This window comes from Bufo bufo, chromosome 4 (genome assembly GCF_905171765.1).
Source record: "Bufo bufo chromosome 4, aBufBuf1.1, whole genome shotgun sequence".
Lineage (NCBI taxonomy): Eukaryota > Metazoa > Chordata > Amphibia > Anura > Bufonidae > Bufo > Bufo bufo.
The window spans coordinates 634191818-634261877 of NC_053392.1; the positions used below are offsets into that span (position 1 = coordinate 634191818).

A 70060-nucleotide genomic window follows, 5' to 3' on the forward strand; every position below is an offset into this window, starting at 1 on the left:
GCCGGAATGGCTACTTCTAAAAAAAAAACTATATTTCTGCCCCACGTAGAACTTGTGCTTGTTGCACCCCCTAGTGGCAGTTACTCAAGTCACTACCAAGACTACTGGGTTTTTCATAGCAGCCTTACTCAGGATTACCTGCTGGACTTGCAGCAGAGCAAAGCCCTAAAAATTTCCTATTTGCGCATTTTTGTTTTTTGCGCCATTTTTCCTCTTTTTACCCCCTTCTCAGGTTAAGGGTCCATTCACACATCCGTTTTTTCTTTCCTGATCTGTTCCGTTTTTTCTGGAACAGATCTGGACCAGATCTGGACCCATTCATTTTCAATGGGTCCTGGAAATAAACGGACAGCACAATGTGTGCTGTCCGTTTCCGTTGTTCCGTTCCGCATGTCCGTTTAAATATAAAACATGTCCTATTCTTTTCCTGAAAAATCGGATCCTGGTACAATACAAAGTCAATGGATCCGCAAAAAACGGATGACATACAGATGTCATTCCGTATGTCATCCGTTTTATACGGAATCCGTTCCTGGAAATTACATTTAAATTTTTTATTTTTATTTTTTTTTTTTTAAAAGAAATCCAAACAACTTTATTTGCTTATTGAAATTTATACATGTTTCCGTTTTTTGCGGATCCGCAAAAACGGATGACATACGGAAACATTTTCAGGAACAACGGATCCGCAAAAAACGGACAGAAAATCGGATTATTGAAAAATACTGACGTGTGAATGTAGCCTTACTGGGACTTTGAAACAAAAAAATATACATTTTAAGTTATGTACCCAGAAGGACATTTTCTGTGATTGTTTTACGCTATATTTATGTTTACAACACTAGAACTTTTTCCACTTTAACCCTTCATACTATAAATGTTTTACCTCAATGTTGAGTTGGACTTTGCATACTATGGACTTTCGCTATAGACTGTATTACTTGTTTTTATACCTACGCCCAGTTTTATCACCGTCAATCAAAGAAAAGAGAACACCCATCTTCACTTTGCGCCAAAGTATTTGACCTGTGATATTTTGATAATGTGTATTTATATGCCACCTCTTTTATGCACTTGAATGTACTGGATTAACTTGAAAAATAATATCTAATGTAATGCTAAACTTTGAAGTATATATGGGTGTGGCGCATGTTTTGGTGTTTTCCAGGTGACAGCGAGGAGATTCACAGCAGCTAGCAAACCCAAAAGGTCAAGGCCGACTTTGTTTAAAGCAGTGGGTAATGTAGTGTCCCACTCCTGTGTGTATGGTCCACTCCAAATTGTTGTGTAATATGATGTTATTTTACACTATTTCTTTGTCTATGCTGCTAAATCCATATTTCAGGCTGGTAACCCGCACTACATACTTTTCACCACTAGAGGTCTCTAACACAATACTTATATAGTGCAGAGGCAGGAAGTGAAAGGCGAGTAGAGAATAGGAGTGGAGGAGTTAGGAGGCATGACAGGAGACAGTCTTGTCTCTGTCCTCCTGGGCTAGGTTTCAACTGGTTTCAACCATTGAGTCCAAAGATCAGGAATGTAGGATCCTACGCTGTAGAGTACCCTTCCGGGGTATCAAGTGGATTATGACTTTGAAGACCACAACCTTTTCAAATAATGAAGCAGAGTGTTTGCCTGCCATGAGGGAGATCGCCCTTGGGTTGTTGGATCATTGAACTAAAGACTATATTGACAAAGGAAGGTAACTGTCATTTATCAGACTCCAGACTCCTTTGCATCAGGTGGAGAGATTCTAGGCTTCGGGCAGCTCCACCATAATCAAGGACAGAAAGGCCATCTGTCAGAATACTCATCTAAAGAGGGGATCTAAACTAATAGCGAAAGGTTGAGGGATCAGAGCAAGACCAGGAACCAAACACAAGTAAGAACATCACCTTCACTCGAGTGGGCTGGAGGTAGCCTATGCACTTCACCATAAGGAGCCTGCTAATTTGGATTTTGCAGCTTTACCCTTTTTGCCATCTGTATGAAAGACAAAGTGATGTTATTGGAAGCCTTACTACATCTGACAAGTAAAGTTCCTGCTTGGTAAAACCACTGCCTCTCTCATCATTCCACTTCTCCTCCTCATTGCACCTTATGGTGCTGGCGTCACGAACACGGGGCCCAGCCGCAAAAGCACCTAACACCAATTACCATCAAGGGCACCTCAACCAACATCTGTCTGGTGTTCCCTGCAACAGAGAGTGCCCCGGAGGATTTTGTGCTGTCTTCCCTTCCACTGCACTGCTGGCCCCAAGGGACAACTAAACCATGGGTACTACTATCCTTATCACTAATACGCTCACGCGCGCATCCTCCATAGGGAGCCCCGGCATGCTGCAGTATCAGACCTAGTTTCTACTGGCTAATGCAGTGGCATACTTCCTTGTTCTTTTCACTTCTGTCATTTACTGCACTGCTCCTATGTCCCGTGGTGAATTTGGTGACTAGACAAACCATGCGATTGTGTGGGCCCCTGACTGCCCCTGGAAGCGGCACCTATTTTAACTGTATCTGCGTTTTCAGGACACGTACACAGTTGAACGGAATTGTTAAGCAGCTGTTAGTTCCCTGCTCCTGCAACTGGGGTCGTGCTGCTGGCAGACTCTATGAAGTGACATGATTACATCTACTGTTCCTAACCCTGGACAGAAAACAGCAGATCTGCTGTGAGAGATCTGTTAAAGGGGTTGTGCACTGATTTCCAGACCTCTCAGATGGGCGTCACCCAAGTTGAGGATCATAACTACCTGACCACTAGTGTTGATCGAGCACCAAAGTGCTCGGGTGCTTGGGTCGAACACCGTGGGATGCTCGGGTGCTCTACCAAGCACCCAAGCACAATGGAAGTCAATGGGAGAACCCGAACATTACACCAGGCGCCCCCTGCTCTGAAGAGGGGAGGGTGGTTCACAGGAAAAGGTCAGAAATTGATGGAAACACCACCGAAATGGTTCGGGAACAGCATGGGGAGGATGTCTGGATGCATCGTGGACTCCCAGGTCGCTGCTGGGAACGATGTTCTCCGAGTAGTACGCCACTATTACAGACTGACAATAATACGCACAAAACCGAAGATAAAATCAATTTTAGACAAAAAATTGTTAGGAAACATTCTTTCCTGTATATTTACTGTGCTGCCAAAAATTACAAGCAAGAGGCACTCCGATACAGCCTGTATATCACATAAAGGAGGGCCTCATTCACATTGTGGTACAAGTGTTCAGGTAGTCGGACTCCTACACGCATAAAGACTATGCACTAAGGGAAAGGGCTGCCAAACATTACAAGCAACCGGCGCTCCAATACACCCTTTATTACACATAAAGGAGGGCATCATACACCGCCTTGAAAAATTATGATTGATGGCCTGCTGGTGACCCTCAAAAACATTAGCAGCAAGGGCCTGCTGGTGACCCTCTAAAACATTAGGGACGAGGGTCTGCTGCGGAGCTGACTCTCTCAAACATTAGGAGTGAGTGCCTGCTGCTCATCTGAGCATCTAAAAAATTATGGGCGAGTGCCTGCTGGTGAGCTGACCCCGTAAAACATTATGGTTGAGGGCCTGCTGGTGATCTGACCCTCAAAAACATTATATGTGAGGGTCTGCAGGTGAGCTGACCGTCTAAAAGATTGTAGGTGAGGGCCTGCTGGTGATTTGATCCTCTAAAACATTACATGCGAGGGCCTGCAGGTGAGCTGGCCCTCTACAACATTAGGAGTGAGGGCAGACTAATAAGCATGTTGATATGATGGAGGAGGAGAAAAGGAAGATTGAACCATATCCCCTGTTTGTGGTGGAAGGGGTGCAGGGAATACAGTGTATTCAGTACATTATAAACAACACATGTAAAGTGCCTTTATGTTCAGCCGCTTTCCTCTGGTGGAGTCGAGAAGTCAGTGGTAATCCAGGCCTTGTTCATTTTGATAAGAGTCAACCGGTCAGCATTTCCAGTTGACAGGCGGATACGCTTATCTGTTATAATGCCACCAGCAGCACTAAATACCCGCTCAAACAAAACGCTGGCGGCAGGGCAGGCCAGCACCTCCAAGGCGTAGAGCGCTAGTTTGTGCCACGTGTCCAGCTTGGACACCCAGTAGTTGTAAGACACTGAGGGATCACTGAGGACGCTGACACGGTCTGCTATGTACTCCTTCACCATCTTCCAAAAATGTTCCCTCCTTGTCACAGTAGGCCGCGTATCAGGGTGAGGGTGCTGGCGGGTGTCATGAAAGTGTCCCAGGCCTTGGAGAGTGTTCCCCCGCCTCTGTTGGAACTGCTGTGTGTTCCTCTTGTCTCCCCTCTTCGGTTGCCCAAGGAACTACATACTCTGCATCTAGTGTTGTCAGCTGGAAATTTTTGAAGCAATTTATCGACAAGGACCTTCTGGTATTGCACCATTTTGCTCGTCCTCTCCACCACAGGAATGAGAGATAAGAAGTTCTCTTTGCAGCAGGGGTCGAGAAGGGTGAACAACCAGTAATCGGTGTTGTCCAAAATGCGTGGGTCACGGGAAAGGCAAATCACTAAAATAAAGTGGCCTAAATGGGAGGAAATGCTTAAAACCCCAATACTGTAGCGTGTTTATAACCGGGGGAGCAATTCCCCCGCATGTGATCCGTTGCTAGCGGCAATCCCCAGCAAAAAATGCATACAATGGAGGATGTCGGCAGTGGACCACATGCACCACAAGGGCATCCTACACAAGATGGAGTAGTGTGTGGATGAAAATATACAAATACATAAATCGCTGCAAAAGGTGCACAATGATATGCAACTGACAATACTGGCTAATCACTCAGGCTGATGTTAAAAATGGAGACTTTAGCCAGTGTATTCCAGTCAGGAACACAACGGAGTCCTTTTGCACCACCATCCAGGTATCTCAGTGTGGCATGGGTTCTACCACTAGACTACCTATGGTGTGTGAACACGGCCTGAATGGTGCTAAGATCTAACTTACAGCCAAGCTCCCACATACCTCCATAGTGAGATCACTCATGCAGTAGAAGAAGAGATAGAACTGCAAGCCGCACCTATAACCGGCCAGTGACACGGGCTACCAGGTGCCCTAGAATGTTACCAGCCTAACGGTCAAGGCAGCCATGTGTGCCAGAGTTCCAACAGGCAAGACTTCGCTGTCGTCATCAGGAGGATGACTCTCAATCTCCTCATCCTCTTCTTCTGCCCATCCACGCTGAACAGATGGAATTAAACTTCCATGGGTACTACCCTCTGTAGCGGAGGCAACCGTCTCCTGCTCCTCCTCTTTCTCCTCATCATCCAATTTGCGCTGAGAAGACGAACTGAGGGTGGTCTGGCTATCATCAACCTCTTCCACATGCACAGCGTCGTCCTTAATTGTGAGCAGCGATGTTTGAGTACACACAGAGGTGGGATGGTGTTGTGCATTTTCATAAGTGCACAGTATTATCTGATGATATTATAGCCAAAATGAATACTCATTGCCTTTAAGAGTAAAATCGGCTTGAACCAAAGTTCTGTTATGTGGTTGAAGAGGCCAAGATGAGTTCATGGCAAGTTCAGTTTATATAAGAGTCATCGTGAATATGAACGGACATTGTATTTTAAGAGGTTATTGCTAAAAGATATGGGTTTATCTATGGGGAGTATACTGGTTTCTCCAGACATGTCTGTCTAACGGAAACAATGTTTGTTTCATGGCTAAACCGTGACAAGATAAGAATTTATATTCTCAAGACACATCTGGTGTGTGATGTCTATTCATATATTCATAAGTATTATGTATATTCATGTGTGCATTTATTTAGCTTTTTAGTATAAACATATCAATAATTCATGTATAATATTGATATATATTATAACCAAATATTAAGGTATACTTTATACCATGTGTATCTCACTGGGTAAATATAGTCTTAGAAGGTATAAAAAAACACTGAGGTTTTCTACTAATAGAAGTTTCTCAGAAAAGCTAATGTTATTGCAGGCGTCGTTACTCAATAGCTTGGACAGATAGATATACAAATCCATGGTGCAAGTTTAAGGCTCATTGTATTTCTTATCGGACCATAAATAAGATGGTATGGGAACCATCAAATTGATTCCACTAAGTTTGGGAAAGTTGTCTTAAAGTGTCAAAGAAGTCTCCCTCCTTTTTGATCTACGTTGAGAAAGGTTAAAAGGTACCTAATTAAATAAAGCCACGTTATCTAAGTTTTCACTTAAAAGTCTGATGTTATAACAGGGCCACCTGGAGGCAGATGGACAATGTTATATTATTTTACCATTTGTTTTATACCATAACAAGGGTTAATATGACATCATTGTGTTATTAGCATACGAATACACCCACCTTACCTGATTGGAAATCCCTAATCCAGAAGGGGATGATTCTTAGATAAGGTGGGGGATAATTACTCGTGTGCAGAGCGTTAGGGATCACTCACAAACCAAAAGAAAAACTCACAAAGGAAACTGATCACAAGAAAGAGATACCAAAAGAAACTTGGATTATTTTTTGACTACTAGGAAAGTTCTTGAGAAATGGTCCCATCTGAAACTCTGTCTACCTTTGTCCCGGTAACGTATACTGTGCTTATTGCTTGTGATAGTAATAAGATATTCCTCTCGGTGTATAGCCAAGAGTCCCCATACTGTGGGAATATATAGTGTTAGGCGCCTCCATAATGCTGATTATTCTCTTAGCAAAGATGCATATTGCTAAGATCTGACATTATTTGAAAAGAGGACTAAAACCCTTGGAAAGTTATATTCCGTAGTCTGATTGCCGAGCTGAATATTTTATCTTATTAATATAATATATTTTTGATTGGTCATAGGGAAACAGAGTCAAGGGATAACAGTTATATTAATCTGTGTTTTATTGTTATAGCCTGTTTGGTGAACAGAAGATCCTAAGTTTCTCCTGGTATATAAATCATTGGTCTGCTGTGCTGGTGAGATAGGGGTGTGTTACCACCACCGTGTGGCATATTTTGGGTGTTATTTTACAGCTTCATTGTTTGTCTTTGCAATCGTATTGATTTTATATTCTTGGTTTGTATTGTGGATAATAAATGACATACAGTATATATTTTTGCATAGACAATTGTCCCTTTGTTTCACTGCTTCCACAAATCAAATTAAGATACTCGATAAAAGAACTTAGAGGCGATTATGTCCGCCTGAAGGATATTATAATTTGTATATTTTTTGGGGATCCTCTCTTTTATATGAAGATTCTTTTTATATAGAAGATATTCGACAATGGTTACACTGATAATAGCGTCATCGCCGCTCACCATCGGTGTTGATTCCTCAAAGTTTCTTAAAACCTCACAGAGGTCAGACATCCATGCCCACTCATTGCTTGTGAAGAGCGGAAGCTGACTGGAAAGGCGACGACCATGTTGCAGCTGGTATTCCACTACTGCCTTCTGCTGCTCACAAAGCCTGGCCAACATGTGGAACGTTGAGTTCCAGCGCGTGCTCACGTCGCACAACAGTCGGTGAGCTGGCAATTGTAAGCGCTGCTGCAGCTCTGACAGACCGGCTGAAGCTGTGGACGACTTGCGGAAATGGTCACACGCGGTGCACCTTCACCAGTAGCTCAGGCAAATTGGGCTAGGTTTTGAGAAACCGCTGTACCACTAAGTTGAAGACGTGGGCTAGGCATGGTATGTGTGTGAGCTTGCTGAGCTCCAAAGCCGCCACCAAGTTACGGCCATTATCAGACACAACCATGCCTGGTTCTAGGTTGAGTGGAGAGAGCCACAGCTCAGTCTGGTCTCTTATACCCTGCCATAGCTCTGCGGCGGTGTGCTGTTTGTCACCTAAGCAGATCAGTTTAAGCACGGCATGTTGCCGCTTTCCCACTGCAGTGCTACACTGCCTCCAGCTACCGGCTGATGGCTGACTGCTGCTGCATGAGGATAATTCTGAGGTGGAAGTGGAGGAGGAGAAGAAGTGGGGGATGGAGCCACTAACGTAAGTGGTGGCGGAAACCCTGATGGACGTAGGGCCCGCAATCCTTGGCGTCGGTAGCACCTGTTCCATCCCAGGGTATGACTCGCTCCCGGCCTCCACAACGTTCACCCAGTGTGTTATCAGGAAAATGTAGCGTCCCTGGCCGAAAGCACTTGTCCATTTGTCAGTGGTTAGGTGGACCTTCCCAGGAACTGCGTTGGTCAGGGCACGGGTGATGTTACGGGACACATGCTGGTATAAGGCGGGCACGGCACACCGTGAAAAATAGTGGCAGCTGGGGACTGCGTAACGAGGGACGGCCGCCGACATCAGGCTGCGGAAGACCTCAGTGTCCTCAAGCCTAAATGGCAACATTTCCAAGGCCAGTAATTTGGAAAGTTGCGCATTTAGTGCAATGGCCTGTGGGTCGGTGGATGGGTATTTGCGCTTGCATTCAAATGCCTGGGGTAATGACATTTGTACGCTGCGCTAGGACACGGAAGTGGATGTGGTCGCTAATGGTGCTTGCGAAGGTCCAGGTGCATGGCGGGAGGCATCCGGGCCTGCGCCTTCAACAGGGGATTGGCCAGCACGTAACACAGGGGAAGAGGAGGCAGTGGTGTGACCCGCAGGCACAGATTGTGGACCCAGGCGTTCGGCCCACCTATTACGGTGCTTTGATGCCTTGTGGCGGATCATGCTGGTGGTGGTGAGGTTGCTAGTGTTCACGCCTCTGCTCATTTTTGTATGGCACAGGTTGCGAATTACAATTCTTTTGTCGTCCGCACTTTCCTCAAAAAAGCGCCAGACTGCGGAGCATCTACCCCTTTGGCAAGGGTGATTTCTGCAAGGGTGTGCTCCGGGGAACAGTTGCGGCCCTGTTTGATGTGGCACGCCTTCTCCCTTTTGCCACCTCACTGCCTCTTCCAGCCTGTTGCGGATCCCTCCCCCTCTGTACTGATGTCCTCGCTCGGCTTGCCATCTTCCCAGGTTGGGTCAGTGACTTCATCGTCCACCACCTCTTCTTCCTCACTCTGCTTATCCTCCTGACTTGTTGACCTAACAACCTCAGTTATTGACAATTGTGTCTCATCCTCATCATCAACCTCTGGAGACACTAATTGCCGTTGACTTATTGACAACTATGTCTCATCCTCATCATCCACCTCGTGAAACACTAATTGCCGTTCCCCACCGTCATCTTCTTGTGACTGTGGATGCTCAAGAGCTTGGGAATCAGGGCACAAGTTCTCATGTCCCTCTTCAAGCGTGCTTGTCGAGAGGCCCAAATGAAGGAATGGCGCTGAAAAGAGCTCCTCGGAATATCCAAGTGTGGGATCACTTGTTTGGCAAGACTCTCCATGGTGGGAGGAAGGAGGATCAGGGTGAGAATTGTGTTGACCAGACTCTTGGCTACTGAGACTGGACTTGGTGGAAGACAGGGTGGTGCTAAATGGACTGGAAGCATTATCTGCTGCAATCCATCCGACCACCTGGTCGCACTGGTCTGACTTCGAGAGCGTTGTACGGTGCCGCCCTGCAAACTGGGACATAAAACTAGGTATCGTGGATGATTGTTTTTCTTGTGCTCTGGCAGCAGGCACAGTTTCAACGCGCCCAGGGCCATGGCCTCTGAGTGCACCATCAGCAGCTCGGCCACTTCCCCGTCCCTTACTGCTCGCCTTGAGCATATTAAATGGTATATATGCTTGAACGTATGTCAGACGTACAGTAGCGTAGGATTTAGAAGTGTATGCGCAAAAAAATTAAAAAAGGTATTTGGGATGTGGAAACGTCACAAAATAGAAATACCGCAGATAATGTTGCTCATGTCAGCAGTGGCTAATAAAAAATTACAGGGAATGTCACAGGTATTTGGGATGTGGAAACGTCACACAGGAGATATACCACATATAATGTCAATGCTGCGCTAAAAATAGATATTGCTGCCACACACAATAGTCCTTAAAAGGACTCTTGGGTCTGTAAAGTTTTAGCAATTTAGCGCAGGTTGTGCTAAAAATGTATATTGCTGCTGCCACACACAACAATAGTCCTTAAAAGGACTTTCCAGTCTCTGACATGTTTTTAAACTTACAAAAATTTTTTTTCACTCCCTACACTATCTTTCCCTTCTTCAGCACAGCTCTCCCTGACTAACACTGAGCCGAACACGTGTCTTCAGGTAATATATAGCACCCGATGACGCGTTCCAGCCAGTCAATCACTGTAATGCCAGTAACCAACATGGCCACGGCATTAAAGTGAAGGGCAGTACTTACCTGCACGTTTATTGGCTGCGTAGCAGGCAACAAACATGCGGGGAGGAGACTCGAGCACATGTGGTATTCGGCCGAATACCGCCATGTGCCGAGCATCGAGATGCTAGAGCCGAACTGGTGTTTGGCCGAGCATGCTCGATCAACACTACTGACCACCAGCACGTTCACACCCCGGCCTCCAATGCTTGTCTCGGATACCTTCATGTGAACTTCCAGTTTGACGCCGCTACAGCCAATCAGCGGCCGTTGCTTTTCTTACATCATGTCAAATGGTCACGGGATGCAAGGGAAGCAGATTACTACTGCGCCAGTGATTGGATGCAGCTGTCTGAAACTGGAAGTTTACATGGAGAGACCTGAGGCAAGCAGGGACACAGGCGAGCGGGACTCAGTACTGGGGATCAGGTGCTCAGTAAGGTCGAGTGTTAGGGAAGATTGAAATGGTCAGTCCGGGTGTTTAGGGCTGTGAGGGAAGGTTCAGGTAGTCATTTGGGTCGGGTGTTGAGGGATGTGAGGGCAGGTTCAGGTAGTCAGTCAGGCTGGGTGTTGAGGGCAGGTTCAGTTGGTCAGTCAGGCAGGGTGCTGAGGGAAGGTTCAGGTGGTTAGTCAGGCTGCGTGTTGAGGGCAGGTTCAGGTGGTCAGTCAGGAGGGTTGTAAGGGAAGGTTCAGATCGTCAGTCAGGCTGGGTGTTGAGAGCAGGTTCAGGTGGTCAGTCAGGAGGGCTGTGAGGGCAGGTTCAGGTGGTCAGTCAGGCTGGGTGTTGAGGGCAGGTTCAGTTGGTCAGTCAGGCAGGGTGCTGAGGGAAGGTTCAGGTGGTTAGTCAGGCTGCGTGTTGAGGGCAGGTTCAGGTGGTCAGTCAGGAGGGTTGTAAGGGAAGGTTCAGATCGTCAGTCAGGCTGGGTGTTGAGGGCAGGTTCAGGTGGTCAGTCAGGCCGGGTATTGAGGGCAGGTTTAGGAGGTCAGTCAGGAGGGCTGTGAGGGCAGGTTCAGGAGGTCAGTCAGGAGGTCTGTGAGGACAGGTTCAGGTGGTCAGTCAGGCCAGGTGTTGAGGGCAGGTTCAGCTGGTCAGTCAGGCCGGGTATTGAGGGCAGGCTCAGGTGGTCAGTCAGGCCGTGTATTGAGGGAAGGTTAAGGTCAGGCTGGGTGCTGAGGGCAGGCTTAGGTAATCAGTCAGGAGTGGTGCTGAGGGCAGGCTCAAGTAATCAGTCAGGCTGGGTGTTGGGGGCAGGTTCAGGAGATCAGTCAGGCCGGGTGTTGGGGGCAGGTTCAGGAGATCAGTCCGGCCGGGTGTTGGGGGCAGGTTCAGGAGATCAGTCAGGCCGTGTGTTGAGGGCAGGTTCAGATGGTCAATTAGTCTAGGTGTTGAGGGAAAGTTCAGGTGGCAAATCAAGCCGGGTGTTGAGGGAAGGTTCAGGTGGTCAGTCAGGCCGGGTGCTGAGGGAAGGTTCAGGTGGTCAGTCAGGCCAGGTAATAAGGGAAAGTGTGGGTGGTCAGTCAGGAGGGCAGGTTTAGATGGTTAGTCAGGCTGCGTGTTGAGGGCAGGTTCAGGTAGTCAGTCAGGAAGGTTGTAAGGGAAGGTTCAGATCGTCAGTCAGGCTGGGTGTCGAGGGCAGGCTCAGGTGAACAGTCGGGTGGTGAGGGCAGGTTCAGGAGGTCAGTCAGGCTGAGTGTTGAGGACAGGTTAAGGAGGTCAGTCAGGCCCGGTGTTCAGGGCAGATTCAGGTGGTCAGTCAGGCCAGGTATTGATGGACGGTTCGGGTGGTTTGTCAGGCCTGGTGTTGAGGGCAGGCTCAGGTTGTCAGTCAGTCTGGGTGTTAAGGACAGGTTCAGGTGGTCAGTCAGGGCCTGTGTTGAGGGCAGATTCAGGTGGTAAGTCAGTCTGGGTGTTGAGGGCAGGTTCAGGTGGTCAGTCAGTCTGGGTGTTGAGGGCAGGTTCAGGTGGTCAGTCAGTCTGGGTGTTGAGGGCAGGTTCAGGTGGTCAGTCAGTCTGGGTGTTGAGGGCAGGTTCAGGTGGTCAGTCAGGCCGGGTGGTGAGGGCAGGTTCAGGTGGTCAGTCAGGCCGGGTGGTGAGGGCAGGTTCAGGTGGTCAGTCAGGCCGGGTGGTGAGGGCAGGTTCAGGTGGTCAGTCAGGCCGGGTGGTGAGGGCAGGTTCAGGTGGTCAGTCAGGCCGGGTGTTGAGGGCAGGTTCAGGTGGTCAGTCAGTCTGGGTGTTGAGGGCAGGTTCAGGTGGTCAGTCAGTCTGGGTGTTGAGGGCAGGTTCAGGTGGTCAGTCAGGCCGGGTGGTGAGGGCAGGTTCAGGTGGTCAGTCAGTCTGGGTGTTGAGGGCAGGTTCAGGTGGTCAGTCAGGCCGGGTGGTGAGGGCAGGTTCAGGTGGTCAGTCAGGCCAGGTGGTGAGGGCAGGTTCAGGTGGTCAGTCAGGCCAGGTGGTGAGGGCAGGTTCAGGTGGTCAGTCAGGCCAGGTGGTCAGTCAGGCCGGGTATCAAGGGCAGGTTCAGGTGGTCAGTCAGGCCAGGTGGTGAGGGCAGGTTCAGGTGGTCAGCCAGGCCAGGTGGTGAGGGCAGGTTCAGGTGGTCAGTCAGGCCAGGTGGTGAGGGCGGGTTCAGGTGGTCAGTCAGGCCAGGTGGTGAGGGCAGGTTCAGGTGGTCAGTCAGGCCAGGTGGTGAGGGCAGGTTCAGGTGGTCAGTCAGGCCAGGTGGTGAGGGCAGGTTCAGGTGGTCAGTCAGGCCAGGTGGTGAGGGCAGGTTCAGGTGGTCAGTCAGGCCGGGTGGTGAGGGCAGGTTCAGGTGGTCAGTCAGGCCGGGTGGTGAGGGCAGGTTCAGGAGGTCAGTCAGGCCGGGTGGTGAGGGCAGGTTCAGGTGGTCAGTCAGGCCGGGTGGTGAGGGCAGGTTCAGGTGGTCAGTCAGGCCGGGTGGTGAGGGCAGGTTCAGGTGGTCAGTCAGGCCGGGTGGTGAGGGCAGGTTCAGGTGGTCAGTCAGGCCGGGTGGTGAGGGCAGGTTCAGGTGGTCAGTCAGGCCGGGTGTTGAGGGCAGGTTCAGGTGGTCAGTCAGGCCAGTTGGTGAGGGCAGGTTCAGGTGGTCAGTCAGGCCCGGTATCGAGGGCAGGTTCAGGTGGTCAGTCAGGCCAGTTGGTGAGGGCAGGTTCAGGTGGTCAGTCAGGCCGGGTGGTGAGGGCAGGTTCAGGTGGTCAGTCAGGCCGGGTGGTGAGGGCAGGTTCAGGTGGTCAGTCAGGCCGGGTGGTGAGGGCAGGTTCAGGTGGTCAGTCAGGCCAGGTGGTGAGGGCAGGTTCAGGTGGTCAGTCAGGCCAGGTGGTGAGGGCAGGTTCAGGTGGTCAGTCAGGCCGGGTGGTGAGGGCAGGTTCAGGTGGTCAGTCAGGCCAGGTGTTGAGGGCAGGTTCAGGTGGTCAGTCAGGCCGGGTGGTGAGGGCAGGTTCAGGTGGTCAGTCAGGCCAGGTGTTGAGGGCAGGTTCAGGTGGTCAGTCAGGCCGGGTGGTGAGGGCAGGTTCAGGTGGTCAGTCAGGCCAGGTGGTGAGGGCAGGTTCAGGTGGTCAGTCAGGCCGGGTGGTGAGGGCAGGTTCAGGTGGTCAGTCAGGCCAGGTGTTGAGGGCAGGTTCAGGTGGTCAGTCAGGCCGGGTGCTGAGGGAAGGTTCAGGTGGTCAGTCAGGCCAGGTAATAAGGGAAAGTGTGGGTGGTCAGTCAGGAGGGCAGGTTCAGATGGTTAGTCAGGCTGCGTGTTGAGGGCAGGTTCAGGTAGTCAGTCAGGAGGGTTGTAAGGGAAGGTTCAGATCGTCAGTCAGGCTGGGTGTTGAGGGCAGGCTCAGGTGAACAGTCGGGTGGTGAGGGCAGGTTCAGGAGGTCAGTCAGGCTGAGTGTTGAGGACAGGTTAAGGAGGTCAGTCAGGCCCGGTGTTCAGGGCAGATTCAGGTGGTCAGTCAGGCCAGGTATTGATGGACGGTTCGGGTGGTTTGTCAGGCCTGGTGTTGAGGGCAGGCTCAGGTTGTCAGTCAGTCTGGGTGTTAAGGACAGGTTCAGGTGGTCAGTCAGGGCCTGTGTTGAGGGCAGATTCAGGTGGTAAGTCAGTCTGGGTGTTGAGGGCAGGTTCAGGTGGTCAGTCAGTCTGGGTGTTGAGGGCAGGTTCAGGTGGTCAGTCAGTCTGGGTGTTGAGGGCAGGTTCAGGTGGTCAGTCAGTCTGGGTGTTGAGGGCAGGTTCAGGTGGTCAGTCAGGCCGGGTGGTGAGGGCAGGTTCAGGTGGTCAGTCAGGCCGGGTGGTGAGGGCAGGTTCAGGTGGTCAGTCAGGCCGGGTGGTGAGGGCAGGTTCAGGTGGTCAGTCAGGCCGGGTGGTGAGGGCAGGTTCAGGTGGTCAGTCAGGCCGGGTGGTGAGGGCAGGTTCAGGTGGTCAGTCAGGCCGGGTGTTGAGGGCAGGTTCAGGTGGTCAGTCAGGCCGGGTGGTGAGGGCAGGTTCAGGTGGTCAGTCAGTCTGGGTGTTGAGGGCAGGTTCAGGTGGTCAGTCAGGCCGGGTGGTGAGGGCAGGTTCAGGTGGTCAGTCAGGCCAGGTGGTGAGGGCAGGTTCATGTGGTCAGTCAGGCCAGGTGGTCAGTCAGGCCGGGTATCAAGGGCAGGTTCAGGGGGTCAGTCAGGCCAGGTGGTGAGGGCAGGTTCAGGTGGTCAGCCAGGCCAGGTGGTGAGGGCAGGTTCAGGTGGTCAGTCAGGCCAGGTGGTAAAGGCGGGTTCAGGTGGTCAGTCAGGCCGGGTGGTGAGGGCAGGTTCAGGTGGTCAGTCAGGCCAGGTGGTGAGGGCGGGTTCAGGTGGTCAGTCAGGCCAGGTGGTGAGGGCAGGTTCAGGTGGTCAGTCAGGCCAGGTGGTGAGGGCAGGTTCAGGTGGTCAGTCAGGCCAGGTGGTGAGGGCAGGTTCAGGTGGTCAGTCAGGCCAGGTGGTGAGGGCAGGTTCAGGTGGTCAGTCAGGCCGGGTGGTGAGGGCAGGTTCAGGTGGTCAGTCAGGCCGGGTGGTGAGGGCAGGTTCAGGAGGTCAGTCAGGCCGGGTGGTGAGGGCAGGTTCAGGTGGTCAGTCAGGCCGGGTGGTGAGGGCAGGTTCAGGTGGTCAGTCAGGCCGGGTGGTGAGGGCAGGTTCAGGTGGTCAGTCAGGCCGGGTGGTGAGGGCAGGTTCAGGTGGTCAGTCAGGCCGGGTGTTGAGGGCAGGTTCAGGTGGTCAGTCAGGCCGGGTGTTGAGGGCAGGTTCAGGTGGTCAGTCAGGCCAGTTGGTGAGGGCAGGTTCAGGTGGTCAGTCAGGCCCGGTATCGAGGGCAGGTTCAGGTGGTCAGTCAGGCCAGTTGGTGAGGGCAGGTTCAGGTGGTCAGTCAGGCCGGGTGGTGAGGGCAGGTTCAGGTGGTCAGTCAGGCCGGGTGGTGAGGGCAGGTTCAGGTGGTCAGTCAGGCCGCGTGGTGAGGGCAGGTTCAGGTGGTCAGTCAGGCCAGGTGGTGAGGGCAGGTTCAGGTGGTCAGTCAGGCCGGGTGGTGAGGGCAGGTTCAGGTGGTCAGTCAGGCCGGGTGGTGAGGGCAGGTTCAGGTGGTCAGTCAGGCCAGGTGTTGAGGGCAGGTTCAGGTGGTCAGTCAGGCCGGGTGGTGAGGGCAGGTTCAGGTGGTCAGTCAGGCCAGGTGTTGAGGGCAGGTTCAGGTGGTCAGTCAGGCCGGGTGGTGAGGGCAGGTTCAGGTGGTCAGTCAGGCCGGGTGGTGAGGGCAGGTTCAGGTGGTCAGTCAGGCCGGGTGGTGAGGGCAGGTTCAGGTGGTCAGTCAGGCCGGGTGGTGAGGGCAGGTTCAGGTGGTCAGTCAGGCCGGGTGGTGTTATTTTCCCCTCAGGTTGGACTCTTGTGACATTAGTCGTCCCGCCGTTCGCAGGTTACTTGACTCCGTGACGTCACACACGGCAACAATTCGCCCGCCCTCTTCCGTCCGCAGCCCAATGGGCAGTTTGCTTTCCCCAGAGCTCAGCCAATGAGCGTTCCGAGCGGTGACTCACCATATAAGGAAAGGCTTTTCCATAAAAGGAAACATTGAATCGCTTTATATGGCTGAAAATAGTTCTGCTGTGGCGCGCGGGATCAGTGCGCTGCAGCCGCCCCAGTGGTGGAAGGGGAAATAGTCCCGGCCTCGGCGGACGGATCCGCTGTCATTGGTCGGCGCGGTGCTGTGATTGGCTGAGGCGCGGATTCGCGGGGAAGCCGGGAGTAGAGCGCAGAGCCCGGGACAGTCAGGAGCCGCCGCGTCTTCCGGGCATTGATGGGCGCTGCGAGGAGCCGCAGCCGTCGGTGAGGAGCGGGACATGCTTCCCAGCCAGGCCGGGGCCTCCTCGGGGAACGGTTCGTCTCTAGGCCGGATCCCCGGGATGGCGCTGCCTCGCAGGACCGGGAACGGAGGCTCTCCGGGCCGGGGGAGGCCGCAGGGGCTGCCCCGCTATGAGGGGACTCCGGGCGGCGGGGCCGGGTGCAGCGGCAGTGAAGCCACCTCCGACTCCGGGGAGGACGACGAGTCTCCGGCCGTGTCCCGGGGGGTGAAGCGCGGGCTGACAGAGCTGGAGCTCGGGGGCCCGGAGCCGGGGGCCCTCGGGGCTGTCGCTGGAGGGTATCCTGGGGCCAGCGGCAGTGTGTCCGGGGCCAAACCGGGCAAGAAGACCCGGGGCCGCGTCAAGATCAAGATGGAGTTTATCGATAACAAGCTGCGGAGGTACACGACGTTCAGCAAGAGGAAGACGGGCATCATGAAGAAGGTGAGGGCCCGGGGCCCCTGGGGGACAGGGGGAGGGAGACGGGCGTCATGAAGAAGGTGAGGGCCCGGGGCCCCTGAGGGACAGGGGGAGGGAGACGGGCGTCATGAAGAAGGTGAGGGCCCCAGGGGGAGAGGAGGACTGGGGCCCAGGGGGAGGGAGACTGGCATCATGAAGAAGGTGAGGGCCCCTGGGGGACAGGGGGAGGGAGACGGGCATCATGAAGAAGGTGAGGGCCCCTGGGGGACAGGGGGAGAGGAGGACTGGGGCCCAGGGGGAGGGAGACTGGCATCATGAAGAAGGTGAGGGCCTGGGGCCCCTGAGGGACAGGGGGAGGGAGACGGGCGTCATGAAGAAGGTGAGGGCCCCTGGGGGACAGGGGGAGAGGAGGACTGGGGCCCAGGGGGAGGAGACTGGCATCATGAAGAAGGTGAGGGCCTGGGGCCCCTGAGGGACAGGGGGAGGGAGACGGGCGTCATGAAGAAGGTGAGGGCCCCTGGGGGACAGGGGGAGGGAGACGGGCATCATGAAGAAGGTGAGGGCCCCTGGGGGAGAAGAGGACTAGGGCCCAGGGGGAGGGAGACGGGCGTCATGAAGGTGAGGGCCCGGAGCTCCTGGGGAAGGGGAACCTGTGGGAGAAGGACCAGGAATTGGATAGGAGGAGGAGGACTGGGGGGGAAGCGGTGAGAGGAAGATGGGCATCATGAAGACTGGGGGGGATGACCGGGGAACCAGGGGTATGAGGAGTACGGGGGGGGGGGGGGGGGAGGGGAACTGGGGAGAGGAAGACGGGCATCATGAAGAAGGTGAGGGCACATGGGTGGTCTGGGTTAAGGAGGATCGGAGGGAGGAAGATGGGTATCATGAAGAAGAGGGGGGGGGAGCAGAACCAAGGACCAGGGGGCCGGGTAGAGGAAGATGGGCATCATGAAGAAGGTGAGGGCCCATAGGTGGTCCGGGTAAGGAGGACCGGAGGGAGGAAGATGGGCATCATGAAGAAGAGGGGGACTGGGGGGAGCAGGACCAGGGGGCCTGGTAGAGGAAGATGGGCATCATGAAAACGTGAGGGCCGAGGGGGTGAGAGGACTGTGGAGAGGTGAACCAGGGACTGGGGGGAGGAAGACAGGCTTAATGAAGAAGGTGAGGGGGATAGGAGGAAGACGGGCATCATGAAGGTGGGGAACGGGTAGAGGAGGACTGGGGCCCAGGGGGAGGGAGACGGGCATCATGAAGAGGTGAGGGCCTGGGGGATCGGGGGAGAGGAAGACTAAGGCCCTGGGGGAGGGAGACGGGCATCATGAAGAAGGTGAGGGCCCCTGGGGGAGAGGAGGACTGGGGCCCAGGGGGAGGAAGACAGGCATCATGAAGAAGGTGAGGGAGACCGGGGAGGAAGATTGGAAAATGAGGAGGATCCGGGGAGTGAAGGGGTGACCGGAGGAGTGGAAAACCAGTATGAAGAAGGGGAGGATAGCTGGGTATGAGGGAGCAACTGGTGCTGAGCAAGGCTGGGGGGTCAAGGGGTCAAAGACCGGGGAGGACTGGAGAAGTAGAAGGGGTAATGAAGACCAGTGGTGATGGAAGATTGGGGTTCTAGTCGTGCTCTATGACCGGTGGGTTAATCTTCTTGCGGGGACATCTCTGGGCCCATTGAGGACATGTCTGTTTTATGAGGACTGTGCTCATGACACCTGCACAAGATTAGACCGCTTGGTGGTCAGTCACACTACTGAGAGCGCCGCGTATCCCCGACCTAGTGAATTATGTGGATCCTCGTGGTCCTGTGCAGTGGATGACAACGCTGTCAGGGCTGGTGCTGCTCCAATTGCTTTGGTACAACTGCCCATGTCCTATGACCATAGCTAGTGTAATGTCCCATCCATATAGACAGGGGGCACTTGTAAGCTTTCCGTTACCCCACAGTCTGTGAGGTAGAGGACCGACTCCATTGACCACAGATGTACCCACCTCCGCCAACCATCCAGGGCCGACCACAGATGTACCCACCACCGCCAACCATCCAGGACTGACTCCACTGACCACAGACGTACCCACCACCGCCAGCCATCCAAGACTGACCACAGACGTACCCACCACCGCCAACCATCCAGGACTGACTCCACTGACCACAGACGTACCCACCACCGCCAACCATCCAGGATTGACTCCACTGACCACAGACGTACCCACCACCGCCAACCATCCAGGACTGACCTCACTGACCACAGATGTACCCACCACCGCCAACCATCCAGGACCTACCCCTATTGACCAGATGTACCCTCAACCGCCAACCATCCAGGACTGACCCCAACGTACCCACCACCGCCAGCCTTCCCTGACTGACCAGACATACCCTCCGCCACCAACCATCCAGGACCGACCTCACTGACCACAGATGTACCCACCACCCACAGCCATCCAGGACTGACCCCACATACCCACCACCGCCAACCATCCCTGACCAACCTCACTGACCAGATGTACCCTCCACCGCCAACCATCCAGGACTTACCCCACAGATGTACCCACCACCCACAGCCATCCAGGACTGACCGCTACGTACCCACCACCGCCAACCATCCCTGACCAACCTCACTGACCAGATGTACCCTCCACCGTCAACCATCCAGGACTTACCCCACTGACCATAGACGTACCCACCACCGCCACCCATCCAGGACTGACCACAAATGTACCCACCACCGCCAACCATCCAGGACTGACTCCACTGACCACAGACGTACCCACCACCGCCAACCATCCAGGACTGACTCCACTGACCACAGACGTACCCACCACCGCCAACCATCCAGGACTGACCACAGACGTACCCACCACCGCCAACCATCCAGGACTGACTCCACTGACCACAGACGTACCCACCACCGCCAACCATCCAGGACTGACCACAGACGTACCCACCACCGCCAACCATCCAGGACTGACTCCACTGACCACAGACGTACCCACCACCGCCAACCATCCAGGACTGACCACAGACGTACCCACCCATTTTCCAGAATTCCTATGACAACGTCTGCATGATATATTAGATATTACAGGAGTTGTCAGAGTTCAGTAAAAGCCCGGGCCATAAGACGTCATACTCGCCCTCTTCTCCCCCTCGCAGTCTGCTGTCCTATGCACTGCAGAGGCCAGTGATTGGCGGCAGAGAAGAAGGGGGATAGTAGGGATGCTTGAGTTTTTATGGAAGGCGAACACCCCCTTTAATAGCGTAGAATATTTTGATGCAGGGCCCCCAGGACCCTGTCCTCAGACTCCTCGCTGACCAGGAGTCATGTCTGCTCTCAGAAGGACACGTAAGATGGAGCTGACATCCTGGTGCTTCCTGCTGGGGGGTCTGTGTTCTGTCTCCAGGGGTGTGAGGAGACCCCCTCCTCAGTGAGATGAGAAGCAGATGCCCAGGTGATAACAGCTGGGTGGGGGAGGGAAGCCACACATCCTGAGACCTCCTCATGCAGCATGCTGTCTGGGGGGGGTTGTGATGTCATCAGGCCCGTGTGACATTTCACTGCTCTTCATGAAGCCTGGGGAGGTGGTCTGGTCCTTGTGCTGTCCTGATCATTAACCCTTCGCTTCTTCTCCTTGCAGGCGTACGAGTTGTCCACGCTGACGGGGACGCAGGTCCTGCTGCTGGTGGCCAGTGAGACTGGACACGTCTACACCTTTGCCACAAGGAAACTTCAGCCAATGATCACCAGTGAGACGGGGAAAGCGTTAATCCAGACTTGTCTGAACTCTCCGGACTCTCCCCCTCGCTCGGACCCCTCCACTGACCAGCGCATGAGTGCAACTGGCTTCGAAGAGACGGACCTCACCTACCAAGTGTCCGAGTCTGATAGCAGTGGAGAAACCAAGGTGAGTCGGAGGGGGCACTGAAGCTCCTGTGAGTGTGGTGCAAACATGGCGCCTGCTGGTCATGTGGTGAGATGGTCGGCTCTGGATTGGCCAATAATTCATCTGTCTGGTTAAGGGTCCATTCACACGTCTGAAAATAGGTCCGCATCCGTTCCGCAATTTTCAATGGGGCTGGAATGTTATATCCGCATTTTCAGATCTGCACTTCCGTTCCGCAAAAAAAATAGAACATGTCCTATTCTTGTCCGTAATTGCGAACAAGAAAAGGCATTTTCTATGAGAGTGCCGGCGATGTGCGGTCCGCAAAATGTGGAACGCACATTGCCGGTGTCCGTGTTTTGCGGATATGCAAAACACATACAGACGTGTGAATGGACCCTTAGTGTCTGCTTTCTGGACCTCTGTGAAGACTGTGGTCTGACTGCAGGGCGAGCTCTGGTCTGTGGCCTGGCGGCGGGGCGAGCTCTGGTCTGTGGCCTGGCGGCGGGGCGAGCTCTGGTCTGTGGCCTGGCGGCGGGGCGAGCTCTGGTCTGTGGCCTGGCGGCGGGGCGAGCTCTGGTCTGTGGCCTGGCGGCGGGGCGAGCTCTGGTCTGTGGCCTGGCGGCGGGGCGAGCTCTGGTCTGTGGCCTGGCGGCGGGGCGAGCTCTGGTCTGTGGCCTGGCGGCGGGGCGAGCTCTGGTCTGTGGCCTGGCGGCGGGGCGAGCTCTGGTCTGTGGCCTGGCGGCGGGGCGAGCTCTGGTCTGTGGCCTGGCGGCGGGGCGAGCTCTGGTCTGTGGCCTGGCGGCGGGGCGAGCTCTGGTCTGTGGCCTGGCGGCGGGGCGAGCTCTGGTCTGTGGCCTGGCGGCGGGGCGAGCTCTGGTCTGTGGCCTGGCGGCGGGGCGAGCTCTGGTCTGTGGCCTGGCGGCGGGGCGAGCTCTGGTCTGTGGCCTGGCGGCGGGGCGAGCTCTGGTCTGTGGCCTGGCGGCGGGGCGAGCTCTGGTCTGTGGCCTGGCGGCGGGGCGAGCTCTGGTCTGTGGCCTGGCGGCGGGGCGAGCTCTGGTCTGTGGCCTGGCGGCGGGGCGAGCTCTGGTCTGTGGCCTGGCGGCGGGGCGAGCTGTGGCCTGGCGGCGGGGCGAGCTCTGGTCTGTGGCCTGGCGGCGGGGCGAGCTCTGAGCTGTGGCTTGGCGGCGGGGCGTCCTTTGGGCTGTGGCCTGGCGTCGGGGCGTGTTCTGGGCTGTGGCGATGCCAGTTATCTTTCGTTTTATATGCAAATTTGGTGGGGGGGGGCTGATTTTAATGTTTCATATTTTTAGTACTTTAGGTTTGAGCTGTCGGGATCAGACTGATTCTGATCGCTTCTCCCGTAGACTGCTGTAATCCGGGGGTCTTACTGGCTTTCCTCTGGATAGGTCCTGGGCCGCCGCCGTGCGCTCCATCCTCTTCTTTGGCCAGTGATGTCATTGGTTACGTGGCCTAGGCCGGGGGTCAGTAACCTCCACCACTACATTTCCCAGTATGCTCCATTCACTTCAATGTGTATTTTGTATGCATGCTGGTGGTTGTAGTTTCACCACAGCTGGAGTGCGGGAGGTTGCCGACCCCTGGATGCAGCTCCACCCCATTCATCTGAATACAGTACCACACACGGCCACTATACAATGTAGGGCGCTGTGCTCGGGGGGGGGGCGGGCCTAAAACAGCTGATGGGCGGGGGTGCAGGGAATCGGAGCCCACCAGTCAGATACTGATGACCCCTTTAACCTTCATGACTGAGACATTTTCCGTTTTATCGCTTTTGTTTTTTCATCCCAGCTTTCTGAAAGCCATAATTTTTTTTATTTTTCAGTTCACGTAGCCGTACGAGGGCGGCCGCTTCTGTGCAGGACACGATGCACTTTCTAATGGCAACATTTACTGCTGTACATTGTGTTCTGGGAAGCGGGTGGAATTACAAAAAACAATGCAATTCCACAGTTTTATGGGTTCTGTTTTGCCCTATGAGATAAAACTGACCTGTTCCCTTCATTCTCCGGGTCAGTACGATTACAGAGATACCACATTTATATAGTTTTATGGGTTTTGTTTTTACAGCATTCCCTATGAGATAAAACTGACCTGTTCCCTTCATTCTCCGGGTCAGTACGATTACAGTGATACCACATTTATATAGTTTTATGGGTTTTGTTTATATGGCTTTTCCTTTTATATAAAACTGACCTGTTCTCTTCATTCTCCGGTCAGTACGATTACAGTGATACCACATTTATATAGTTTTATGGGTTTTGTTTTTACAGCGTTCCCTATGAGATAAAACTGACCTGTTCTCTTCATTCTCCGGTCAGTACGATTACAGTGATACCACATTTATATAGTTTTATGGGTTTTGTTTTTACAGTGTTCCCTATGAGATAAAACTGTCCTGTTCTCTTCATTCTCCGGTCAGTACGATTACAGTGATACCACATTTATATAGTTTTATGGGTTTTGTATTTACAGTGTTCCCTATGAGATAAAACTGACCTGTTCTCTTCATTCTCCGGGTCAGTACGATTACAGTGATACCACATTTATATAGTTTTATGGGTTTTGTGTTTACAGCGTTCCCTATGAGATAAAACTAACCTGTTCTCCTCATTCTCCGGTCAGTACGATTACAGTGATACCACATTTATATAGTTTTATGGGTTTTGTATTTACAGCGTTCCCTATGAGATAAAACTGACCTGTTCCCTTCATTCTCCGGGTCAGTACGATTACAGTGATACCACATTTATATAGTTTTATGGGTTTGTTTTTACAGCGTTCCCTATGAGATAAAACTGTCCTGTTCCCCTCATTCTCCGGGTCAGTACGATTACAGCGATACCACATTTATATAGTTTTATGGGTTTTGTTTTTACAGCGTTCCCTATTAGATAAAACTGTCCTGTTCCCTTCATTCTCCGGGTCAGTACGATTACAGTGATACCACATTTATATAGTTTTATGGGTTTTGTTTTTACAGTGTTCCCTATGAGATAAAACTGACCTGTTCTCTTCATTCTCCGGGTCAGTACGATTACAGTGATACCACATTTATATAGTTTTATGGGTTTTGTTTATATGGCTTTTCCTTTTATATAAAACTGACCTGTTCCCTTCATTCTCCGGGTCAGTACGATTACAGTGATACCACATTTATATAGTTTTATGGGTTTTGTTTTTACGGCGTTCCCTATGAGATAAAACTGACCTGTTCCCTTCATTCTCTGGGTCAGTACGATTACAGTGATACCACATTTATATAGTTTTATGGGTTTTGTATTTATAGTGTTCCCTATGAGATAAAACTGACCTGTTCACTTCATTCTCCGGTCAGTACGATTACAGTGATACCACATTTATATAGTTTTATGGGTTTTGTTTTTACGGCGTTCCCTATGAGATAAAACTGACCTGTTCCCTTCATTCTCCGGTCAGTACGATTACAGTGATACCACATTTATATAGTTTTATGGGTTTTGTTTTTACGGCGTTCCCTATGAGATAAAACTGACCTGTTCCCTTCATTCTCCGGTCAGTACGATTACAGTGATACCACATTTATATAGTTTTATGGGTTTTGTATTTACAGCGTTCCCTATGAGATAAATCTGACCTGTTCTCTTCGTTCTCCGGTCAGTACGATTACAGAGATACCACATTTATATAGTTTTATGGGTTTTCTGTTTACAGCGTTCCCTATGAGATAAAACTGTCCTGTTCTCTTCATTCTCCGGGTCAGTACGATTACAGAGATACCACATTTATATAGTTTTATGGGTTTTCTGTTTACAGCGTTCCCTATGAGATAAAACTGACCTGTTCCCTTCATTCTCCGGGTCAGTACGATTACAGTGATACCACATTTATATAGTTTTATGGGTTTTGTATTTACAGTGTTCCCTATGAGATAAAACTGACCTGTTCTCTTCATTCTCCGGGTCAGTACGATTACAGTGATACCACATTTATATAGTTTTATGGGTTTTGTATTTACAGCGTTCCCTATGAGATAAAACTGTCCTGTTCCCTTCATTCTCCGGTCAGTACGATTACAGAGATACCACATTTATATAGTTTTATGGGTTTTGTATTTACAGTGTTCCCTATGAGATAAAACTGACCTGTTCCCTCCATTCTCCTGGTCAGTACGATTACAGTGATACCACATTTATATAGTTTTATGGGTTTTGTTTTTACGACGTTCCCTATGATATAAAACTGACCTGTTCTCTTCATTCTCCGGTCAGTACGATTACAGAGATACCACATTTATATAGTTTTATGGGTTTTGTTTTTACAGTGTTCCCTATGAGATAAAACTGACCTGTTCCCTCCATTCTCCGGTCAGTACGATTACAGAGATACCACATTTATATAGTTTTATGGGTTTTGTTTTTACGACGTTCCCTATGAGATAAAACTGACCTGTTCTCTTCATTCTCCGGGTCAGTACGATTACAGTGATACCACATTTATATAGTTTTATGGGTTTTGTTTTTACGACGTTCCCTATGATATAAAACTGACCTGTTCCCTTCATTCTCTGGGTCAGTACGATTACAGTGATACCACATTTATATAGTTTTATGGGTTTTGTGTTTACAGCGTTCCCTATGAGATAAAACTGACCTGTTCTCTTCATTCTCCGGTCAGTACGATTACAGAGATACCACATTTATATAGTTTTATGGGTTTTGTTTTTACAGCGTTCCCTATGAGATAAAACTGACCTGTTCTCTTCTTTCTCGGGGTCAGTACGATTACAGTGATACCACATTTATATAGTTTTTCTTGTGCCCTTCTGAGTTGTGTAAGAGTTTTTGATCACTTTTTTGTTATTACATTTTTTGTTATTTTGAGGGTGAATCGGCCAATTTGACTTAGTTTCGCCGTTTGCCGTATGGTATAGACATTTTAGTATTTTAATAGAACGGGCGTTTTCCGCACACGATCCCCCCCCCTCCACCATTGCTGCTCACACTACCCGGCCCTCGGATCACTCAGGAGGACACACTACGTCCAGCTTCCCCGATCCTCACCGGGGGGGGGGGGCACAGCTGGGAGGACACGCCCCCGGTCAATAACCTCCCAGATGCCGTGGTCACACCTATGTGATTGATGTTATTGTTGATCGCATACATTAGTCCCGAGAGCTCGCACAACCGCTAAATCTACATGGGGTGGTCAGGAAGGGGTTAAAGAGGTGAAGACAACAGGACAGGGGGTCAGACTGCTGGGGCCCCCACAGATCATGAGAATGTGGGCCCCTGCTCCCAAGTTTGAATAGTAGGGCGGTCTTGCATTCAGGTAAGCACACCTATGGGGGGGGGATGTCCGGAGACACAACCACCTGTAGTAACCTGGAAGGAATTCCCAGCGATAACTGGGAGCACTGGAGTCCTGGCCGTCTGCTGGTTGACATAGCGCTGGCCCCCCTCCCCCTTCATGTGAGGACAGACAAGGGACAGGTGTTCCTCTCCCCCTCCTCCTGGCAGCTGCGTCTCTCACTTCTCATTGATAAAATTGTGATTCTTCCTCGGTGGCCTTATAAGGAGCGGCCGCGAGCTGCTGGCAGGACCCCCGCATTCCTTATAAGACGCAGCTGTCTGTGTATGGGAGGGGGAGGGTCCCGAGCCGGCTGCGAGCTGCCAGGAGGGTCCAGCACTGCACGCTGCTGCCCCTGACCGGTGACTGTGCCCGCTGCCCCTGACCGGTGACTGTGCCCTCTGCCCCTGACCGGTGACTGTGCCCTCTGCCCCTGACCGGTGACTGTGCCCTCTGCCCCTGACCGGTGACTGTGCCCTCTGCCCCTGACCCGGTGACTGTGCCCTCTGCCCCTGACCCGGTGACTGTGCCCTCTGCCCCTGACCCGGTGACTGTGCCCTCTGCCCCTGACCGGTGACTGTGCCCTCTGCCCCTGACCGGTGACTGTGCCCTCTGCCCCTGACCGGTGACTGTGCCCTCTGCCCCTGACCCGGTGACTGTGCCCTCTGCCCCTGACCCGGTGACTGTGCCCTCTGCCCCTGACCCGGTGACTGTGCCCTCTGCCCCGGTGACTGTGCCCTCTGCCCCGGTGACTGTGCCCTCTGCCCCGGTGACTGTGCCCTCTGCCCCGGTGACTGTGCCCTCTGCCCCGGTGACTGTGCCCTCTGCCCCGGTGACTGTGCCCTCTGCCCCGGTGACTGTGCCCTCTGCCCCGGTGACTGTGCCCTCTGCCCCGGTGACTGTGCCCTCTGCCCCTGACCCGGTGACTGTGCCCTCTGCCCCTGACCCGGTGACTGTGCCCTCTGCCGATGCCCCTGACCGGTCGCCGGGCCCTCTGCCGATGCCCCTGACCCGGTCGCCGTGCCCGCTGCCACTGTCCCTGACCCGGTGGCCGGGCCCTCTGCCCGGTCGCTGTGCCCCCTGTCCCTGACCCGGTGGCCGGGCCCTCTGCCGGTGCCCCTGACCGGTCGCTGTGCCCGCTGCCCCTGCCCGCTGCCCCTGGCCGGGCCCGCTGCCCCTGACCCGGCGGCCGGGCCCGGTCTAGCAGCCTGTGTGGATTTACCTCAGTCCCTGCCTCCGGTGTTGTGGCGCCGCCCTAGGAGTGCAATCCTATCATGTGATTGGTCAGTTGGTAGTCACATGAGCTCCTATCCTCCACAGCTTCATGAGGTGTGATGCTCTTGCTGTAACACTCTGTGCTGCTGTGCACATTGCTCCTTCTGCTGCTCATGTGTTGATATTTTTAGCGTGTGTTTGACGTGTGACCTTGGCGTGTTGATGTGACGGGTGGGCTGTGGTGGGCGCTTCGTCACTGAGCGGACAAAAGACCCCGCCCCCCCCTGCAGCTGTCATCACCCAACCGGCCCAGACCAAGGCAGCCTGTCATCTGTGCAGGGGCCCGTCTGTACTGCTGGGGGGGGGGGCGCTGTGCTGGGGCCCGTCTGTACTGCTGGGGGGGGGAGGGGGCTGTGCTGGGGCCCGTCTGTACTGCTGGGGGGGGGGAGGGGGCTGTGCTGGGGCCCGTCTGTACTGCTGGGGGGGGGCTGTGCTGGGGCCCGTCTGTACTGCTGGGGGGGGGGCGGGGGCTGTGCTGGGGCCCGTCTGTACTGCTGGGGGGGGGGGGGGGGCGGGGGCTGTGCTGGGGCCCGTCTGGGGGGGGGGGGGGGGGGCTGTGCTGGGGCCCGTCTGTACTGCGGGGGGGGGGGGCTGTGCTGGGGCCCGTCTGTACTGCGGGGGGGGGGGCTGTGCTGGGGCCCGTCTGTACTGCTGGGGGGGGGGTCGCTGGGGCCCGTCTGTACTGCTGGGGGGGCGGGCGGGGGCTGTGCTGGGGCCCGTCTGTACTGCGGGGGGGGTGTCGCTGGGGCCCGTCTGTACTGCTGGGGGGGGTGTCGCTGGGGCCCGTCTGTACTGCTGGGGGGGCGGGCGGGGGCTGTGCTGGGGCCCGTCTGTACTGCGGGGGGGGGGGCTGTGCTGGGGCCCGTCTGTACTGCTGGGGGGGGTGTCGCTGGGGCCCGTCTGTACTGCTGGGGGGGCGGGCGGGGGCTGTGCTGGGGCCCGTCTGTACTGCTGGTCTTACTGGTGTATACCGGATCTGCAGCCGGTGTACTGGTCTTACTGGTGTATACCGGATCTGCAGCCGGTGTACTGGTCTTACTGGTGTATATCGGATCTGCAGCCGGTGTACTGGTCTTACTGGTGTATATCGGATCTGCAGCCGGTGTACTGGTCTTACTGGTGTATATCGGATCTGCAGCCGGTGTACTGGTCTTACTGGTGTATATCGGATCTGCAGCCGGTGTACTGGTCTTACTGGTGTATATCGGATCTGCAGCCGGTGTACTGGTCTTACTGGTGTATATCGGATCTGCAGCCGGTGTACTGGTCTTACTGGTGTATATCGGATCTGCAGCCGGTGTACTGGTCTTACTGGTGTATACCGGATCTGCAGCCGGTGTACTGGTCTTACTGGTGTATACCGGATCTGCAGCCGGTGTACTGGTCTTACTGGTGTATATCGGATCTGCAGCCGGTGTACTGGTCTTACTGGTGTATATCGGATCTGCAGCCGGTGTACTGGTCTTACTGGTGTATACCGGATCTGCAGCCGGTGTACTGGTCTTACTGGTGTATATCGGATCTGCAGCCGGTGTACTGGTCTTACTGGTGTATACCGGATCTGCAGCCGGTGTACTGGTCTTACTGGTGTATACCGGATCTGCAGCCGGTGTACTGGTCTTACTGGTGTATACCGGATCTGCAGCCGGTGTACTGGTCTTACTGGTGTATACCGGATCTGCAGCCGGTGTACTGGTCTTACTGGTGTATATCGGATCTGCAGCCGGTGTACTGGTGTATACCGGATCTGCAGCCGGTGTACTGGTCTTACTGGTGTATTCCGGATCTGCAGCCGGTGTACTGGTCTATACCGGATCTGCAGCCGGTGTACTGGTCTTACTGGTGTATACTGGATCTGCAGCCGGTGTACTGGTCTTACTGGTGTATTCCGGATCTGCAGCCGGTGGCATCATCTGCATGTTATGGCCCCGTGCCATCACTCCCATCATTGTGGGGCCTTGCAGACAGTGGGCAGCACTGAGGGCCCGGAGCTGTGTCTGAGTTAACCCTTCAGCCACCTGGGGGCACATACTTATTCTCCTCTTCTCCCCCACAGGACTCTCTGAAGCCGGCGTTCACAGTGTCCAGCCTTCCCGGCACGTCCAGCATCCAGACTGCGCCCACCACATCCACCTCCATGCAGGTCACCAGCGGGCACAGCTTCCCCATCACCAACTACTTGGCCCCTGTCACCAGCGCCAATGGAACCATCCTGAAGACTGAGGGCGGAGTCATGAGCTCGGGGGGTCTCATGCAGCTGCCCACCGGCTTCACCCTGATGTCTGGTAAGTGCTCGGCCGCCCCCCATGGTGACGGTTGGCAGCCGATGGCACGGCCTCACCTGTGGTCTCCTCCTCCTCCTCTCCAGCAGGGGGCGCTGTGGCCCAGCAGCTTCCAGTGCAGGCGATCCAGGTGCACCCCGCCACCCAGGCGTCCCCGTCCAGTGACAGCAGCTCCGACCTGGTGCAGACCTCATCGAGTGGAACAGGTGAGTGGTGTGTGGGTGCTGGTGTATAGGGGTGGCCCCGGTGTGACACCCACTGACCGCCCACCGTCTCTCTCATCAGTGACCCTCCCTGCTGCTATCATGACCTCCTCTGTGCCCACGACCGTCAGCGGCCACATGATGTACCCCAGCCCCCATGCCGTCATGTATGCTCCCACTCAGGGTTTGACCGACGGGAGCCTGGCAGTGCTCAATGCCTTCTCCTCGGGGGCCCCGATGCAGGTGTCCCACTCCCAGGATCAGGGTAAGGCTGACGGCACGAACGCTCTTGTGCGGGGGAGGGGGGGTTGTGCTTGTATCTGTCTGACGCTCCTCTTCCCGGCAGGTGGCGTGCAGCAGGTTTTCCTCACCGCGCCGTCCGGCACTGTCCAGATTCCAGTCTCCGCAGTGCAGCTCCACCAGGTTGGTCTGTGGCCGTGTGCTGCCCCCTAGAGGCCCCTCCGGATCCGTGCTGCGTCTGACCTGTCGTTTCTGCTTCGTCCACCAGATGGCGGTAATCGGGCAGCAATCTGGCAGCAGTAACCTGACCGAGCTCCAAGTGGTCAACCTGGAGACGTCGCACAACAGCAAGAACGAGTGAGGGGGCGCGGAGCGCGCCGCCGGCCCCGCACCATAGACTGCGCCACTTATTTATTATTATCCATGCCTTTTCACTTTTTGTTTTCGTATCTTCTTCCCTGCGGGGTCCGTGTGCGCATCCCACCCAAAGATCTCAGAGTCTGGGGGTCCGGAGCCCCCTCCACCTTGGCGTGGCCCCTGGGATATGAGATGGCGTTTTGCACTGAATGTGACGGGAGTACAGGATATCGCTATATACTGTTATTTGGGGGAGGGGAGCCCCCGCCCAGAGAAATCCTCTTTATTTTTCTAAATCTGAATCCTCAGTATTTATGTAAAAAGGGGGGGGGGGGGGGGGGGGGGGTGTTTGGCCTGTGACTTGGGGGGGAGGGGCGCGGGGTCCGGCCTGTGACTTGGGGGGGAGGGGCGCGGGGTCCGGCCTGTGACTTGGGGGGGAGGGGCAATAATATTTATCAGCTTTTTAAAACAGAAGAAAAGAAAAAAAAAATCAGTGCTCATTAACCCTCTCCTGGCCAGACCCAGAGCAATGTGCCATTGTTAACCCTTAGTTCTCTGGGGTTGTGTTCTAGCAGCGGTCAGTATTTGGAAGCCTTTCGGATCACGTGTACTGTAATTCTGGGCCCCGCGGTCTGTCCTCGGATCGCCACGTCTGTCTCTGGGGAAGAGGCGACCAGTAATTAGATGTCAAACTGATAGAAAACCCAGTAAATCTCACACATAGAACGCAATCGTTATTAATGGAGAGAATAAATTCATACATAATACAAAATATGCGATTTCCTCTAGTAGTAGAAGTGCAGGAGGAACCACCATCCCCCCTAACAGTGTCGGCTCCTATGGCGAGTTAAGCATTGCACACCTACAGGCCTGCGGTATTATTGTATAATACATGGACACCGGACCTCGTGTCATCATGTCCATTGCAATGTCGGTGTGGGATCGAAGGACAAAATCCCAATGTGTCAACAGTATACTGACAGAAGTGCAAGGGACCTGATGGCAGCCAATACTAACCAGGAGAGGATGATGGCACCAACCTGACGCGCGCTTCGCCTCGCTTCTTCAGGGGGCGTCACACGGACATGATGACACGAGGTCCGGTCTCTATGTATTATACAATAATACCGCAGGCCTGTAGGTGTGCAATGCTTACCTCGCCCTAGGAGCTGACACTGTTAGGGGGGATGGTGGTTCCTCCTGCACTACTAGAGGAAATCGCATTTTTTGTATTATGTATGAATTTATTCTCTTCATTAATACAGATTGAGTTCTACTATATGTGTGAGATTTAATGGGTTTTCTAGGGAAGAGACGGCCAATCACGGGTCCTTGGGTCCGCCATGGGACTGGGCCCATCTCGGCCATGGATCAGATCCGGTGCCTCCGGGACCCCAGAGGCAATCATTGCTCTGTGATGTGACTGTAGCTCTGCCCCTCCCCCCCCCCCCCCCCTCCCGCAGCGCAGGCTCCGGTATGACCCCGCCCTCTTACATACATTGCCCGTCTCTACGGTTGAGGAAGCTCCTCCCACATTACGCTTTCTCCGTCCAGTGCGAGTAGTACAGAATCTGTGGGTCCTGTGCCGCTAAGAGGCTCTATGGAGGTCCCTGGGGCTGTGGCCTAAGAAACTAATGAATTGCTAATATTGGGGGTTGAGGTCCTTCTCCTGCTGTCCTCTGAGGCTCGATGAAGTGTATGTGGTGCCAGATCTGCTCCCTAAGCTTTTCCTACAACACCTGCTGTAAATGACTGTTCGGTGCCTGATGAGACCTCGCACCGTGAGAGAGCGTTTCCCCGCGTCAGTCCTACACCTCGCTGCTCCCTGTCCTGGATGAATGCAGCGTGGCGTCTGGTCACGGAGCAGGAGTCATTTTAAATTTCCCCTGTAAATTTTTTCTGATTAAGACGTGGACTGTTTGCTGGATAAACCATTGAGGACACGTGACTTAGATTCATCATCCTAAAAAATGACATCATCACCAAACTATTTTCTATCGGTGGGATGAGAAGATTATTCTGGGAAGCGCAGAATATCTGCACTGACTGCGGAGGCGGTGATCGTGACCGCCCTCCTGTGGCCTGACTGCGGAGGCGGTGATCGTGACCTCCCTCCTGTGGCCTGACTGCGGAGGCGGTGATCGTGACCTCCCTCCTGTGGCCTGACTGCGGAGGCGGTGATCGTGACCTCCCTCCTGTGGCCTGACTGCGGAGGCGGTGATCGCGACCTCCCTCCTATTGCCTGACTGTGGAGGCGGTGATCGTGACCTCCCTCCTGTGGCCTGACTGCGGAGGCGGTGATCGCCGTCTCCTGTGGCCTGACTGCGGAGGCGGTGATCGTGACCTCCCTCCTGTGGCCTGACTGCGGAGGCGGTGATCGTGACCTCCCTCCTGTGGCCTGACTGCGGAGGCGGTGATCGTGACCTCCCTCCTGTGGCCTGACTGCGGAGGCGGTGATCGCGACCTCCCTCCTATTGCCTGACTGCGGAGGCGGTGATCGCCGTCTCCTGTGGCCTGACTGCGGAGGCGGTGATCGTGACCTCCCTCCTGTGGCCTGACTGCGGAGGTGGTGATCGCCGTCTCCTGTGGCCTGACTGCGGAGGCGGTGATCGTGACCTCCCCTCCTGTGGCCTGACTGCGGAGGCGGTGATCGCCGTCTCCTGTGGCCTGACTGCAGAGGTGGTGACCGCCACCTCCCTCCTGTGGCCTGACTGCGGAGGCGGTGACCGCGACCTCCCTCCTGTGGCCTGACTGCGGAGGCGGTGATCGCCGTCTCCTGTGGCCTGACTGCAGAGGTGGTGACCGCCACCTCCCTCCTGTGGCCTGACTGCGGAGGCGGTGACCGCGACCTCCCTCCTGTGGCCTGACTGCGGAGGTGGTGATCGCCGTCTCCTGACTGCGGAGGCGGTGATCGCCATCTCTCCCAGGTTCTATAATTCAGTGTCCTCTCCTTGGCTCATGCTGATTGGTCAGTGACCCCTGAATCTCCCTCTCATCATCCACAGTTCATGATGCTTCTTTCTAACTTCTGTTACCTGGGTTTATTTTTGGTTCTGGTTTGGCTTTTCTAGAGCCAAGTCCTGTTTTCTTCGGCCGATTTCTCACGTGTCAGTCCTGGACATCGATGCCGGTTTCTGCTCATTAGTTCTGTTGCACGCGTTCTATCTGGATGCGCCGGCCTTTTCCTCGGCTCCCCGGATATTTTCCTTTTGTATCCTCCACGTGTCACACAACTTTCTGTTGTCCTCCAGGTGGATTCCTGCCCCTGTTATCTTTCTGCCCGTTGTCGGCCCTCTTGCTGTGGCCATGGGATTTGTGTGAAGTAAGACCTGTCCGATAAGCGTGTCCTGTGCGGAAATCACTGTCTGTGTGATCTCACGTTATTGACGCTGCAGGATTGCACGGCTTTATACTGATTTATAATACTGTGTGTCTCTGCTATAATGCTATCCGTATGTTCTGTAGAAGTAAGGCTAAGCAGAGACAGACGGCGTTATGTCAGTATGATTCTGTAGAAGACCAGGCAGAGACAGACGGCGTTATGTCAGTATGATTCTGTGGAAGACCAGGCAGAGACAGACGGCGTTATGTCAGTATGATTCTGTGGAAGACCAGGCAGAGACAGACGGCGTTATGTCAGTATGATTCTGTAGAAGACCAGGCAGAGACAGACGGCGTTATGTCAGTATGATTCTGTAGAAGACCAGGCAGAGACAGACGCCGGTATGTCAGTATGATTCTGTAGAAGACCAGGCAGAGACAGACGCCGGTATGTCAGTATGATTCTGTAGAAGGCCAGGCAGAGACAGACGCCGGTATGTCAGTATGATTCTGTAGAAGGCCAGGCAGAGACAGACGACGTTATGTCAGTATGATTCTGTAGAAGACCAGGCAGAGACAGACGGCGTTATGTCAGTATGATTCTGTAGAAGACCAGGCAGAGACAGACGACGTTATGTCAGTATGATTCTGTAGAAGACCAGGCAGAGACAGACGGCGTTATGTCAGTATGATTCTGTAGAAGACCAGGCAGAGACAGACGGCGTTATGTCAGTATGATTCTGTAGAAGGCCAGGCAGAGACAGACGACGTTATGTCAGTATGATTCTGTAGAAGACCAGGCAGAGACAGACGGCGTTATGTCAGTATGATTCTGTAGAAGGCCAGGCAGAGACAGACGACGTTATGTCAGTATGATTCTGTAGAAGGCCAGGCAGAGACAGACGCCGGTATGTCAGTATGATTCTGTAGAAGACCAGGCAGAGACAGACGGCGTTATGTCAGTATGATTCTGTAGAAGGCCAGGCAGAGACAGACGACGTTATGTCAGTATGATTCTGTAGAAGACCAGGCAGAGACAGACGGCGTTATGTCAGTATGATTCTGTAGAAGGCCAGGCAGAGACAGACGGCGTTATGTCAGTATGATTCTGTAGAAGACCAGGCAGAGACAGACGGCGTTATGTCAGTATGATTCTGTAGAAGACCAGGCAGAGACAGACGCCGGTATGTCAGTATGATTCTGTAGAAGACCAGGCAGAGACAGACGCCGGTATGTCAGTATGATTCTGTAGAAGGCCAGGCAGAGACAGACGCCGGTATGTCAGTATGATTCTGTAGAAGGCCAGGCAGAGACAGACGACGTTATGTCAGTATGATTCTGTAGAAGACCAGGCAGAGACAGACGGCGTTATGTCAGTATGATTCTGTAGAAGACCAGGCAGAGACAGACGACGTTATGTCAGTATGATTCTGTAGAAGACCAGGCAGAGACAGACGGCGTTATGTCAGTATGATTCTGTAGAAGACCAGGCAGAGACAGACGGCGTTATGTCAGTATGATTCTGTAGAAGGCCAGGCAGAGACAGACGACGTTATGTCAGTATGATTCTGTAGAAGACCAGGCAGAGACAGACGGCGTTATGTCAGTATGATTCTGTAGAAGGCCAGGCAGAGACAGACGACGTTATGTCAGTATGATTCTGTAGAAGGCCAGGCAGAGACAGACGCCGGTATGTCAGTATGATTCTGTAGAAGACCAGGCAGAGACAGACGGCGTTATGTCAGTATGATTCTGTAGAAGGCCAGGCAGAGACAGACGACGTTATGTCAGTATGATTCTGTAGAAGACCAGGCAGAGACAGACGGCGTTATGTCAGTATGATTCTGTAGAAGGCCAGGCAGAGACAGACGGCGTTATGTCAGTATGATTCTGTAGAAGACCAGGCAGAGACAGACGGCGTTATGTCAGTATGATTCTGTAGAAGGCCAGGCAGAGACAGACGACGTTATGTCAGTATGATTCTGTAGAAGACCAGTGCTTTATTTTTGTGCCCATAAGTGAGTTGTAAAGCCGTGTGGCTTCTTGCAGCCAGAATGCGGGAGAGCCCCGAGACTGCGTGGTTAGTGGGGACGACGCAAGACATTGCCTCCTGACCACACGCTGAACACCGAAGCCAGCAGCCATGCTTTCTAACAGCCTCTGAATAATGAGAGCTGAAGTTAGTGGCCACAGACACAAACGGCACGGTTCCTTGTCTGCACTGACCGTCAGATGAGTGAGCCCCAACATCAGAGGGCAGCAGTCGGACCTCCAGCTATTGGAGGAGAAGGCAACGGGTCGGGGTCGTTCACGTCCCTAGAGTAGCTCCATGTGGAGTAGATGAAACCACTGTATATGTGATCTTCAGGAGCCGGATGATACGAGTGTAGTTAGAGGTTCTGGGTTCTACTCTGTGCGGCACGGGCCCCTGGACTCTGCCCAGTTTAGTGTCTGGTCATTTAAAGCCATTGCCCTTTATTTGGGGACTTCTGGTTATGAATGCATTAAACTCAGGTCATTCACAGAATTGCAGCCCATGGACAGCCTGGGGGTCAGGTGTGAAGAGCCTGACCCAGCACGTTCTCCATGCCAGTATCTGCTTGGCCACTGTTTTTTTTTATACATGGCTCCCAGTGGTCATTACATGGATGGTGCTTTACCCCTCATGGCGGGTCTGTGGGGTGAAGCTGACCGGGAGCTTTGCTTTTCCTTTACATCGGTTGCTGTTCTCGGGGTCTCTACACCGGAGAGCGGAGTGGATGTAGCACCACACGGTGGGGAAAGGTCTGACAATGAGATGAAGCCTAGTACGAGGAGGTCACACATTGATTAGAAGTAGAGTCAGCAGCCCCATCTCCAGAACATAGGGATCAGGGTTAAACCCCACTTCAGCTAGCAGCCCCATCTCCAGAACATAGGGATCAGGGTTAGACCCCACTTCAGCTAGCAGCCCCATCTCCAGAACATAGGGATCAGGGTTAGACCCCACTTCAGCTAGCAGCCCCATCTCCAGAACATAGGGATCAGGGTTAGACCCCACTTCAGCTAGCAGCCCCATCTCCAGAACATAGGGATCAGGGTTAGACCCCACTTCAGGAAGGGGAGCGTTGTTTTTGCTGCTGCAGATCTCAGGGGAGACGTGATGTTGTGAGGTGGCTTCACTCCTCCGGCTTCTCACTTATTATTCAGATTTTCTCTTTTTTTTTTGTTGTGCTTGTGTGCGGTTTATTTTTATTGGAATTTTCTGGGTTTTCCCGGGAGACGTTTGTGGAGTAAAACACAGTACTGTGTACATACGAGTAACCAGAATAATCCTTTTGTATAAAAAGAAAAAAAACAAAAAAAAACTTTCAATAAATAAATGTATCATTTTGTGCACATTTCGGGGTGTCCAGTTGTCGCCCTATTCTGGTTTTATTAGATGTGATCAAAGTAGGAAAGAAGCTGGAGATCCACGTTCAGCGTGTGAAAGACGACGACAGATCGGCTCCGACCCACAGTCCTCACCGCAGGGTCCCGTCCACCATCCGGAGGGTTGTAATACAATAAGGGTACGGGCGCACAGCTGAAGGTCGGAGCAGATTTGTACTCTTCAGCGTGACCGTACCCAACAAGTCAGAGCCTCCAGAAAAGAAGCTTCACACATGGAGGTGGCTGTACCACAAATACATCCCCGAGGGAATTAAGAGTTTCCCAGAATGCATGTCCTGGGTATTGATTTAGTGATGGGCTCCAGAGCAGCATCTGATCCACAGCTCTAGAAATATGGCAGAGTCACGACTTCTCCACCATTCCCAGTCCTGGACTTCATGAGACTTAAGGTGTCTGAATATTGTCCATCACTCAATCACAACATCCAAATCTTGAAGGAAAAAGAGGGAAACCCAAGAACACTTCAACCCAATCATGTATCCTAGCTGAGGCCCTTTCACAAACCCAGGCTCATGCTAGTAAACAACCAGTCAATTATCAGCTCCAGAGCACCCTGAAGATGTAGAAAATAAAACTGCTGCCAGTAGCCACCACTAGGGGGAGCTCACTACATACAGATACCACTAGGGGGAGCTCACCACATACAGATTATACAGCCACCACTAGGGGGAGCTCACTACATACAGATCATACAGCCACCACTAGAGGGAGCTCACTACATACAGATTATACAGCCACCACTAGGGGGAGGTCACTACATACAGATTATACAGCCACCACTAGGGGGAGCTCACCACATACAGATTATACAGCCACCACTAGGGGGAGCTCACTACATACAGATTATACAGCCACCACTAGGGGGAGCTCACTACATACAGATTATACAGCCACCACTAGGGAGAGCTCACTACATAGAGATTATACAGCCACCACTAGAGGGAGCTCACTACATACAGATTATACAGCCACCACTAGAGGGAGCTCACTACATACAGATTACACAGCCACCACTAGAGGGAGCTCACTACATACAGATTATACAGCCACCACTAGGGAGAGCTCAGTACATAGAGATTATACACCCACCACTAGAGGGAGCTCACTACATACAGATTATACAGTCACCACTAGAGGGAGCTCACTACATACAGATTATACAGCCACAACTAGGGGGAGCTCACCACATACAGGTTATACAGCCACCACTACATACAGATTATACAGCCACCACTAGGGGGAGCTCACTACATACAGATTATACAGCCACCACTACATACAGATTATACAGCCACCACTAGGGGGAGCTCACCACATACAGATTATACAGCCACCACTACATACAGATTATACAGTTACCACTAGGGGGAGCTCACTACATACAGATTATACAGCCACCACCAGGAGGAGCTCACTACATACAGATCATACAGCCACCACTAGGGGGAGCTCACTACATACAGATTATACAGCCACCACTAGAGGGAGCTCACTACATACAGATTATACAGCCACCACTAGGGGGAGCTCACTACATACAGATTATACAGCCACCACTAGAGGGAGCTCACTACATACAGATTATACAGCCACCACTAGGGGGAGCTCACCACATACAGATTATACAGCCACCACTACATACAGATTATACAGTTACCACTAGGGGGAGCTCACTACATACAGATTATACAGCCACCACCAGGAGGAGCTCACTACATACAGATCATACAGCCACCATTGGATACTGGTAAATCTATATGATTTCACCCAAGCAATATGTAGCGGTATACAGAGTGAACACATAACTGTCCTGCAGGGCTTAAATAACACAGTCTCAGTTTTGTCTATATAATATACCCAGGAGTTCTGCACTGGAACATGATTCTGCTAGGTACTGGGGTGCCATACTTTGTGGCCCAATATGGTATGAGTAAAAAATAGTTCATGTTCCGTCCCTTCTCAGTTGTATACATATAGTGAAAGGGCGTAGTGCGGTCAGACACCTAGAGATCCGTGCAGGACACGGCCACATACTATGACATACTAGGGCGAATATGGTTTCCACCCAGTGGGAGGTTCACAAAGCAGAGATCTCGTATCAAAAGGCCTTTATTATCATCATCTCAGGTGCAAGGGTTTTAATAAAAACTTCAAATAAAAAATGCAAATTGAGCAATAAAACGTCCCAAAAATATGAAAAACAAATCTACAATCAGTAACCAAACATATAAAAAACAAATCGGTAAAAAAAACCTGTAAAGTAAGAACCGTCCTGCGCTGAACATAGTAAGGCAGAAGTAGAATCGCCGAGGAATCCTTCATTACACAGGCACTTCGTGTGGTTACATGGAAGACGCAGAGAAGAGGCTACAAAAACACAAGCAACAAAAACACTGGACGAGCCAACCTCAGGGTACAACAGGGTCAGCTTGGGGTGGACGGATCACTGATTGCGAGCCCCCACTGGTGGTCCTACAGCACTGACTGCGAGCCCCCACTGGTGGTCCTACAGCACTGACTGCGAGCCCCCACTGGTGGTCCTACAGCACTGACTGCGAGCCCCCACTGGTGGTCCTACAGCACTGACTGCAAGCCACCACTGGTGGTCCTACAGCACTGACTGCAAGCCCCCATGGTGGTCCTACAGCACTGACTGCAAGCCACCACTGGTGGTCCTACAGCACTGACTGCAAGCCACCACTGGTGGTCCTACAGCACTGACTGCAAGCCACCACTGGTGGTCCTACAGCACTGACTGCAAGCCCCCACTGGTGGTCCTACAGCATTGACTGCAAGCCCCCACTAGTGGTCCTACAGCACTGACTGCAAGCCCCCAGACTAGTGGTCCTACAGCACTGACTGCAAGCCCCCACTGGTGGTCCCACAGCATTGACTGCAAGCCCCCACTGGTGGTCCTACAGCATTGATGCAAGCCCCCACTGGTCGTGCTACAGCATTGACTGCAAGCCCCCGCTGGGGGTCCCAAAGCAAAGACAAGAGCCTAGACAGTACAGACCTGGACACAAGACTGATGGTCCCACAGCACAGACTGCAAGCCCAGACTGGTGGTCCCACAGCATTGACGGAGAGCCCAGACTGGTGGTCCCACAGCACTGACTGCATCCCAGACTGGTGGTCCCACAGCATTGACGGAGAGCCTAGACTGGTGGTCCCACAGCATTGACGGAGAGCCCAGACTGGTGGTCCCACAGCATTGACGGAGAGCCCAGACTGGTGGTCCCACAGCATTGACGGAGAGCCCAGACTGGTGGTCCCACAGCATTGACGGAGAGCCCAGACTGGTGGTCCCACAGCATAGACGGAGAGCCCAGACTGGTGGTCCCACAGCATTGACGGAGAGCCCAGACTGGTGGTCCCACAGCATAGACGGAGAGCCCAGACTGGTGGTCCCACAGCATTGACGGAGAGCCCAGACTGGTGGTCCCACAGCACAGAACAAGAACCCAGAATGGTGGTCCTAAAGTAGAAACAGACCTCCAGACTGGTGGCCCCATGCAATGACCCAGACTCTAGACTAGTGGTCTATCAGCACCGACCTAGACCCTCTAATACTACTTGGGTGGTAAGGCTAGATTGACCTAAACCCTGGACAAGTGGGCATTATGCCCTGATGTTGACCCAAGGCATTTTTCTACATACCAAGCAGAGGTCCACGAGAACTGTCCAAGACAGGTGGTCCCACATGAAGGACCAAGACTGTGGGTCTCTGAGCATTACACCACACTATCTGCCCTAACACATAGGTGTCCTTGAAAGATCCCTCAAGCCTGGATCTAAACCCTGGAATGGTGGTCCCTCAAATCTTCTTAATCCCTATACTGCTGCGCTATTAACACTGATCAAGACCCTGGACTAGGTTCCTAAAGATAATTCTACATTCCAAACAGACAGTCCCTCTGCACAACCTGAACAAAAGAAGACTGGTGGTCCCACAGCACAGACCTGGACACAAGACTGGTGGTCCCACAGCACAGACCTGGACACAAGACTGGTGGTCCCACAGCACAGACCTGGACACAAGACTGGTGGTCCCACAGCACAGACCTGGACACAAGACTGGTGGTCCCACAGCACAGACCTGGACACAAGACTGGTGGTCCCACAGCACAGACCTGGACACAAGACTGGTGGTCCCACAGCACAGACCTGTACACAAGACTGGTGGTCCCACAGCACAGACCTGGACACAAGACTGGTGGTCCCACAGCACAGACCTGGACACAAGACTGGTGGTCCCACAGCACAGACCTGTACACAAGACTGGTGGTCCCACAGCACAGACCTGTACACAAGACTGGTGGTCCCACAGCACAGACCTGTACACAAGACTGGTGGTCCCACAGCACAGACCTGTACACAAGACTGGTGGTCCCACAGCACAGACCTGTACACAAGACTGGTGGTCCCACAGCACAGACCTGGACACAAGACTGATGGTCACACAGCACAGACCTGTACACAAGACTGGTGGTCACACAGCACAGACCTGTACACAAGACTGGTGGTCACACAGCACAGACCTGTATATAAGACTGATGGTCCCATCAATCAGGTTAGTGTTTGCTTGGCTTCATCAGTTGTTGGCCATGTCACATGGGTAGATTAAGGCTACACCTGTCCATCCTAACATGACGGACCTGTCGTGTACACAGGCTGTGATGTTCAACACCACACAGCTTGCAGTTACGCCGTCACCCACGTGGCACGGCCCTTAGGGGCTGCAGTGTGCACATTCAATACTGATAGTGCCCCATGAAGCCTGGACAGATCCCTTCTGGGGTCAAGTTCTTGGGGTTATGGGACAACATTATGGTGCGTCTGGCGCCCGCTGCCCTGAGGTGGCTTTAGCTCGTACCGACGTGAGGTTAAAGATTAATCTGTGAATAAATATGTTCCTAGAAGTGTAACATTAGTGACCGCCGCATGCACATACATGGAGGGTTTGGAGGGCGATGGCGGCAGCGGCTGCATTGTGCTTTGTTATGGAGGGAAGCCCACCCCCCCCACTGAGGTCCATAATGTCAGCACCAGAACCAGCCGGAGACTGCAGCAGCGTGGTACAATGTCTGGCCGGTGCTCGCCCTCCCTGAGGCAGATTCTGTGCTCGTCCCTGGTGACGTCCTCCCGCCTCACATCTTACTGTCTGACGGGGTGTCTCCCAGCGTGTTGGCGATGTCGCTGAACGAGGGGCGATCTTTGGGGCTGGAGGCCCAGCAGCGCTGCATCAGCTTGTAGTAACGTGAGGAGCAGTTCTCCGGAGCCATCAGCTTCAGGGATCCGTCCTGTAGACCTGCAGCCACACAAAGACATCAGTGACCCCAAAGAGGCAGATGAACGGCCTGACCCCTAGGTCCCTGGCGAGGAGTCACCTACCAGCAAGCACCCCGTCATCTGCCATGTCAGTGTAAGGCATCTCTCCCAGGGTAAAGACTTCCCACATCAAGACCCCAAAGGACCAGACGTCAGATTTGGTGGAGAAGTCGTCGTCCTGCACGGCCTCTGTAGGCATCCAGCGCAGCGGCACCCAGGCCTGGCGCAGGTGGTAATATTCACTGGAAGAAGAGCAGCAGAAAGGTGGTCACTCATCGTGGCCTGTCACCGAGACACACAGAGGAGGGTGGCAAAACCCACCTGTTATACACGTCCTTGTTCAGCCCCAGGGCGGACACCTTGACCACCCGCTGAGCGCTCACCAGACAGTTCCGAGCGGCCAGGTCTTTGTGGACAAAGCGATGGTTGGAGAGATGCTCCATTCCCAGCGCCACCTGAGAGCAAAGCGCCACCTAGAGGATGATATATAGAAGACCGCATGAAGGGCACAGGAATACTTCATATGATGTGCTCCTTTACTCAAAAACAGACAAGACCCCAAAGGGCCTCCCCCCCCCCCCCCAGCCACTTCCTGTGTGACCCTTACCCAGCGCCCCCTCTCTCGCGTGACCCTTCCCCAGCGCCCCCCCCCCCCCCACCCACCTCCTGTGTGACCCTTCCCCAGCGCCGCCCCCACCCCTTCTCTCGCATGACTCTTCCCCAGAGACTCCCAAGACCGACCCGCCCACCCCCCTTCCTCCACATGATTTTTGTCCAGCCCCACCCTCGCCTTCCTGCTTGACTCTTCCCCAGCCCCTCCACCAATTCCCCCCCCACTTCCCACGTGACTCTTCCCCAGTATAAGGCGCCCCACCTGCGTGACTCTGCCACATCTCACCTTATGCTTGGTGCTGAGAGGCTTCATCTTCTCGTCTTTGCTCTTGGAGATTCTCAGGAATTGCTTCAGGTCTCCCTATAGAAGAAAACATGAGACATGAGTCCCGGCAGGTGCCCTGGAGGCTATGAGGTGACAACCACCAGGCAGGTGGATAAGCAGCGCCCACTCACTCCCCCGTGACTCACTAGGTCCACGTATTCCAGCATCATGTAGTGTGGTTCAGCCTCGCGGCACTGGCCGAGCAGCCGCACCACGTTATTGTGATTGAGTTTGGCGAACATGTCCAGCTCCCGCCTGAAGTCCATCTGCAGCTGCTCATCGCGGGTCTGCAGGGCTTTGACCACAACCACAGCATCTCTGGAGCCCGAGTCGATGCCCTGAGCCTTCGCCAAGAAAACCTCCCCGAACTCCCCGCGACCTACAGGGGACAAGACGCACGGCCAAGTTCAGAGCTCCGCTGACGGGACAGAGCGGGGGCAGCAGCTCCAGCACTTACCCAGCGTGGTTATCGGGTGGAGGCTGCTGCGGGGGAAGTTCATCCTGTCCCCGGAGCTCATCCTCTTGTTCCCCAGGGTGGTCAGCGGCACCTCCTCCGGGATCTCTGCAGTCGCCTGTCCGTTCTGTAGAGCGGCTCCACCTGAGGAGAAGACGACACTCAGCACCTGGTGTAACCGCAGCGCACCGCCCAGCAGCCGGACCGCTCACCGTTCAGACACTCCATCTCCGGCTCCTCGCCCTCATTCTTGCCCAGTCTTTTTGCTTTCCGCCGTTTCTTGCAGTAGAACATGAGGCCCAGGACAATGATGATGTAGGCCACCGCCGCTCCCACCGACAGCCCGATCGTCTGGATCATCTTGTAGGGCGTGCTGGTATCCGGATCAGACGAAACATTGGGCTTATCTGGAACAAGATGTCACCACAGTCACATCTAACAGACCTCCCTCCGGCGGGCCCCCGGGAACGCCTCCCTCCGACGGGCCCCCCGGCAACACCATTTTGGTGTAAATCTAACCTATTTAAGTGCACCGGCAGATTTGCCCCTCACACACTCGGAAGGCGTTCATGTTGTTCCCATGGTCATGTGCCCACAGTGCTGAGAAATATTAGGTATTGATATATGCAAATGAGCGGCTAAGAGCAATGGGGGAGTCGTCATTACACCTAGAGGCTCAGCTCCCTCTGCACTGACAGGACCAGGCGTGATGAGGTTTTCACTGCCTGGTCTTGGCAAAGGGCGGGGCAGGTGCAGAGAGAGCAGAGCCTCTAGGTGTAATGGTAACGCCCCCGTTGCTCCTAGAGGCTCATTTGCATATATTAAAATATAATCTTTCTCAGCAATGCGGGCACATATGAACATGGGACCAACACGGAGGCCTTCAGCTGCCGAGCGCACACGCACCAGGCCAGCCGGGGTCAGGGACGGATCTGCGGACAGGGGCCCTGTAAGGCACAGTTTTGGGTGATGATGGAACATGGTCCCACCATTGTCTTTTCCACTTTAAAGTGACGCCGTTCACATTCCAAGAGTCGGAACGCGTTCATTTTTGCAGCGTCGTAGCCGCATGTGGCTTGTTTTCTGAGGGGCGAGAGGTTTTCATTGGTACCATTTTTGGGGTTCATGGGACTTCCCCACTGACATTTATTATTTTTGAGGGGGGGGTCTATCCCTGGTCTATTTCTAGAGGGATCCCGGGTCTATCCCTGGTCTATTTCTAGAGGGATCCCGGGCCTATCCCTGGTCTATTTCTAGAGGGATCCCGGGCCTATCCCTGATCTATTTCTAGAGGGATCCCGGGTCTATCCCTGATCTATTTCTAGAGGGATCCCGGGTCTATCCCTGGTCTATTTCTAGAGGGATCCCGGGCCTATCCCTGATCTATTTCTAGAGGGATCCCGGGTCTATCCCTGATCTATTTCTAGAGGGATCCCGGGCCTATCCCTGATCTATTACTAGAGGGATCCCGGGCCTATCCCTGATCTATTTCTAGAGGGATCCCGGGTCTATCCCTGATCTATTTCTAGAGGGATCCCGGGTCTATCCCTGGTCTATTTCTAGAGGGATCCCGGGTCTATCCCCGATCTATTTCTAGAGGGATCCCGGGTCTATTTCTAGAGGGATCCCGGGTCTATCCCTGATCTATTTCTAGAGGGATCCCGGGTCTATCCCTGATCTATTTCTAGAGGGATCCCGGGTCTATCCCTGGTCTATTTCTAGAGGGATCCCGGGCCTATCCCTGATCTATTTCTAGAGGGATCCCGGGTCTATCCCTGATCTATTTCTAGAGGGATCCCGGGTTTATCCCTGATCTATTACTAGAGGGATCCCGGGCCTATCCCTGATCTATTTCTAGAGGGATCCCGGGTCTATCCCTGATCTATTTCTAGAGGGATCCCGGGTCTATCCCTGATCTATTTCTAGAGGGATCCCGGGCCTATCCCTGATCTATTTCTAGGAGGGATCCCGGGCCTATCCCTGATCTATTTCTAGGAGGGATCCCGGGCCTATCCCTGATCTATTTCTAGAGGGATCCCGGGTCTAACCCCGATCTATTTCTAGAGGGATCCCGGGTCTATCCCCGATCTATTTCTAGAGGGATCCCGGGCCTATCCCTGATCTATTTCTAGAGGGATCCCGGGCCTATCCCTGATCTATTTCTAGAGGGATCCCGGGTCTATCCCTGATCTATCTCTAGAGGGATCCCGGGTCTATCCCTGATCTATCTCTAGAGGGATCCCGGGTCTATCCCTGATCTATTTCTAGAGGGATCCCGGGTTTATCCCTGATCTATTACTAGAGGGATCCCGGGTCTATCCCTGATCTATTTCTAGAGGGATCCCGGGCCTATCCCTGATCTATTTCTAGAGGGATCCCGGGCCTATCCCTGATCTATTTCTAGAGGGATCCCGGGCCTATCCCTGATCTATTTCTAGAGGGATCCCGGGTTTATCCCTGATCTATTACTAGAGGGATCCCGGGTCTATCCCTGATCTATTTCTAGAGGGATCCCGGGTCTATCCCTGATCTATTTCTAGAGGGATCCCGGGTTTATCCCTGATCTATTTCTAGAGGGATCCCGGGTTTATCCCTGATCTATTACTAGAGGGATCCCGGGTCTATCCCTGATCTATTACTAGAGGGATCCCGGGCCTATCCCTGATCTATTTCTAGAGGGATCCCGGGCCTATCCCTGATCTACGTATCACTCGGCATTGACCGGAATCTCCCCATCAGTCGGCTCAGCGGCTCCATCATCAGTGGAGGCTCCAGACGTGGCTCACACATCTTAGCCGGGAGCAGCCTTTAACATTTATTGGGGGCCCTTGCACCAGGAGAGGTTGACCCTTATAGCGATCCGTAGGCCGGTTGTCCCCCCCCCTCCCCCTCCCGTCTGTGGCTCCTCTTATTAGGACACAAATGTGTGTGATGATAATGGGAGCCGCCATCTTGCCAACACGTCCATCACAGGACCCAGGAGACACCCCGACTGCTATGGAAGACTATAGTGGGCATGCTCTGTGCAAGTAGAAGCCATGAGCCGTGCCCATCACTTGCTGATTGTTGTGGTGGGCATGCTCCATGACTGGGGGGGCTGGGAGCGAGGTGCGCTGTAACCCTGTGTTACCTACATACGTGGATCCTGAAGTGACCTCTACAGGACACGTGAGCTTCTCGCCCTCCCCCCTCCCGCACTCACCTACAACATAGAGGAAGGTATCGCGGTGCTTGATATTGCAGACGTTGCCAGCTATGCAGGTGTATTTGCCAGTGTCCTCGCTGGACACCTGATAGATCACCAGGGAGCCATTAGGAAAGATCTGGATCCTAAGAAGGAAGAATCCATGGGTGAGGACACAGCCCAGAAGCAGTGGGTGCCCACCCGCAGGAGGTGCAGCTTACCGGTGATAAGACTTGGTGGCATCCAGCAAGCCTTCCCGTCCTCTCCACTGAACGTGCGGGGTGGGGTCTCCTGCAGCCTGGCAGTGCAGCGTGGCCGTGTGCCCCTGGTAGACGGTGGTGTTCTCAGGGACGACTCTGAAGCTGACGTACACTGGAGCGGAGGACACACCGTTTATACCCGCCTGTCAGTGAGCCCGCCCCCTCACAGTACCCCAGGGCCACCTACCTGCCACAATGAGGTGCACAGACGCCCGGATCTCCCCTTGCTGGAGGTTGGAAGCAGTACACGTATAATTCCCAGCATCGCTGCGGCTGACGCGGTGGAAGCGCAGGTGCCCGGCCTCAGAGTCCACATGAGAAGGAAGATCGCTCCCATCTGTCAGGGGAGAACGGGTGTCAAATCATCACAACCTATGCCCAGCGACACACGCACAATGCATGCTGGGATATGAGTATGCGGTGCATGCCGGGATACATAGTGTGAATGGCAGGGCTCATGCTGCGGTGCATGCTGGGATACATAGTGTGAATGGCAGGGCTCATGCCGGGATACATAGTGTGAGTGGCAGGGCTCATGCTGCGGTGTATGCTGGGATACATAGTGTGAGTGGCAGGGCTCATGCCGGGATACGTAGTGTGAGTGGCAGGGCTCATGCCGGGATACGTAGTGTGAGTGGCAGGGCTCATGCCGGGATACGTAGTGTGAGTGGCAGGGCTCATGCCGGGATACGTAGTGTGAGTGGCAGGGCTCATGCCGGGATACGTAGTGTGAGTGGCAGGGCTCATGCCGGGATACGTAGTGTGAGTGGCAGGGCTCATGCCGGGATACATAGTGTGAATGGCAGGGCTCATGCCGGGATACATAGTGTGAGTGGCAGGGCTCATGCCGGGATACATAGTGTGAGTGGCAGGGCTCATGCTGCGGTGCATGCCGGGATACATAGTGTGAGTGGCAGGGCTCATGCTGCGGTGCATGCCGGGATACATAGTGTGAATGGCAGGGCTCATGCCGGGATACATAGTGTGAGTGGCAGGGCTCATGCTGCGGTGCATGCCAGGATACATAGTGTGAATGGCAGGGCTCATGCCGGGATACATAGTGTGAGTGGCAGGGCTCATGCTGCGGTGCATGCCGGGATACATAGTGTGAATGGCAGGGCTCATGCTGCGGTGCATGCCGGGATACATAGTGTGAATGGCAGGGCTCATGCTGCGGTGCATGCTGGGATACATAGTGTGAGTGGCAGGGCTCATGCCAGGATACAGTGTGAGTGGCAGGGCTCATGCCAGGATACAGTGAGTGGCAGGGCTCATGCCAGGATACATAGTGTGAATGGCAGGGCTCATGCCGGGATACATAGTGTGAGTGGCAGGGCTCATGCTGCGGTGCATGCCGGGATACATAGTGTGAATGGCAGGGCTCATGCTGCGGTGCATGCCGGGATACATAGTGTGAATGGCAGGGCTCATGCTGCGGTGCATGCTGGGATACATAGTGTGAGTGGCAGGGCTCATGCCGGGATACATAGTGTGAGTGGCAGGGCTCATGCTGCGGTGCATGCCGGGATACATAGTGTGAATGGCAGGGCTCATGCTGCGGTGCATGCCGGGATACATAGTGTGAATGGCAGGGCTCATGCTGCGGTGCATGCCGGGATACATAGTGTGAATGGCAGGGCTCATGCTGCGGTGCATGCTGGGATACATAGTGTGAGTGGCAGGGCTCATGCCGGGATACATAGTGTGAGTGGCAGGGCTCATGCTGCAGTGCATGCCGGGATACGTAGTTTGAGTGGCAGGGCTCATGCTGCAGTGCATGCCAGGATACGTAGTGTGAATGGCAGGGCTCATGCTGCGGTGCATGCCGGGATACGTAGTGTGAGTGGCAGGGCTCATGCTGCGGTGCATGCCAGGATACGTAGTGTGAATGGCAGGGCTCATGCTGCGGTGCATGCCAGGATACGTAGTGTGAATGGCAGGGCTCATGCTGCGGTGCATGCCAGGATACGTAGTGTGAGTGGCAGGGCTCATGCCAGGATACAGTGTGAGTGGCAGGGCTCATGCCAGGATACAGTGAGTGGCAGGGCTCATGCCAGGATACAGTGTGAGTGGCAGGGCTCATGCTGCGGTGCATGCCGGGATACATAGTGTGAATGGCAGGGCTCATGCTGCGGTGCATGCCGGGATACATAGTGTGAATGGCAGGGCTCATGCTGCGGTGCATGCCGGGATACATAGTGTGAATGGCAGGGCTCATGCTGCGGTGCATGCCGGGATACATAGTGTGAGTGGCAGGGCTCATGCTGCGGTGTATGCCAGGATACATAGTGGGAATGGCAGGGCTCATGCTGCGGTGCATGCCGGGATACATAGTGTGAGTGGCAGGGCTCATGCTGCGGTGCATGCCGGGATACATAGTGTGAGTGGCAGGGCTCATGCTGCGGTGCATGCCGGGATACATAGTGTGAGTGGCAGGGCTCATGCTGCGGTGCATGCCGGGATACATAGTGTGAGTGGCAGGGCTCATGCTGCGGTGCATGCCGGGATACATAGTGTGAGTGGCAGGGCTCATGCTGCGGTGCATGCCGGGATACATAGTGGGAATGGTAGGGCTCATGCCGGGATACAGTGTGAGTGGCAGGGCTCATGCCGGGATACGTAGTGTGAGTGGCAGAGCTCATGCCGGGATCCGGAGCTGTACTGACCTCCCTTCAGCCACCGTACGGTGGGCTTCTCGCGGCCGGTGGCGGAGCACTGCACTGTGGCTTCTTTGTCCAGCTCCACACACTGCTGGGACTGCGGAGGGGGTGTGAACTTTAAATTCTCTGCAGGACAAGGTAACACACGATGAGCAGAGCGCCGCCATGATGACCTGGAGGAGGAGCAGAGGACTGGCCAACTCACCCAGCACCAGGACCCGCGCCTGCGCCTCAATGCTGCCGGCCGGCGTGCTGCTCACACATGTGTAGACTGTGCCATCATAGACCTCGACATTCACAATCTTCAGAGTCCCGTTCTGAAAGACCTCAAAGCGCGTGTCCTGTGAAGAGGCGACCACTTATCAGTCAGCGGGTCTGGGGGTCTCAGTGACAAGCAGGGGCCCCGACACTCACCTCAGCCGAGATCGGGATTGCATTGCGGTACCAGGTGACACTTGGCTCCAGAGAAGCGCGGCTCAGGCAGTGAAGAAATCCGGACCTTCCCTCATCCATCCCCGTGTCCTGCGGTTTCTGCACCCACTCCGGAGGTGCTAGAGGATGAAGACAGGCGTGCTGAGCAGGGTGGGGGGCGGGGAGGAGCGACAGCGTTGTCATGTCATGCACTTACTTGCCACGGTGACCTGCACGTCCTGCCGGCGCTTCCCTGCCGTGTTGGCGGCCATGCAGCTGTAGGTTCCGGCGTCCTCCTCAGTGACGGGACTGAAGACCAGATCGCTGCCGTCCTGGTACACCCGGCCCTGCGCTGGTAATCGCTGCCCACTTCTGGTCCACCATAAGGTTGGCGGCGGCTGACCTCGCGGCCGTTCACATGAGATGCGCTGAACGGTGTCTGCGATGAAGACCCGCGGGGAGAGTGGACGCATCTCGTCTATCGCTGTGGTAAATGACAGATTAGCGGCAGAGTCACCTGGACGTGTGTGGCCACAGAGCTGACAATCACATCTTACCTTCAAGGCTGAGCGTGGCCTGGAGGACCACCTGCTTCCCCCGCAGGCCGGTGCCCACGCAGCGATACGTGCCGTTATTCCGGAGCTTCACAGAGGTGATGAGCAGGGAGCCATTCTGAAAGAGTGTGATCCTGCTGGAAGGAGGAGGAAGCGAGACGCTGAGCCCAGTAACTGACCCCCATGAGAAGCCGCGGTCCGACCGCCAAACCCCTCCCCCGCTCACCGAGACTTGTTAGTCAGTTGAGTGTCTTTAAAGAACCACTCAAGAGTTGGGGGCGGATCGGCAGAGAAGCGACAGTGGAACATGGCGTCCTCGTTCTCCGTCACGATCTGGTCCTGGGGTACGAGCTCCGCCCGCGGGAAACTCTCATCTGCAAGAGGAGATCAGATGAGCGACAGTGCGGGGCCCCCAACACAGGACCATCCATGTTATGTACTTAGGGGCTCTCACCGATGATGTGGAGAGTGAGGTTGCGGTTGCTGCAGACCTCACCGGCGGCGCTGTGCGCACAGCAGTAATACTCGCCGCTGTCGTCGACTCCTGCGCTGCGGATCGTCAGCGTGCGCTCCTTGTTATTGACAGAATAGCCGCTCCCATCATCCACCAGGGGCGTTCCATCTCTGAACCACTGACAGATTGGCCTAGCGATAAGAAAGACAGTGAGTGGCGGCATCCGGAGGCGGCGGCGGCCGGGTACAGCAGGCGGCCATCTTACCGGGGGTGGCCATCGATGTGACAGCGCAGGGTGATCGGCGACTGGCTCTGGATGTCGCTGACGCTGCCCGGACTCTGCAGGGACACCGGACCGCTCTCTATCCCTGTAATATAAGCCCATGAGAAGCCGCCTCCAGGAGCTCCGCCCACTATTTACTACCCCCCCCCCCCATTATCTACCACTTACATTTAATGTTGAATGAGGCGTTGGCGCTCCGCTCCTCCTCGCCGCTGCTCCGGTCCCTCGCCACGCACTGGAAATTTCCTGCATCCAGTCTCCGGTCAACGGCGGTAATAGTCAGACTCCCGCCATCATGATATCGCCGCTCAGTGTCCTTCACAGCAAGCCCGTTCTGCAGCCACTCAAACTCCACCTGCGCAGGATCCTCCACCTCACAGCGCAGGAAGGCGCTGCGGCCGTGCAAAGCATCCTGGGAAGATGGCTGCTTGGTGAAAACAATAGCGCCGCTCGCACCGACAGCTGCAAGGACAAAGGTAAAATCTCACACAAGTGACAGCAAAGGTAGAGCCGCGACCACGACCCCCGGGACCCCACCCCGCGACCACCGCCCCCGGGACGCCACACCCCACCCCGTGACCACCGCCCCCGCCACACCCCACGACCACAGCCCCCGAGACGCCACACCCCACCCCGTGACCACCGCCCCCGCCACACCCCACCCCGCGACCACGGCCCCCGGGATGACACCCCACCCCGGGACGCCACACCCTACCCCGCGACCACGGCCCCCGAGACGACAGACCCCACCCCCACCGGGACGCCACACACCACCCCGCGGCCCCCGAGACGCCACACCCCACCCCGCGACGCCACACCCCACCCCGCGACCACGGCCCCCGAGACTAAACACCCCACCCCACGACCACCGCCCCCGGGACGCCACACCCCACCCCACGACCACCGCCCCCGGGACTAAACACCCCACCCCGCGACCACGGCCCCCGAGACTAAACACCCCACCCCACGACCACCGCCCCCGAGACGCCACACCCCACCCCGCGACCCCCGAGACGCCACACCGCACCCCACCCTGTGACCACCGCCCCCGCCACACCCCACCCCGCGACCACAGCCCCCGGGATGACACCCCACCCCGCGACCACAGCCCCCGGGATGACACCCCACCCCGCGACCACAGCCCCCGGGATGACACCCCACCCCGCGACCACAGCCCCCGGGATGACACCCCACCCCGCAACCACCGCCCCCAAGACGCCACAGCCCCCGGGACGCCACCCAACCCCGTGACCAACGCCCCCAAGACGCCACGGGACGCCACCACTCCACCCCGAGACCACGGCCCCACAAGACGCCACACCCCACCCGGCGACCACGGCCCCCCAGAGATGCCACACCCCACCCGGCGACCACGGCCCCCCAGAGATGCCACACCCCACCCGGCGACCACGGCCCCCCAGAGATGCCACACCCCACCCGGCGACCACGGCCCCCCAGAGACGCCACACCCCACCCGGCGACCACGGCCCCCCAGAGATGCCACACCCCACCCGGCGACCACGGCCCCCCAGAGATGCCACACCCCACCCGGCGACCACGGCCCCCCAAGACGCCACACCCCGCGACCACCCGAGACGCCACACCTCACCACGGCCCCCGAGACGCCACACCTCACCCCGCGACCACGGCCCCCGAGACCCCATACCCCTCCCCGCGACCACGGCCTCCGAGACGCCACACCCCACCCAGCGACCACAGCCCCCCAAGACGCCACACCCCACCCAGCGACCACAGCCCCCCAAGACGCCACACCCCACCCAGCGACCACAGCCCAAGACGCCACACCCCACCCCGCGACCACGGCCCCCCAAGACGCCACACCTCACCACGGCCCCCCGAGACGCCACACCCCACTCCGCGACCACGGCCCCCCAAGACGCCACACCTCACCACGGCCCCCTGAGACGCCACACCTCACCCCGTGACCACGGCCCCTGAGACCCCATACCCCTCCCCGCGACCACAGCCCCCGAGACGCCACACCTCACCCCGCGACCACGGCCCCCGAGACGCCACACCTCACCCCGCGACCACGGCCCCCGAGACGCCACACCTCACCGCGACCACGGCCCCGAGACGCCATACCCCACCCCGCGACGCCACACCTCACCCCACGACCACGGCCCATCAGTGAGGGTACAGGGTGTCGGACCACCACCTATCACATATTCATGGGCTATCCTGAAGACCTGCCAACCGAAAACCCCCTTTAACCCTGCACCAGCCACAGAAGGAGTGAGCTGAGGCGCCGCTGCAGTAAACAATGCCCGGTGTCACCCTCTGCACCTGAGCTCAGTGCACCCCCACCATCTCCTTCCACTCTCCCTTCACCACCATCATCTCCCTCCTCCACCATCTTCCACATCCTCCTCCATCATCTCCTTCCACATCCTCCTCCATTATCTCCACCATCTTCCGTCCCCCTGCCCTCCCGGGCCCTCACCGCTCAGCAGCAGGCACAGGGCGGCGCTCAGGCTCATGGCTGCCCTGTCCAGTCCTCAACACATCTCGGCGGCGTCCCCAATGGCTCCCTGACCAATCTCCCTCTCCCACAATGCCGTGCGGCCTGCTGCGTCTTCTTCCGATGCGCCGCGTAGTGACGTCATCAGTGCGCGCGCTCCGCCGCAGCCAAAACAGGAAGTGCCTGAGCTGCGCCTCGCAGGGGATTCTGGGAATGAGGGCGGGCCTGCCTCTATAACCCACGTGACACCGGAGGCGAGAGTACACCCGGAGCCGCCGGTCACGTGACTGACAATAATAACGCGCCCGCAGTCACATGACCGGATGCAGTCTGCGCACAGTGTGGTGTGTGACGGCTTCTCTTCAGGGGCTGACACCTTCCCCAACAGAAAATACCGGCAAAGTGAAGCCAGACCCTAAAGGGGGAGGGGTTGTGTGCAGGGGGCTTCCAACAGGGCGTGGCTCCCTATAATAGTAATGCCCCAATAGTGCCCCCAGTGATAGTAATACCCCCAATAGTGCCCCCAGTAATAGTAATACCCCCAATAGTGCCCCCAGTGAGAGTAATACCCCCAATAGTGCCCCCAGTGATAGTAATACCCCCAATAGTGCCCCCAGTAATAGTAATACCCCCAATAGTGCCCCCAGTGAGAGTAATACCCCCAATAGTGCCCCCAGTGATAGTAATACCCCCAATAGTGCCCCCAGTGAGAGTAATACCCCCAATAGTGCCCCCAGTGAGAGTAATACCCCCAATAGTGCCCCCAGTGAGAGTAATACCCCCAATAGTGCCCCCAGTGAGACTAATACCCCCAATAGTGCCCCCAGTGAGAGTAATACCCCCAATAGTGCCCCCAGTGAGACTAATACCCCCAATAGTGCCCCCAGTGATAGTAATACCCCCAATAGTGCCCCCAGTAATAGTAGTGCCCCCAGTGAGAGTAATACCCCCAATAGTGCCCCCAGTGAGAGTAATACCCCCAATAGTGCCCCCAGTGAGAGTAATACCCCCAATAGTGCCCCAGTGATAGTAATACCCCCAATAGTGCCCCCAGTGATAGTAATACCCCCAATAGTGCCCCAGTGATAGTAATACCCCCAATAGTGCCCCCAGTGATAGTAATACCCCCAATAGTGCCCCCAGTGATAGTAATACCCCCAATAGTGCCCCCAGTGAGAGTAATACCCCCAATAGTGCCCCCAGTGAGAGTAATACCCCCAATAGTGCCCCAGTGATAGTAATACCCCCAATAGTGCCCCAAGTGATAGTAATACCCCCAATAGTGCCCCCAGTGAGAGTAATGCCCCCAATAGTGCCCCCAGTGATAGTAATACCCCCAATAGTGCCCCCAGTGAGAGTAATGCCCCAATAGTGCCCCCAGTGATAGTAATACCCCCAATAGTGCCCCCAGTGAGAGTAATACCCCCAATAGTGCCCCCAGTGAGAGTAATACCCCCAATAGTGCCCCCAGTGATAGTAATACCCCCAATAGTGCCCCCAGTGAGAGTAATACCCCCAATAGTGCCCCCAGTGATAGTAATACCCCCAATAGTGCCCCCAGTGATAGTAATACCCCCAATAGTGCCCCCCAGTAATAGTAATACCCCCAATAGTGCCCCCAGTGATAGTAATACCCCCAATAGTGCCCCCAGTGAGAGTAATACCCCCAATAGTGCCCCCAGTGAGAGTAATACCCCCAATAGTGCCCCCAGTGAGAGTAATACCCCCAATAGTGCCCCAGTGATAGTAATACCCCCAATAGTGCCCCCAGTGAGAGTAATACCCCCAATAGTGCCCCCAGTGATAGTAATACCCCCAATAGTGCCCCCAGTGAGAGTAATGCCCCAATAGTGCCCCCAGTGATAGTAATACCCCCAATAGTGCCCCCAGTGAGAGTAATACCCCCAATAGTGCCCCCAGTGATAGTAATACCCCCAATAGTGCCCCCAGTGATAGTAATACCCCCAATAGTGCCCCCCAGTAATAGTAATACCCCCAATAGTGCCCCCAGTGATAGTAATACCCCCAATAGTGCCCCCAGTGAGAGTAATACCCCCAATAGTGCCCCCAGTGAGAGTAATACCCCCAATAGTGCCCCCAGTGATAGTAATACCCCCAATAGTGCCCCCCAGTAATAGTAATACCCCCAATAGTGCCCCCAGTGAGAGTAATGCCCCAATAGTGCCCCCAGTGATAGTAATACTCCCAATAGTGCCCCCAGTGAGAGTAATACCCCCAATAGTGCCCCCAGTGATAGTAATACCCCCAATAGTGCCCCCAGTGAGAGTAATACCCCCAATAGTGCCACCAGTGATAGTAATACCCCTAATAGTGCCCCCAGTGAGAGTAATACCCCCAATAGTGCCCCCAGTGATAGTAATACCCCCAATAGTGCCCCCAGTGATAGTAATAACCCCAATAGTGCCCCAGTGAGAGTAATACCCCCAATAGTGCCCCCAGTGAGAGTAATACCCCCAATAGTGCCCACCAGTAATAGTAATACCCCCAATAGTGCCCCCAGTAATAGTAATACCCCCAATAGTGCCCCCAGTGAGAGTAATACCCCCAATAGTGCCCCCAGTGAGAGTAATACCCCCAATAGTGCCCCCAGTGATAGTAATACCCCCAATAGTGCCCCCAGTGAGAGTAATATCCCCAATAGTGCCCCCAGTGATAGTAATACCCCCAATAGTGCCCCCCAGTGATAGTTATACCCCCAATTGTTCCCCCAGTGATAGTAATACCCCCAATAGTGCCCCCAGTGATAATAGTGCCCCCAGTGATAGTAATACCCCCAATAGTGCCCCCAGTGATAGTAATACCCCCAATAGTGCCCCCAGTGATAGTAATACCCCCAATAGTGCCCCCAGTGAGAGTAATACCCCCAATAGTGCCCCCAGTGAGAGTAATACCCCCAATAGTGCCCCCAGTGATAGTAATACCCCCAATAGTGCCCCCAGTGAGAGTAATACCCCCAATAGTGCCCCCCAGTAATAGTAATACCCCCAATAGTGCCCCCAGTGATAGTAATACCCCCAATAGTGCCCCCAGTGAGAGTAATACCCCCAATAGTGCCCCCAGTGAGAGTAATACCCCCAATAGTGCCCCCAGTGATAGTAATACCCCCAATAGTGCCCCCCAGTGATAGTAATACCCCCAATAGTTCCCCCAGTGATAGTAATACCCCCAATAGTGCCCCCAGTGATAGTAATACCCCCAATAGTGCCCCCAGTGATAGTAATACCCCCAATAGTGCCCCCAGTTATAGTAATACCCCCAATAGTGCCCCCAGTGAGAGTAATACCCCCAATAGTGCCCCCAGTGATAGTAATACCCCCAATAGTGCCCCCAGTGAGAGTAATACCCTTAATAGTGCCCCCAGTGATAGTAATACCCCCAATAGTGCCCCCAGTGAGAGTAATACCCCCAATAGTGCCCCAGTGATAGTAATACCCCCAATAGTGCCCCCAGTGAGAGTAATACCCCCAATAGTGCCCCCAGTGATAGTAATACCCCCAATAGTGCCCCCAGTGAGAGTAATACCCCCAATAGTGCCCCCAGTGATAGTAATACCCCCAATAGTGCCCGCCAGTGATAGTAATACCCCCAATAGTTCCCCCAGTGATAGTAATACCCCAATAGTGCCCCCAGTGATAGTAATACCCCAATAGTGCCCCCAGTGATAGTAATACGCCCAATAGTTCCCCCAGTGAAAGTAATACCCCCAATAGTGCCCCCAGTGAGAGTAATACCCCCAATAGTGCCCCCAGTGAGAGTAATACCCCCAATAGTGCCCCCAGTGATAGTAATACCCCCAATAGTGCCCCCAGTGATAGCAATACCCCCAATAGTGCCCCCAGTGATAGTAGTGCCCCCAGTGATAGTAATACCCCCAATAGTGCCCCCAGTGATAGTAATACCCCCAATAGTGCCCCCAGTGAGAGTAATACCCCCAATAGTGCCCCAGTAAGAGTAATACCCCCAATAGTGCCCCCAGTGATAGTAATACCCCCAATAGTGCCCCCAGTAAGAGTAATACCCCAAATAGTGCCCCCAGTAATAGTAATACCCCCAATAGTGCCCCCAGTGATAGTAATACCCCAATAGTGCCCCCAGTAAGAGTAATACCCCCAATAGTGCCCCCAGTGATAGTAATACCCCCAATAGTTCCCCCAGTAATAGTAATACCCCCAATAGTGCCCCCAGTGATAGTAATACCCCCAATAGTGCCCCCAGTAATAGTAATACCCCCAATAGTGCCCCCAGTGATAGTAATACCCCCAATAGTTCCCCCAGTAATAGTAATACCCCCAATAGTGCCCCCAGTGATAGTAATACCCCCAATAGTGCCACCAGTAATAATAATGCCTCCATTAGTGCTAATATACAGGGAGGGCTCTAATATACAGGGAGGAGCTCTAATATACAGGGAGGAGCTCTAATATACAGGGAGGAGCTCTAATATACAGGGGGAGCTCTAATATACAGGAGGAGCTCTAATATACAGGGAGGAGCTCTAATATACAGGGAGGAGCTCTAATATACAGGGGGGAGCTCTAATACACAGGGGGAGCTCTAATATACAGGGAGGAGCTCTAATATACAGGGGGAGCTCTAAAATACAGGGAGGAGCTCTAATATACAGGGAGCTCTAATATACAGGGAGGAGCTCTAATATACAGGGGGAGCTCTAATATACAGGGAGGATCTCTATTATACAGGGAGCTCTAATATACAGGGGGAGCTTTAATATACAGGGAGGAGCTCTAACATACAGGGGGAGCTCTAATATACAGGGAGGAGCTCTAATATACAGGGGGAGCTCTAATATACAGGAGGAGCTCTAATATACAGGGAGGAGCTCTAATATACAGGGAGCTCTATTATACAGGGAGGAGCTCTAATATACAGGAGGAGCTCTAATATACAGAGGGAGCTCTAATATACAGGGAGGAGCTCTAATATACAGGGAGGAGCTCTAATATACAGGGAGGAGCTCTAATATACAGGGGGAGCTTTAATATACAGGGAGGAGCTCTAATATACAGGAGGAACTCTAATATACAGGGAGGAGCTCTAATATACAGGGGAGCTCTAATATACAGGGAGGAGCTCTAATATACAGGGGGGAGCTCTAATATACAGGGGGAGCTCTAATATACAGGGAGGAGCTCTAATATACAGGGAGGAGCTCTAATATACAGGGAGGAGCTCTAATATACAGGGTGAGCTCTAATATACAGGGACGAGCTCTAATATACAGGAGGAGCTCTAATATACAGGAGGAGCTCTAATATACAGGAGTAGCTCTAATATACAGGAGGAGCTCTAATATACAGGGGGAGCTCTAATATACAGGGTGAGCTCTAATATACAGGGGAAGCTCTAATATACAGGAGTAGCTCTAATATATAGGAGGAGCTCTAATATACAGGGAGGAGCTCTAATATACAGGGAGGAGCTCTAATATACAGGGGGAGCTCTAATATACAGGGAGGAGCTCTAATATACAGGGAGCTCTAATATACAGGAGAAGCTCTAATATACAGGGGAATCTCTAATATACAGAGGGAGCTCTAATATACAGGGAGGAGCTCTAATATACAGGGAGGAGCTGTAATATACAGGGAGGAGCTCTAATATACAGGTGGAGCTCTAATATACAGGGAGAAGCTATAATATACAGGTGGAGCTATAATATACAGGTGGAGCTCTAATATACAGGGAGGAGCTCTAATATATAGGGGAAGCTCTAATATACAGGGAGCTCTAATATATAGGGGAAGCTCTAATATACAGGGGGAGCTCTAATATACAGGGGGAGCTTTAATATACAGGAGGAGCTCTAATATACAGGGAGCTCTAATATACAGGAGGAGCTCTAATATACAGGGAGGAGCTCTAATATACAGAGATGAGCTCTAATATACAGGGAGGAGCTCTAATATACAGGTGGAGCTCTAATATACAGGGAGAAGCTATAATATACAGGTGGAGCTATAATATACAGGTGGAGCTCTAATATACAGGGAGGAGCTCTAATATACAGGGGAAGCTCTAATATACAGGGAGGAGCTCTAATATATAGGGGGAGCTCTAATATACAGGAGGAGCTCTAATATACAGGGGGATCTCTAATATACAGAGGGAGCTCTAATATACAGGGAGGAGCTCTAATATACAGGGAGGAGCTGTAATATACAGGGAGGAGCTCTAATATACAGGTGGAGCTCTAATATACAGGAGGAGCTATAATATACAGGAGGAGCTCTAATATACAGGGAGCTCTAATATACAGGGAGGAGCTCTAATATACAGGGGAAGCTCTAATATACAGGGAGGAGCTCTAATATATAGGGTGAGCTCTAATATACAGGAGGAGCTCTAATATACAGGGGGATCTCTAATATACAATGAAGAACTCTAATATACAGGGGGAGCTCTAATATACAATGAAGAGCTCTAATATACAGGGGGAGCTGTAATATACAGGGAGGAGCTGTAATATACAGGGAGGAGCTCTAATATACAGGGAGGAGCTCTAAAATACAGGGGAATCTCTAATATACAGGGAGCTCTAATATACAGGAGGAGCTCTAATATACAGGGGGGAGCTCTAATATACAGGGAGGATCTCTAATATACAGGGGGAGCTCTAATATACAGGGAGGAGCTCTAATATATAGGTGGAGCTCTAATATACAGGGAGCTCTAATATACAGGAGGAGCTCTAATATACAGGTGGAGCTGTAATATACAGGGAGGAGCTATAATATACAGGTGGAGCTCTAATATACAGGGAGGAGCTCTAATATACAGGGAGGAGCTCTAATATACAGGGAGGAGCTCTAATATACAGGGAAGAGATCTAATATACAGGGAGGAGCTCTAATATACATGGAGGAGCTCTAAAATACAGGGGGAGCTCTAATATACAGGGGGAGCTCTAATATACAGGGAGGTGCTCTAATATACAGGAGGAGCTCTAATATACAGGGGGAGCTCTAATATACAGGGATATCTAATATACAGAGAGGAGCTCTAATATACAGGGGGAGCTCTAATATACAGGGAGGAGATCTAATATACAGAGAGGAGCTCTAATATACAGGGGAGCTCTAATATACAGGGAGGAGCTCTAATATACAAGAGGAGCTCTAATATACAGGAGGAGCTCTAATATACAGAGGGAGCTCTAATATACAGGGGAGCTCTAATATACAGGGAGGAGCTCTAATATACAGGGGGAGCTGTAATATACAGGGATATCTTATATACAGAGAGGAGCTCTAATATACAGGAGGAGCTCTAATATACAGGGGGAGCTCTAATATACAGGGAGGAGATCTAATATACAGAGAGGAGCTCTAATATACAGGGGAGCTCTAATATACAGGGAGAAGCTCTAATATACAAGAGGAGCTCTAATATACAGGAGGAGCTCTAATATACAGAGGGAGCTCTAATATACAGGGAGGAGCTCTAATATACAGGGGGAGCTCTAATATACAGAGGGAGCTCAAATATACAGGGGGAGCTCTAATATACAGAGAGGAGCTCTAATATACAGGGAGGAGCTCTAATATACAGGAGGAGCTCTAATATATAGGGGAAGCTCTAATATACAGGAGGAGCTCTAATATACAGGGGGAGCTCTAATATACAGGGAGGAGATCTAATATACAGAGAGGAGCTCTAATATACAGGGGAGCTCTAATATACAGGGAGGAGCTCTAATATACAGGGAGGAGCTCTAATATATAGGGGAAGCTCTAATATACAGGGGGAGCTCTAATATACAGGGAGGAGCTCTAATATACACAGAGGAGCTCTAATATACAGGGGAGCTCTAATATACAGGGAGGAGCTCTAATATACAAGAGGAGCTCTAATATACAGGAGGAGCTCTAATATACAGAGGGAGCTCTAATATACAGGGAGGAGCTCTAATATACAGGGGGAGCTCTAACATACAGAGGGAGCTCAAATATACAGGGGGAGCTCTAATATACAGAGAGGAGCTCTAATATACAGGGGGAAGCTATAATATACAGGGAGGATCTCTATTATACAGGGAGCTCTAAAATACAGAGAGGAGCTCTAATATATAGAGGGAGCTCTAATATACAGGAGGAGCTCTAATATATAGGGGGAGCTCTAATATACAGGGAGGAGCTCTAATATACAGGGAGGAGCTCTAATATACAGGGGGAGCTATAATATACAGGAGGAGCTCTAATATACAGGAGGAGCTCTAATATACAGGGAGGAGCTCTAATATATAGGGGAAGCTCTAATATACAGGAGGAGCTCTAATATACAGGAGGAGCTCTAATATGCAGGAGGATCTCTAATATACAGGGAGGATCTCTAATATACAGGGAGGAGCTCTAATATACAGGGAGGAGCTCTAATATACAGGGGGAGCTCTAATATACAGGGGGAGCTCTAATATACAGGGAGCTCAAATATACAGGGGGAGCTCTAATATACAGAGAGGAGCTCTAAAATACAGGGGGAAGCTATAATATACAGGGAGGATCTCTATTATACAGGGAGCTCTAAAATACAGAGAGGAGCTCTAATATATAGAGGGAGCTCTAATATACAGGAGGAGCTCTAATATATAGGGGGAGCTCTAATATACAGGGAGGAGCTCTAATATACAGGGAGGAGCTCTAATATATAGGGGAAGCTCTAATATACAGGAGGAGCTCTAATATACAGGGGGAGCTCTAATATACAGGGAGGAGATCTAATATACATAGAGGAGCTCTAATATACAGGGGAGCTCTAATATACAGGGAGGAGCTCTAATATACAGGGAGGAGCTCTAATATATAGGGGAAGCTCTAATATACAGGGGGAGCTCTAATATACAGGGAGGAGCTCTAATATACAGAGAGGAGCTCTAATATACAGGGGAGCTCTAATATACAGGGAGGAGCTCTAATATACAAGAGGAGCTCTAATATACAGGAGGAGCTCTAATATACAGAGGGAGCTCTAATATACAGGGAGGAGCTCTAATATACAGGGGGAGCTCTAACATACAGAGGGAGCTCAAATATACAGGGGGAGCTCTAATATACAGAGAGGAGCTCTAATATACAGAGGGAGCTCAAATATACAGGGGGAGCTCTAATATGCAGGGAGGAGCTCTAATATACAGGGGGAGCTATAATATACAGGGGGAGCTCTAATATACAGGGTGAGCTCTAATATACAGGGGGAGCTATAATATACAGGAGGAGCTCTAATATACAGGGAGCTCAAATATACAGGGGGAGCTCTAATATACAGAGAGGAGCTCTAAAATACAGGGGGAAGCTATAATATACAGGGAGGATCTCTATTATACAGGGAGCTCTAAAATACAGAGAGGAGCTCTAATATATAGAGGGAGCTCTAATATACAGGAGGAGCTCTAATATATAGGGGGAGCTCTAATATACAGGGAGGAGCTCTCATATACAGGGAGGAGCTCTAATATATAGGGGAAGCTCTAATATACAGGAGGAGCTCTAATATACAGGGGGAGCTCTAATATACAGGGAGGAGATCTAATATACAGAGAGGAGCTCTAATATACAGGGGAGCTCTAATATACAGGGAGGAGCTCTAATATACAGGGAGGAGCTCTAATATATAGGGGAAGCTCTAATATACAGGGGGAGCTCTAATATACAGGGAGGAGCTCTAATATACAGAGAGGAGCTCTAATATACAGGGGAGCTCTAATATACAGGGAGGAGCTCTAATATACAAGAGGAGCTCTAATATACAGGAGGAGCTCTAATATACAGAGGGAGCTCTAATATACAGGGAGGAGCTCTAATATACAGGGGGAGCTCTAACATACAGAGGGAGCTCAAATATACAGGGGGAGCTCTAATATACAGAGAGGAGCTCTAATATACAGGGGGAAGCTATAATATACAGGGAGGATCTCTATTATACAGGGAGCTCTAAAATACAGAGAGGAGCTCTAATATATAGAGGGAGCTCTAATATACAGGAGGAGCTCTAATATATAGGGGGAGCTCTAATATACAGGGAGGAGCTCTAATATACAGGGAGGAGCTCTAATATATAGGGGAAGCTCTAATATACAGGAGGAGCTCTAATATACAGGGGGAGCTCTAATATACAGGGAGGAGATCTAATATACAGAGAGGAGCTCTAATATACAGGGGAGCTCTAATATACAGGGAGGAGCTCTAATATACAGGGAGGAGCTCTAATATATAGGGGAAGCTCTAATATACAGGGGGAGCTCTAATATACAGGGAGGAGCTCTAATATACAGAGAGGAGCTCTAATATACAGGGGAGCTCTAATATACAGGGAGGAGCTCTAATATACAAGAGGAGCTCTAATATACAGGAGGAGCTCTAATATACAGAGGGAGCTCTAATATACAGGGAGGAGCTCTAATATACAGGGGGAGCTCTAACATACAGAGGGAGCTCAAATATACAGGGGGAGCTCTAATATACAGGGGGAAGCTATAATATACAGGGAGGATCTCTATTATACAGGGAGCTCTAAAATACAGAGAGGAGCTCTAATATATAGAGGGAGCTCTAATATACAGGAGGAGCTCTAATATATAGGGGGAGCTCTAATATACAGGGAGGAGCTCTAATATACAGGGAGGAGCTCTAATATATAGGGGAAGCTCTAATATACAGGAGGAGCTCTAATATACAGGAGGAGCTCTAATATGCAGGAGGATCTCTAATATACAGGGAGGATCTCTAATATACAGGAGGATCTCTAATATACAGGAATGAGCTCTAATATACAGGGAGGAGCTCTAATATACAGGGGGAGCTCTAATATACAGGGGGAGCTCTAATATACAGGAGGAGCTCTAATATACAGGGAGGAGCTCTAATATACAGGGGGAGCTCTAATATACAGGGAGGAGGTCTAATATACAGGGGGAGCTCTAATATGCAGGGAGGAGCTCTAATATACAGAGAGGAGCTCTAATATACAGGGAGGAGCTCTAATATACAGAGAGGAGCTCTAAAATACAGGGGGAAGCTATAATATACAGGGAGGATCTCTATTATACAGGGAGCTCTAAAATACAGAGAGGAGCTCTAATATATAGAGGGAGCTCTAATATACAGGAGGAGCTCTAATATATAGGGGGAGCTCTAATATACAGGGAGGAGCTCTAATATACAGGGAGGAGCTCTAATATATAGGGGAAGCTCTAATATACAGGAGGAGCTCTAATATACAGGGGGAGCTCTAATATACAGGGAGGAGATCTAATATACAGAGAGGAGCTCTAATATACAGGGGAGCTCTAATATACAGGGAGGAGCTCTAATATACAGGGAGGAGCTCTAATATATAGGGGAAGCTCTAATATACAGGGGGAGCTCTAATATACAGGGAGGAGCTCTAATATACAGGGGGAGCTATAATATACAGGGGGAGCTCTAATATACAGGGTGAGCTCTAATATACAGGGGGAGCTATAATATACAGGAGGAGCTCTAATATACAGGGAGCTCTAATATACAGGGAGGAGCTCTAATATACAGGGGGAGCTGTAATATACAGGGAGGAGCTCTAATATACAGGGTGAGCTCTAATATACAGGGGGAGCTATAATATACAGGAGGAGCTCTAATATACAGGAGGAGCTCTAATATACAGGGTGAGCTCTAATATACAGGGGGAGCTCTAATATACAGGGGGAGCTCTAATATACAGGAGGAGCTCTAATATACAGGGAGAAGATCTAATATACAGGGATATCTAATATACAGGGAGGAGCTCTAATTTCCCTTATCGTCCTCGGCAGCACAGAATGGGTTAACGTTGACCTCTTTAGTTTCATAGGACCGCCCACCTAGATTTAAATAATTAATCAATCATATAATCAATGCATCTATAAAGGTCTGGTGAATTGCAACTGCCCCTTGTATTTTTTTTATGTCCTCATTTCTGAGGAATCTGCCCACCTGTCTGGTGTGGTGAAGATCGGCCACCTATGCCGTGGGGTGTGTCCCAGGCTCCAGGCCAAGTGTCCAGCAGTGCCACGGGTGTGTCCTTGGCGCTGGCACTATGCCGCATCCACGATGTGCGCGCCGGCAGGAGGTCTCTGTTGCGGTCTGATAGCCGCTGCCCTGCCGATGATCCGCGCAGTGTGCGCCCGACGCCCGACATTGACATCCCCAGCATGCCTCTCCTAGGATCGGAGGAGGCCGCCGCAGTTCCGGGTTCGGGCAGCGTCTGACGTCATCAGTCAGCGCGCCCTCTGGAGCCAATGGGAAGTCGCAGGAGCGGCTGACGTCACCGGTCTGCGTCCAGGGCGCCGGATTCAAACATTTAAAGGTGGATGCAGGCTGGAGCAAGCTGCCATAAGTGCCTGGCAGCCGAGCTCCTGTGAAGTTAAGGTATTGTGTCAGCTGGGGCCCTTCTGACAGAGATCCTTGCTGGGTTTGCTCATGATATGTCTGTTTTGTCTGTTCCAGATGTCTGGGCTTCCCAGTTCAGGGGGAAAAAAGTCTAAGAAGCACAGACACAGATATTGCCTGTCATGTGAGCAGCCCCTACCTGATGAACAGCGAGAGGACTACTGTGACAACTGTATGGCGGCGGATTCTGTCCATTCTCATAGATCTTCTGCTGGTTCAAAAAGGTCAATGAAGAAGCAATCCCGCTGCATCTACTGTACTCAGCCCTTACCGGAGGATTCACGCTCCAATATCTGCACTTCCTGCACTCAGCCTGAAGACGAGTCTGACGCAGAGTCCAGAAAACTAATAAGCCTCTTTAAGTCTTTTCTGACAAAGCAGAAGCAGAAAGCCAAAAAGAGAAAGCGCGATCCTATCTCCTCATCCTCTGACGAGTCTCTGACGTCTGAGAGCGAAGACTCAGGCTCGGATTGGGAAGTCTCTAATATAGAGGAAAATTTCCTTTTTGATAGGAAGAATGCGAATCACTTAATCAAAGAAGTAAAAGGAATAATGGAGACTAAGGAAGACCCTGTTGCTGCACAGGACAAGGAGAGTCTCTTCTATTTTCCAAAGAAAAAAGCTTCGGTCCTTCCAAGCCATCCAGTTCTGGACTCCATATTCCAGAAGGAATGTAAATGTCCCCTGAGGAAAATGGATCCGGGCTTAAGATTCCGTTCCGTTTATAAGATCGACTCCGCTGAGTCCTCAAGCTGGGAAGTCCCCGCCAGAGTGGATCCTGCGGTAACCAGGTTGGCTAAAAGGTCCTTCTTTCCTGCAGATGACTCCGCGCTGCTGAGGGACCCGATGGACAGAAAGGCAGATAACTTGCTAAAGAGACTGCATTCTTACTTGGCCACGTTAAGTAAGGCAGCCATGGCCGCAGTACCAGTGGCTCGAGCCCTCAGAATCTGGCTAAGTCACCTAGGAAGGGACATCGAGGACGGAGTCTCCAGAGAAGACCTGCTCCTTCAACTGCCGTCCCTTAAAATGGCCGCTGAGTTTTTGTGCGACTTTCCAGTGGATTCGCTGAGATTTCTGGCTAAAGATATGGCTCTCTCAAATTCGATAAGAAGAACACTGTGGCTCAGGCTATGGGCAGGAGATGTTGCCTCAAAGACCAACCTCTGCTCTTTACCCTTTGAGCCTGGGAGACTGTTCGGCTCTCAGCTAGACAAGCTGTTAGAATCCAACTCTGATGAAAAATCTCTGAAGTTCCCTCAGTTTAAAACTAAGAGTCGTCCGAGGAATTTTCGTCCCTTTGGTAGGCAGCCTTACCGCAGAACAGGCTATCTTGGGCGATCTAGCAGAGGCCGGTCAGACAGAAGAATCCTTCCCAGTTCTGCTGAAAAAGCAAGAGGAAAGGAGGACATCAGTAAAAACTCCAAGGCTGATTTCTGACGTCGAAAGCCAGTCTGTAGGAGGTCGCTTATCCTACTTCTACAACAACTGGGAGAGAATCACTACAGACAAATGGGTTCTGGATCTAGTAAGAGACGGATACTCGCTAGAATTTCTACATCAGCCAAGAAGCAGATTTCTGTTTCAAAGAGAAGACCCGCGTATAGATCACCTGGTGGACCAATTTCTAAAGAAAGGAGCTTTAGAACGGGTACCAAGAGGTCAAGAGTCTACTCCAAATTGTTTCTAGTCCCAAAAGCAAGCGGGGATTGGCGTCTCGTTATAGACCTCAGATACTTAAATCATTTTCTGAGAAAAATCAATTTCAAGATGGAAACGTTAAGATCGGTGGTGTCCACTCTTCAGCGAGATCAGTTCATGGCCTCCCTGGACTTGGAGGACGCCTACCTGCATGTACCCATAAGATCTTCCTCAAGGAAATTCCTAAGAGTAGCCGTCAGAAGAGCAGGGAAAATCCTGCACTTTCAATTCAGAGCATTGCACTTCGGGCTGACGTCCGCACCCAGAATTTTTACCAAGATATCAGTGGTGGCAGCAGTGCATCTACGCTTACAGGCTATTCAAGTCTACCCTTATTTGGACGACTGGCTAGTGGCAGCAGCAACGGAGGAACAGTTGCAGCTTCATCTCCGTACAGTCATCTCGCTTCTCCAGTCCCTCGGGTTCATAATGAGTTGGAAGAAATCTCAGCTCTCCCCAACAACGTCAAAAAGATTCCTGGGGATGGTGATAGACACCCGCTGCATGAAGGTTTTTCTTCCTTCAGACAAGAGTCAGAAGATCAGAGAGGAAGTGAGAACCTTGAGATCCATTCACAAGCCATCCGTACGCAGAGTGATGAAGACCTTGGGTCATCTGACTTCTACCATAGATGTGGTCCCCTGGGCGAAGATCCATATGCGAGACCTTCAATGGAATACACTGCGTGCAGAATTATTAGGCAAATTAGTATTTTGACCACATCATCCTCTTTATGCATGTTGTCTTACTCCAAGCTGTATAGGCTCGAAAGCCTACTACCAATTAAGCATATTAGGTGATGTGCATCTCTGTAATGAGAAGGGGTGTGGTCTAATGACATCAACACCCTATATCAGGTGTGCATAATTATTAGGCAACTTCCTTTCCTTTGGCAAAATGGGTCAAAAGAAGGACTTGACAGGCTCAGAAAAGTCAAAAATAGTGAGATATCTTGCAGAGGGATGCAGCACTCTTAAAATTGCAAAGCTTCTGAAGCGTGATCATCGAACAATCAAGCGTTTCATTCAAAATAGTCAACAGGGTCGCAAGAAGCGTGTGGAAAAACCAAGGCGCAAAATAACTGCCCATGAACTGAGAAAAGTCAAGAGTGCAGCTGCCAAGATGCCACTTGCCACCAGTTTGGCCATATTTCAGAGCTGCAACATCACTGGAGTGCCCAAAAGCACAAGGTGTGCAATACTCAGAGACATGGCCAAGGTAAGAAAGGCTGAAAGACGACCACCACTGAACAAGACACACAAGCTGAAACGTCAAGACTGGGCCAAGAAATATCTCAAGACTGATTTTTCTAAGGTTTTATGGACTGATGAAATGAGAGTGAGTCTTGATGGGCCAGATGGATGGGCCCGTGGCTGGATTGGTAAAGGGCAGAGAGCTCCAGTCCGACTCAGACGCCAGCAAGGTGGAGGTGGAGTACTGGTTTGGGCTGGTATCATCAAAGATGAGCTTGTGGGGCCTTTTCGGGTTGAGGATGGAGTCAAGCTCAACTCCCAGTCCTACTGCCAGTTTCTGGAAGACACCTTCTTCAAGCAGTGGTACAGGAAGAAGTCTGCATCCTTCAAGAAAAACATGATTTTCA

General features: G+C 52.9%; 3 protein-coding genes and 2 long non-coding RNA genes across 8 annotated transcripts; 2 read left to right on the forward strand and 3 right to left on the reverse strand.

Moving 5' to 3' along the window:
- The first annotated feature begins 16358 nt into the window (after positions 1-16358).
- On the forward strand, positions 16359-31198 carry SRF (serum response factor). Of its 3 annotated transcripts, none has more exons than XM_040430877.1 (7): positions 16359-16992; positions 20602-20868; positions 29528-29756; positions 29843-29959; positions 30039-30221; positions 30303-30379; positions 30465-30614. In XM_040430877.1, exons 1-7 carry the CDS (start codon positions 16549-16551, stop codon positions 30555-30557), a joined length of 1410 nt encoding a protein of 469 aa, XP_040286811.1. In that variant the 5' UTR covers positions 16359-16548; the 3' UTR covers positions 30558-30614. The 3 variants fall into 3 exon arrangements, with proteins under 3 accessions (XP_040286811.1, XP_040286810.1, XP_040286812.1); XM_040430876.1 differs by having other exon boundaries at positions 16362-16992; positions 29840-29959; positions 30465-31198; XM_040430878.1 differs by lacking the exon at positions 16359-16992 and adding an exon at positions 17776-17795 and having other exon boundaries at positions 29840-29959.
- A 3510-nt stretch (positions 31199-34708) lies between these two features.
- Positions 34709-37248, reverse strand: LOC120999851. Its single transcript, XR_005778659.1, has 2 exons — positions 36942-37248; positions 34709-36760 (listed from the first exon to the last, which is right to left on the reverse strand). It is a non-coding gene; the product is annotated as an uncharacterized LOC120999851 (long non-coding RNA).
- A 2151-nt stretch (positions 37249-39399) lies between these two features.
- Positions 39400-40034, reverse strand: LOC120999854. Its single transcript, XR_005778660.1, has 2 exons — positions 39904-40034; positions 39400-39871 (listed from the first exon to the last, which is right to left on the reverse strand). It is a non-coding gene; the product is annotated as an uncharacterized LOC120999854 (long non-coding RNA).
- A 193-nt stretch (positions 40035-40227) lies between these two features.
- Positions 40228-42156, forward strand: LOC120999853. The gene is made up of 2 exons (XM_040430881.1): positions 40228-40355; positions 41232-42156. The coding sequence occupies exons 1-2, from the start codon at positions 40233-40235 to the stop codon at positions 41931-41933; spliced, it is 825 nt and encodes a 274-aa protein (XP_040286815.1). The 5' UTR covers positions 40228-40232; the 3' UTR covers positions 41934-42156.
- A 151-nt stretch (positions 42157-42307) lies between these two features.
- On the reverse strand, positions 42308-54433 carry PTK7 (protein tyrosine kinase 7 (inactive)). Of its 2 annotated transcripts, none has more exons than XM_040430880.1 (20): positions 54299-54433; positions 52003-52296; positions 51817-51919; positions 51552-51742; positions 51324-51471; positions 51101-51231; positions 50761-51027; positions 50547-50683; positions 50338-50473; positions 50139-50258; positions 47660-47809; positions 47434-47584; positions 47231-47358; positions 44241-44435; positions 44032-44172; positions 43721-43953; positions 43536-43610; positions 42959-43110; positions 42701-42879; positions 42308-42617 (listed from the first exon to the last, which is right to left on the reverse strand). In XM_040430880.1, exons 1-20 carry the CDS (start codon positions 54333-54335, stop codon positions 42457-42459), a joined length of 3129 nt encoding a protein of 1042 aa, XP_040286814.1. In that variant the 5' UTR covers positions 54336-54433; the 3' UTR covers positions 42308-42456. The 2 variants fall into 2 exon arrangements, with proteins under 2 accessions (XP_040286814.1, XP_040286813.1); XM_040430879.1 differs by having other exon boundaries at positions 51101-51234.
- Between the last annotated feature and the right edge of the window lie 15627 nt (positions 54434-70060).

What these genes read in the sequence shown, in the direction of transcription:
- SRF (XM_040430876.1), top strand. Translation starts at nt 16,549, where the DNA reads ATGCTTCCCAGCCAGGCCGGGGCCTCCTCGGGGAACGGTTCGTCTCTA. An exon ending in GTCCCACTCCCAGGATCAGG is followed by an intron (nt 30,222 to 30,302) that starts GTAAGGCTGACG and finishes TCTTCCCGGCAG; the next exon opens with GTGGCGTGCAGCAGGTTTTC. An exon ending in CCGCAGTGCAGCTCCACCAG is followed by an intron (nt 30,380 to 30,464) that starts GTTGGTCTGTGG and finishes TTCGTCCACCAG; the next exon opens with ATGGCGGTAATCGGGCAGCA.
- PTK7 (XM_040430879.1), bottom strand. Translation starts at nt 54,335, where the DNA reads ATGAGCCTGAGCGCCGCCCTGTGCCTGCTGCTGAGCG. An exon ending in TGCTGGAATACGTGGACCTA is followed by an intron (nt 43,611 to 43,720) that starts GTGAGTCACGGG and finishes TTTCTTCTATAG; the next exon opens with GGAGACCTGAAGCAATTCCT. An exon ending in CTCTCAGCACCAAGCATAAG is followed by an intron (nt 43,111 to 43,535) that starts GTGAGATGTGGC and finishes ATCATCCTCTAG; the next exon opens with GTGGCGCTTTGCTCTCAGGT.
- LOC120999853 (XM_040430881.1), top strand. Translation starts at nt 40,233, where the DNA reads ATGCAAGCCCCCACTGGTCGTGCTACAGCATTGACTGCAAGCCCCCGC. An exon ending in TGATGGTCCCACAGCACAGA is followed by an intron (nt 40,356 to 41,231) that starts CTGCAAGCCCAG and finishes CCCTCTGCACAA; the next exon opens with CCTGAACAAAAGAAGACTGG.